The 72,089-nt window shown below is 43.0% G+C and overlaps 1 protein-coding gene across 5 annotated transcripts; it reads left to right on the top strand.

Annotated features, from left to right (window-relative positions):
• The first annotated feature begins 20,765 nt into the window (after positions 1-20,765).
• LOC310648287 (TGF-beta receptor type-1) lies at positions 20,766-54,023 on the top strand. Of its 5 annotated transcripts, none has more exons than XM_083376042.1 (8): positions 20,766-20,796; positions 25,949-26,065; positions 30,367-30,597; positions 31,958-32,125; positions 50,447-50,603; positions 52,754-52,878; positions 52,960-53,090; positions 53,323-54,023. In XM_083376042.1, exons 2-8 carry the CDS (start codon positions 25,987-25,989, stop codon positions 53,446-53,448), a joined length of 1,017 nt encoding a protein of 338 aa, XP_083232168.1. In that variant the 5' UTR covers positions 20,766-20,796; positions 25,949-25,986; the 3' UTR covers positions 53,449-54,023. The 5 variants fall into 5 exon arrangements, with proteins under 5 accessions (XP_083232168.1, XP_083232169.1, XP_083232165.1 ...); XM_083376043.1 differs by lacking the exon at positions 20,766-20,796 and adding an exon at positions 25,400-25,651 and having other exon boundaries at positions 25,823-26,065; XM_083376039.1 differs by lacking the exon at positions 20,766-20,796 and adding an exon at positions 25,401-25,651 and having other exon boundaries at positions 25,823-26,065; positions 53,017-53,090.
• Positions 54,024-72,089: the final 18,066 nt, after the last annotated feature.

Below are 72,089 nucleotides of genomic sequence, written 5' to 3'. Positions count from 1 at the left end.
AATTCAACTTGAACGCATTGAAATAGCCTCACCACTAGATATTATAGAGCTTTTTATTTACTTGTTTACATATCATATATTTATCACAGATTTATTTAACTAGAGCATAAATACAACCATCCTGGGTTTTTTTTTAAAGTATCATTCATCCCTTGCAACCCCCTTTAAGTGGCTGCTTCTGTGTCCTAGCTATTGTTTTTTTTCAACATCCGTCTTCCATCTTGCAACATCCACCTCTCACTTTCTTCTACTTCCCATGTTTCTCCCTTTCCATATTACATTCTTGTTCCTTCAACATTCTAAGGCTTGTGTTAAGGCATACAATTCACATGTAATGCATGCAATTCACAAGTCTGTTCAAACCAACTTAAAAACAACTTTCTTGTTTCTTCCTTCTATTATCCATTCCTTTATCCTTTTCTCCTGCCACTCTGGCCTAACTTCTGTCTTTTCTACTTCCACTATCAACTTTACATAAGCCAACTCTTTCCCTTTACTATTGATCATTCCCCAATCTCTCCATATTTTTCCAAAAGTATGGACTACACCAAAGGCATATCTAGAGTCTGTATATACATTTCCTATTTTACCTTGCAACAATTTCAATGCCTGGTTTAGGGCATATAATTTGCACATTTGTGCTGACCAATTAATAGGTAGGCCACCAGCCTCCAAAAATTCCTTGGTGTGGTCATTCACAATAGCATAGCCATTTTTCCTAATCCCTGCCTCTACTCGGGACGACCCATCTATAAACAGGGATTCCCCTTTTTCCAAGGGACATTCCTCCAGGTCAGGTCGTATTTTTGTTTGCATCTCAATTACTTCAGAGCAAAAATGCTCCAAATTCTCTTCACTTGTTTGCGATTTATTCACTAAAAATTGAGTCGGATTCACATTATGATCCGTTATCAATACCAAATCATTTTTTTTCCATTAAAATTGCCTCATATTTTAAAATTCTCGAATCAGTCAACCAGCGACCTGCTTTTTGCTGGAGAATTGTTCTTACTTGGTGAGGTGTGCTTACAACGAGAGCCCCCCCAAAAGTTAATTTTCTGCTTTCCTGTACTAAGAGGGCCGTTGCTGCTATAGCCTGTACACAGACTGGTCATCCTCTTACTACAGGATCCATAATTTTTGACAGAAATGCTACAGGTTTGCGTTGACCTGCCCAGGTTTGAGTCAAAACCCCATAAGCTATTCCTTCTTCTGCATTTACAAACAAATGAAAAGATTTGTCTAAATTGGGAAGGCTCAGCACAGGAGCTTGGGTCAAAGCTTCTTTAATTTGCTTAAAATCTTCTTTTTCCTGAGTCCCCCACTCCAAATCCCATGGTTCAGATTCAATCAATTTAGCATATAAAGATTTAGTTAGACTACCATAGTTGTCAATCCATAATCTACAATAGCCTACCAAGCCTAAGAATTTTCTCAACTCCTTTTTATCTTTAGGAAGAGGCTGTTTAACCACCCCTTCAATTCTATCCAGTGTTATTTTTCTACTACCTTCACTTATCAAATGTCCCAAATACTTCACCTCTCTTTCAACATATTGTAGTTTCTTCTTAGAAACTTTCAACCCCTTTTCTCCCAAAAATTCTAGAAATTTATCAGTTGCCTCTTTTACTTGATGTTGTTTCTTTCCTGAGATTAATAAATCATCTACATATTGTATCATGTATGTTTGTCCAGGGACCTGGAATTGTTCCAATACCTGTTCCAACACTTGTCCAAACAGGTTTGGAGATTTCGTAAATCCCCGGGGAAGCACAGTCCATTGGTATTGTTGTTTCCTTCCTGTAAAGGGATTTTCCCATTCACAAGCAAATAATGGACGTGATTCCTCTGCTAAGGGGCAAGCCCAGAATGCATCTTTTAAATCTACCACACTGAAGCACTGATGTTCAGGTGGAATGTGTCCTATCAAAGTGTATGGGTTTGGGACTACAGGGTGTCTAGTCCTCACAATTCTGTTCAAAAGCCTAAGATCTTGTACCACCATCCTGTATGTTCCATCTGATTTCTTTACAGGAAGTATAGGTGTATTAAAAGGTGACATGGTAGGTTCTAATAACCCATCTTTCACTAAACCATCAATTACAGATTGAAGACCTTTCTGACCCTCCATTGACAAAGCATATTGTTTCTGTCTTACTACCGTATATACTTGAGTATAAGCCGAGACCCCTAATTTTACCCAAAAAAAACTGGAAAAAGTTATTGACTCGAGTATAAGCCGAGGCTGGGAAATGCAGCAGCTCACGGTAAATTTCAAAAATAAAAATACAGGTAGATAACAATAAAATTGCTTTAATTGAGGCATGTGGAAAAGAGGGTCAACAAAAACAATATATTATCAGTATATTCTCCGCTCTGCTATGATGTCCCCGTTTTGGTCTCCTGGTGACGTGGGGCTGAGCCGGAAAAGGGGGAGGGGGAGACCGAGGGAGGGAGGGAGGGAGGAAGGAAGATAGAGAGAGAGACGGAGCCAGCATCAGCCAGCGGGCTCATGAGGGGCAGCAACCTAGCGAGAGGCCGCGCGCAAGCCATTAGGACGCCCGTGAGCCCTTGGGGAGGCAGGGCGGGAGCGCAGTCCGGCCGCTGGGCTTCCTTTCCCTCTTGTCTGCATCGCTGCAAGGAATTGCATTGTTTGGGGACGGCGACGCTCGCCCATTCACACGCTGTCCAAACGCTGGTCATTTGCTGCGGGGCTCCCGCTTGGAAGGGAAGGGAAGGGAAGATTTGTGAGGGGAAGATGCCCTATCGGGGTGGACATAAGGATCCTCCTCCTGAAAAATGTTACCCCAAGTATTCAAGCCAGTCTGTCCCAATAACCTGGGAAGCCTTTCCAAATCCCAGGCTGGTTGTAGTCAGGGTGACCTTCGCGCATCTGGAAGGCACCGAGAGAGCGTTTTTTGTTGAATTGGAGCCATGGGCTAGTCGTGGTTAAGGCACTTGTAGGCGAAGCAAATCACAAAAGCCCCCAAATCCTTCTAAATGCAGCCCACGGGCGAGCTTCCCAAGTTGTTTTAATTTAGTTTGCACGTGGCAATAGAAATAAGCTTTTTTCCTCCTCAGCGGATCGGTGCGGTGAAGAGGCTGGGCTTCCTTCGGGGGGGCCTTTCATTCCTGTACAAGGGGGAAGGGGAACTCTCTGCTTTTATGTGTGTGTGTGTGTGTGTGTTTGTGTGTGGCCCATCTGCAAAGCTGCCGAGCAAGGAGAAGCGGGATACTGGTTGGGTGGAGGAGGCAGTGGCGGCGGCGGAGGCGGCCACAGCACCGGCAGCCTTCCTAGCAGCGGCAGAGACAGAGGCGGCGGCGGAGGAGGAGGCGGCGGGAGCAGCCAAGCGGGAGGAGTCGTGATCCCTCGCTTCTGCTTTCCCCCCCCATCCCGGGAAGCCTCCTTCTCCCCCACCCCATCCCTCCCCCCCCAGCCCAGACCCCCTCCTCTCCCGGCCTTTTCCCCGGCGCGCACCTCCCCAAACGTCGGCAGATCTCCCGTTCGCCTGCCGCCCCGCTTTCCTTCCTGAATTTTGCGCTTCCTTACCCAACTCCAAACTTTCTCTAGCGCCCCTGTGCTTTAGGAGGGGGAACCAAAGGCGGAGCCGTTTCTCTCTCCCCCCCCCGCTTTTGCCGCTTTTGTGTGTGCGTGTGTGTGTGTGTGTGTGTGTGTGGCCCATCTGCAAAGCTGCCGAGGAAGGAGAAGCGGGATACTGGTTGGGTGGGGGAGCGGCAAAAGCGGGGGGGGAGAGAGAGAAATGGCTCCGCCTTTGGTTCCCCCTCCTAAAGCACAGGGGCGCTAGAGAAAGTTTGGAGTTGGGTAAGGAAGCACAAAATTCAGGAAGGAAAGCGGGGCGGCGGGCGAACGGGAGACCTGCCGACGTTTGGGGAGGTGCGCGCCGGGGAAAAGGCCGGGAGAGGAGGGGGTCCGGGCTGGGGGGGGGAGGGATGGGGTGGGGGAGAAGGAGGCTTCCCGGGCTGGGGGGGGAAAGCAGAAGCGAGGGATCACGACTCCTCCCGCTTGGCTGCTGCCGCCGCCTCCTCCTCCTCCTCCGCCGCCTCTGTCTCTGCCGCTGCTAGGAAGGCTGCCGGTGCTGCAGCCGCCTCCGCCACCACCACTGCCTCCTCCACCCAACCAGTATCCCGCTTCTCCTTCCTCGGAAGCTTTGCAGATGGGCCACACACACACACACACACACACACACATAAAAGCAGAGAGTTCCCCTTCCCCCTTGTACAGGAATGAAAGGCCCCCCCGAAGGAAGCCCAGCCTCTTCACCGCACCGATCCGCTGAGGAGGAAAAAAGCTTATTTCTATTGCCACGTGCAAACTAAATTAAAACAACTTGGGAAGCTCGCCCGTGGGCTGCATTTAGAAGGATTTGGGGGCTTTTGTGATTTGCTTCGCCTACAAGTGCCTTAACCACGACTAGCCCATGGCTCCAATTCAACAAAAAACGCTCTCTCGGTGCCTTCCAGATGCGCGAAGGTCACCCTGACTACAACCAGCCTGGGATTTGGAAAGGCTTCCCAGGTTATTGGGACAGACTGGCTTGAATACTTGGGGTAACACTTTTCAGGAGGAGGATCCTTATGTCCACCCCGATAGGGCATCTTCCCCTCACAAATCTTCCCTTCCCTTCCATTCCAAGTGGGAGCCCCGCAGCAAATGACCAGCGTTTAGACAGCGTGTGAATGGGCGAGCGTCGCCGTCCCCAAACAATGCAATTCCTTGCAGCGATGCGGACAAGAGAGAAAGGAAGCCCAGCAGCCGGACTGCGCTCCCGCCCTGCCTCCCCAAGGGCTCACGGGCGTCCTAATGGCTTGCGCGTGGCCTCTCGCGAGGTTGCTGCCCCTCGTGAGCCCGCTGGCTGATGCTGGCTCCGTCTCTCTCTCTCTCTTCCTTCCTCCCTCCCTCCCTCCCTCGGTCTCCCCCTCCCCCTTTTCCAGCTCAGCCCCACGTCACCAGGAGACCAAAACGGGGACATCATGGCAGAGCGGAGGAGACACAGGAAGCGGATCCAGGTACCGGGCTGGCTTATCTCCTCCCTCTTTTTGCAACCGCTCTGCGGGATGAGTTTCCCTTTTCCTTCTGGCTCACCCCCCCTCCCCGCCCGGTCACCCTTCCCTCCCTCCTCCCCCTCCTCCTCCTCCGAGGCTGCCGCCAGTCAGCATCTCTCCTACCGTTTTTGCGGCTTTTCCGTCACCCCCGCCGCCGCTCCCCCTTCCCCGCGGAGCCGGCCGCATCCAGCGCCTTCTTCCTCTGGAGGGAAGCACTGAAGCCTCGGCCGCGCGCAAGTCCTCGGTAAGTTCTTTTTTTTTTGTTCACTGGAGTATAAGCCGAAGTGGATTTTTCAGCCCAAAAAGTGGGCTGAAAAATTCAGCTTATACTCAAGTATATACGGTACTTCATCTGGACTTGTTAATTCTATTTTTAGGGGTTCAATTTGCAAACCTCCCCTGTTTCCTTCCCCAACCCACACCTTTGGGTTTATCCACGTTTCATCTTCTTCTGTTAATCCAAAAAGAGGATTCATTTCTTCCTTAAATGTAATTGTAAGTCCCATTTTTCCTAACACATCTCTCCCTAGCAAATTCACACCTGCCTCCGGTATATGCAATAATTTTGCCCTTATATTTTTTCCTTTGTCTTGCCCAATTTGAATTTCCTCCAATTCTTTTACATAAAATCCTTCTCCTTTCACTCCAGACACTCTAATTTGATTCTTACTAATCTTCATGGTAGGTATTAAAGTTGACACTGAAGTGCGCGCTGCCCCAGTATCAATTAAAAACACTACCTCTTCCTTCTCGGGTCCCACTTCTAAATTTATCAAGGGATCGTTGTGGGACCTAAAAATAAACTGCCCGACACCCCTAGTAAAAACTATCCTCTTCTTCCCACACTGAGTAAATTTGCTGCTCTCTTTCATGTTTAGGGCAATCCTTTTTAAAGTGGCCCTTCATTCCACATCCAAAGCACATTCTCTCCCTATTCTGGTATCCACCCCGAAATCCTCCAAATCCCCTTCCTCTACTCCCATTAACATACTGGTTCCTTTCACCTCTCCTATATCTTGTCTCAAAGGAACTCTGCTTGTTCCCAAACTCTCTTCTAGGAGGTTTTTCCTGCTTATCACTTGCTGTACCTGTTGCTACCATCATCTTACTTTTCTGCCTTACTTTCTCTTTATCCCTCTGAACATACACTTTCTGAGCCTCTTTCAATAAATCATTGATTGGTTTGGCTGTCCAATCATCCAATTTCTGTAGCTTCTTATTTATATCAGGCCAGGATTTAGTAACAAATTGAACTCTGACCAGTAGTGCATTGGCAGCATCATCTGGATCCAACCCTGTATATTTACGCATACCATCTTTTAGTCTTTGCAAAAAAGCAGCTGGGGATTCGTCCTTCTCTTGTTCCATCTGCAATGCCTTGGTCATATTTTGAGCCTTTGGTATTGCTTCTTTCATTCCTCTAATTATAAGATTTCTCATATCTTCCATATTTTGTCTTCCAGCCAAATCATTGTTATCCCAGTTTGGTCTGGCAAGAGGAAGCTTTACATCTGCCACCAGCCCCCCATTTGGGTGTTCCCTAGTCCAAATTGCTGCTGCTGCATTTCTAATTAATTGTCTTTCTTCATCCGGAAATAAAGAATTTAAAATAGCCATCAGTTCATCCCAGGTATAAATGTTTGGTCCTAATAAATTATCCAACTGTTCAGCAGCCCCCAGCAGGTCCTCAATTAGATTTTTCAATTCTTTTTTAAATGTCCTTACTTCAGATGCCTTTAACGGCTCTTGGACAAAGCTTATCCTTGGGACATTGTTCCCATCTACCCCATTTGGCACCTCCCTTAAGGGGAAGGCTGATATATTTGAATGTTTATCAAAGGGAAAATTTTCAATGTCCTTTTTACACTGTTCAATTTCTCCTAGGTATTATTTTCTATCAGTGTGTCCTGCACACAGACATAAAAACATAAAAATAAAAACAACAAAAAGCAACTCTACAAAAATAAATAAATAAACAAGCTTAATAAGATTTTCTGAGTTACTGAAATAGTCCTATATCAAACTTTAATATTGCTTTTAATATAAAGATAGTCAAATTCCAATTTAATCCTATTCCAATCAAATGGAAACAAATTTCCATCAAGTAGGTTAAAACTTACAAATCTAAGCAAAACAATTCAAAGTAATTTCTTTTGGTTGATGAATATATATGTCTAACTAAAACTCAATTTCCAAAAAAGATTGTCCAAAAATTAATCTTTCCTCTTTCGAGTAAAAAATTGCAAGCTGAAACTGCAAGAGTGGGCATTAAATTTCACATCCACCCCCCTTTCTCAGACTGGAATTCTAAGCAGAGAAAAAAATGGTTAAAACGACCAGCCCCCCCCCCTCTTCTGGCTGTCTCTCCCTTTCTCACTCTTAAAGTGGGGGGAGTGGGGGGAGTAAAAGAAACTTTAAGAAAAAAGAAAAGAAACTTTACAAAAATCTCACCACTAAAAAAAATAGTTTGCTCTCCTTTACATGCATTTTCCATAAATTCTCACACACATCCTCCATGGCTTTTACAACAATAAAATCTGCAGTTTACTGTTCCTTTCACAGCCTGGGACTGGGGTGGGGGTGGTAGGTGGGTTTGAGGGCTAACACACTTACATTTACATATCAGCAAATTAAATCATTCACTTCCATTCCAACTGCCTGCATAAACAATTTCACATACAAAACTTTCATTTCATACTTTCTCTAGACAAACCATACATTTTTAAATAAGGCCTTTTTGTTTATTTTTATTAGACACAACACTGATAGGCACACATACACAACCTCCACACTCCTCTAACAAAAATGAACTTCTTTTATTAACATATATGTTTGATGCTTGACATAGCCAATTTTTAAAACTTCCATAATTCCATATTTTGAGCAATAGGATTTCTTGGCCACTCAAAATAACAATATTGAATCATGGTACTGTGAGATTTAAAAACCCAAAATTTGATACTCACAACTCAAAGACAAGTCTGGTTAACAAAAACAAAGATTTATTGAAAAGAAATTGAAAATAATAAAGAAAATTAATAAAAAAAAGAAAAGACGTTTGCAAACGTGGCCTCTTAGACCCTTCCCAAGTTGGATTGGGTTCGAAGAGCGCGCTGAGCAAGTTTCAAAGCAAGTATTTATACTTTCTTTTCTCGATACATGTCCCCCCCCTTTTAAGAAACTTAAGTCAGTCTTTGAAGTCAAAAAGATCTTCTTTGAACCTTTACTTCCAAAAGACTCATTGTAACAACTTCCTTTCATCCATCACTATACTATCTTGTTTTATTCACCTTCTTGAGGTGAATAACCTCTTTAACATTTCAAAGGAGCTTTGTTGATTACCATGTGTGAATTCTCTGTCTAAGCAGGAAATACTGTAGATAGCCCCACATCTTAGTGTTACATTTGATACAATTCATTGGTGTTACATTTGATGTTACATTTGGTACCATTTATAAAAGAATAACCTTTTTTTCCCTTTAATTCCACCCTTTTTCTCTTCTACCTGAATTATTCTTTTATACTTTTAGGAATTCATCATTTCCTAATTTGTGTGGAAGCAAGTTATTGTATTCTGAATCTTCTTTCCCCAACCCTTGTTTTCCTACCTTCATTATTAACATTGTTTCTTTTTTCCCATTTTCAACTGAAGATGTTATTAAGGTCATACTTTTCATTGTTCGTCTTATTAGTATTTGTATGAGAGGAATCAAACATGGTAAAAACATAATAGCCAAGAATCCTAGTATTGCAAATTTTGCTAGTTCTTTCCAATTTGCAAACCACCCTCCAAACCAATTATTTACCCCATCTAAGGTCAACCCCTTCCAGGTTTGGACTGGGACATGAGCTAATTTTATCATTTTGTCTGTAATTTCCTTTACTACCATACCACTTTCATCTACTTCAATGCAGCAATTGCTCAGATTAAATTTTCCACACACACCTCCTTCTTGAGCTAATAAGTAGTCTAAGGCTAACCGATTCTGCATAATGTAAGTTCGAGACTTTACACTTTCCTTAGCTAAATGCGTTAGAGTACTTACAGTGTCATTTGTAATTATTTCAAGCACTGCTTGTAGCCTAATTACCCTATTTAGAATATAGATGGGCTCTCTGGCACCTAAAGTGCCATCTTCCGCCCATGTAGCTGGTCCATAATAGTTGATGATCTTCTCTGGAGTCCAATCATCATCTTTCCAGGTTCCAATTTTCATATTGCTTGGTTGTATGGCTCTTTTCTTTCGGACTTTATCTGATAAATCATCATATACAGTTAGTCCCAGCGATTGTTTTTGTTCGATGGGAAGGAGGAAAAAACTTGGCTTTATTATTCCTAAGATACAAGATCCATACCACCCCTTGGGTAGATACCCATAGGCATATTTTCCACATATCCAATACATACCTTCCGGGGCTACCCAGTCCAGGGTGTCGTTTTCAGGATCTTTTAAATAAGCCATCTCAGTTATTTCACTTAATGTCTCTTTCTTTGATATTCCACTTCCTCCCCACCAACTGTCATTGTTCCATACAGCCAAGCAAATCATGTCCCCTACTGCGACTTTCCTATTCTTTCTTTGTCTCTCATAACATACTTTCCCTACTAAATTTGTGGTTAATGCCCATGTTCCCTCTTTTCCTTTTATGAACTTGAGAGTTTTATTTTTCCACATTTCCACCACAATGTCATGTTTTAATTCTTGAGCTTCCCATGGCCATTGTTCTCCCATATTTGTTCCTCCACAAACAAAACAATTTCTTACTGTTAGAGTTTTTGCAATTTCTTCAGCCAATTGTACAAACATATTCACTGTTTTCTTAGGAAATTCAGGTAATTCTAATTTTTCGAATTCCTGATAATATGACCAAAAGATACTCTTGCGTATTGGTTTTATTTTAGTTGTTTCTATTTTTAATACTAGCCACCCACACGGGTCTTTTCCGGTTCCATCTATTCCTATTCCAAAGTCCTTATATTGAATTCCTTTTTCTAATGACTGATTTATATGTATACACATTGGGTTACATTTTCCTTGAGTGCAATCAGTCCTGGTACTTCCGATACTAATATTCACTTCCTTTGGACCTATACTTCTCTCATTTGGGACCGTAGTAGTATACCAATAATCATAGCTTGGAGTAAAGGCAACAGGTATTACACTTGATATGTGCACTTTGTGAAATAAATACTTCCTTTCTTTTATATAATTTCTTTCCCACTCTAAGTTTTCACATCTCACCCCAAACGAGTTATCAGATCCTTGTCCATTATTAATAGCTTGGCAAGCATCAAAGCACACCCCCACACTAGTTCCGCCTCTGGTTTCATTATGGGCTATGTAACCTCGTCTGATTTGACTTAATGAGAACATCTGAATTGCACCTAGCCCTCCCTTATAAGCATATACCCACATTTTTGCAGTTACTGGTCCTATTGCTTTTGGGTCATAACATTCTACTCCTATGTTGGTGTGACAACGCTTATATTGTGTGTCATTTTGAATGCAGTCTGTCAAGTTAGTTTGTAAACATTCAGGAATCATAGTATGGTATATCATTGTTTTCTCAATTTTCCCTTCCCTTTTTGTCATTTTTACACATTGCGTACATGGTTCTAGTGGTTGGACAGGTTTTAAGAGTATAATAAGAAGAACTCCCAAGTACCACCCAGTAACGTTCCAATACATCCTCTATGCTCTTAATATCACACTCTATCTTACACCCCGTACATAAAATGCAATCAATATAATAGGAGCAACAACAACATCCACAAAGGCACTTACAAAACCAGCACCTCCCTTAGATATGGAGATATTGGATTTTTCCCAATCTTGGCTTTTCTCTGGGAGTGGAAGCATAAAAAAAAATGCAATGTTTAGTCCTTATGTCTCTTCACCCCTCCTTCTGTCAAGAGTCCGTTAGGTCCTTCGAAGCTTTAACTTCAGTGGATCTCCTTGGTGAGATTCCACCTTCCACCTCTCTGGGGCTGGCACGGGCCCTTTCACTCGGGAGTAATGAGTCCAACCTCTTTCAGCTGTCCGGATGGCTGTTTCAGTAGTTAACAAGATGATGTAAGGTCCCTCCCAAGTTGGAGTTAGTTTTTCATCTTTCCAGGCTTTTATCAACACCCACTGCCCTGCTTTGTATCGGTGTACTGCAAAGTCCAAGGGTGGAGTTTAAGCAAGAATGCCTTTCTGTCGCAAGAAAGAAAAACATCTGGACAGTTCAAGTACATATTCTCTTATTATTTTATCTTTCAGTTCAACTCGTGGCAATCCCTCCTTCCCCATATAAGGTACTCCAAACATGAGTTCAAATGATGACAATCCAATATCTTTACATGGTTGTGTTCGTATCCTTAATAAGGCCAAGGGGAGGCATTTATTCCAGGGTAAATTTGTTTCCTCCATTAATTTAATCAAAGTTTGTTTTAATTTTTGATTAGCATGTTCAGAAATCCCAGAACTACTGGGGTGCCAAGCTGTGTGATAATCCCATTTTATTCCCACGGCCTCATTAATTAATTTTACTACCCTTGCCGTAAAATGCGTCCCCTGGTCACTGTCTATTACTTCAGGAAGACCATACCTGGGTATTATGTTTTCTAACAATATTCTACCCGTGGTGCTAGCATTTGCATTCACACATGGAAAAGCTTCTACCCATCGAGTTAAATGATCCACTATGACAAGCAAAAACCTTATTTTTCCTGCTTTTGGTAATTCAGTATAGTCAATTTGAATTCGCTGAAAAGGTCGTATTGCCAACTCCCTTCCCCCCATTGGTTGTTTTCTTAGTGCTGCTTTATTTGTTTTTAGACAGACCATACATTTTCTAACCATTTGTAAGGCCAGGCTATATATCCCTTTACATACATATTTTCTGTGTATCAAATCTATTAAAGCCTGTGCCCCCCAGTGTGTCCCTTCATGTAACCTCTCAATCAGATTTCTCATGATAGGTTTGTTTAATATCTTTCTCCCATCTGGCAATATCCACCCCCCATCTGCATTTTGAACTATCCCCTCTTTTTCCATTTTTTCCTCCTCTTCCTTGGAAAACTTTGGTACCCTTTGTTCTTCTATTTCAGGTACCATTATGAAAACTTTTTCCTTTTCCATGAGTCCTGCTTCTTTAGCTCTTTCATCTGCTAAATTGTTGCCATAGACTTCAAATCTCTCTCCCTTTTGGTGTGCTTCTACATGTATTATGGCTAATGCCTGAGGTATAGTTATTAAATTTAAAATGTCAATGACTAACTCTTCCTTTGCTAATCTCTTCCCCTTACTATTCACCAATCCCCTTTCTTTCCATATTTTTCCAAAAGTGTGCGCTATTCCAAAAGTATACATAGAATCTGTGTATATGTTACCACCTTCCTTTCCCAGTTCCCTCAGAGCCATTTTTAATGCATATAATTCACAAGTCTGAGCCGACCACTGACTTGGTAATCTCTCGGCTAGCACAGTTTTCCATGTTTCCCCTTCAACTATGGCATAGGCACTTCTTCGCTCCCCCTCTATTACCCTGGAGCTTCCATCTATAAACAAAGTCCTTAATCCTCCTATTTGACTTTCTTTTAGATCATCCCTCACTTTGGTCTGATAATCAATTGCTTCTAGACAATCATGTTCTATTTCTTGTGAATCTCTCTCTCCACTTAGAAACTGAGCTGGGTTTACATTAGCTTCAGTCACGATCACTAAGCTTGGATCTTCTAATAAAATGCTTTCATATTTCATTAACCTAGAATTTGTCATCCACTTTTGAGCTTGCTGATTCAAAATATTCCTTACTTGGTGTGGACTACTCACCACAATTGCCCCTCCAAAACTTATCTTCCTGCTTTCTTGAACTAGCAAGGCAGTAGCTGCAATTGCTTGTACACAGACCGGCCACCCCTTTATTACTGGATCCATCAGTTTTGATAAAAATGCCACAGGTTTCTTCAGTCCTCCCCATTTCTGGGCTAGAACCCCTTTAGCTACTCCATTCTCTACAGCGACAAAAAGATGAAATGTTTTTTCTAAGTCTGGTAACGATAAGACAGGTGCCTTTTCTAATTTCTCCTTTAGTTCCTGAAATTTTCCTTTCTCTTCCTCCGACCATTGGATTTCCCATGGTTCGGAATCTATCAGTTTTGAGTACAATGGTTTAGTTGTTTCTGCATAATTTACAATCCATTGTCTACAATACCCTACTAATCCCAAAAATTTCCTAAGGGCTTTTTTATCCTTTGGCAGTGGTTGTGTTATTATTCCTTCTATTCTAGAGGGAGTAAGTTTTCTGCTGCCTTTACTTATCAAGTGCCCTAAATATTTCACTTCCCTTTCTACATACTGGAGTTTGTTTTTAGATACTCTCAACCCTTGAGATGCTAAATAATTTAGCAAGTCGTTAGTTCCTTTCTCTACATCCTGTTTCTTTTCCCCTGAGAGCAATAAGTCATCCACATATTGTATCAAAGATAATTTTGGATCTTTTTCAAATTTTTCCAGAATTTGTTCTAGGATTTGGCCGAATAAGTTAGGGCTTTCAGTATACCCTTGGGGCAACACTGTCCATCTGAGTTGGCTTTTTCTTCCTGTATCTGGATCTTCCCACTCAAATGCAAACACATCCCGAGATTCAGGATCGAGTGGACAAGCCCAAAAAGCATCCTTTAAATCAATTACACTAAACAATTGATGCTCTGGAGGGATTCTACTCAATAATGTGTAGGGATTAGCGACTACAGGGTGTCGAGATACAATTATCTTATTGATTTTTCTCAAATCCTCCACTAAGCGATAATTCCCATCAGGTTTTTGAACTGCTAAGATAGGAGAATTATATGGAGATATGGCTGGTTCCAACAATCCGTCTTGTATTAATTCTTCTATTACTGGTTTTAACCCTCTTCTTCCTTCCAAACTAATCTCATATTGCTTCTGCCTTATGGGCTCTGTGTTTTTAAGAGTAATCTTTATAGGAGTTATTTGCAATCCTCCCCGGTTTCCCTTTGTGGCCCAAACTATTGGAGTTATTTCTTCCTCATTTTGCTCAGTCAATATTAACATCTGTTCCCTAAGTATTTGTATTCCCCACTTCCAACATTTGAGTACGTCTCTTCCTAACAAATTTACTCCAGCCGCTGGGACATATAATGGTTGAATCTTGGTTTCATAGTTTTTCCATTTAAGAGTTATTTCTTCTATTTGAGGGACTTCAAAAGATTGTCCGGCTACCCCCGAAATTCTTATTGTACTATTAATTAAATGGCAGCCTTGGGGTATATTTGTCAGAGATGTCCTAGAAGCCCCGGTATCTATTAGGAACACTAATTCCTGTTTTTCGGGTCCCACTTGTATGTTTATCAAGGGCTCTTGGTGGAACCTTAATATCAAGGGCCCCTGACCTCCCTATTCTTCATCCTCATCCATTAGCCTATATACTTGCTGCTCTCTTTCCCTTTCTCTCATTTGCTGTGGGCAATTTCTTGCGAAATGCCCTTCCTTTCCACAACTGAAACACTGGTTCTTGCTACCCAATCCCATAGTTTTCCTGCCTCTCCCTCTTCCTCTTCCTCTCTCTTGATTCCCAAATTCTCTTCTTTGTCCCCTCTGATCTCCTATCTTCTTATCCATCATTTGTCCTACTGCTGACAATAACACTTTCTTATCTTCTCTTCGCTCTTGTATATCACGATTCACAAAAACTTTCTGAGCCTTTGCTAACAAATCCATTATACTCTTTTCTCCCCATCCTTCCATCTTCTGTATTTTTCTTTGTATATCTCCATATGCTCCAATCACAAACTGACTCTTTAATAATTGTCTAAAACCTTCACTTTCTTCTCTCATTCCTCCATATTTTCTCATCTGGTCTCTAAGTCTCTCTAAGTATTCCCCTGGTGACTCTTCCTTCTTTTGTTTCACATTAAAAGCTTTACTGATATTTTTGCTTTGGGGCACACAGTTCCGAATGCCCTCTATAATCATTTGTTTTAAATCATCCATTTGCTGCCTATGGGCGGGATTGTTATTATCCCAATCTGGTCTTTGTAATGGAAACTTTTCCTCAGGAGTTGGATCATTTGCCCCCGAATGATGGTCTTTCCAATATGCCATAGCAGCATTTCGGATTAGATCCCTCTCTTCCGGAGTAAATAGAAAACCCAGAGAATACTGGAGTTCATCCCACGTGTATGTATTGGGACCTAAAAAGGCAGAGAACTCCTCAGCTACTGTTTGGGGTTCCTCTTGAACCTTTTTTATTTTTTGCTTAAATTCCCTTAATTCAGTAGCTGTGATATTTACTGCTACATAACCCATCACTGGCTGTCCCTGTGCATTTATGCCCTGAGGGACTTGCCGCAAAGGATATAATTTTTCTTCTTTTTCATTTTCTCTCTCTCTCTCTCTCTCTTTTTCGTGTTCTTTCGGCTATAGGTTGTTCTTCAACTCCCCCTACTGCTCCTTGATCATCCTCTAAGGCTGGAGCATTTGGTATTACTTGTAGAGGGGGAGCAAGAGGAGGAGGTGAGAAAGGGAGGCATTCTAAAGGATCCCATCCTGGTCTTTCCTCCTTCAATTTAAAAATCTTATCTTCTTCTGGTGGTACTGGTCCTTCCCAATTCACAAAATACCATGGCTTTACGTATGGTATTTCACTGCTTAGGGTAGGCCTTTTAAGAATATATTGCTCTAACTTTCCTATCCAATATTTATTTGGCTCTCCCAACCGGTCCCAATGATAATCCGGTGGACTAATTACATAATGAGGCCATTTCTTTAAACACAAAGTTATCATTCTGCTCTTTGTTATCTTACAAGTCCATGCTTCCAAATTTTCATCATCCCACTGACTTAGTAATTGTCCTAATGGACTATCAGAAGGAATTTCTACATCTCGATTAGTTAATTTTATAGTTTTTTTCTTTTCTTCAGGTTTGCAACAACAACTACAACAATTGCCCATCTTCTTTGAGAGTTTCCCTGATTATGGTTCCGTGAGGTTCTCGATTTTATGGCCACTCAAAATTTTCAACACCACTTCGCTTCCCTTCAGGCTGTCCTCTCCCCTCGCGGGTTAAGGAAATGCAACCTTTCAGGTCCGCACTCGCTTTGGACTTACCAGTGTTCCCAGAACACAGCCCATCACACTCACACAGCCATTATCGCAGAAACCTCCCACAATCGCTCTCCTGACCACCCAGGTACAATTGCGTGCTTCCCTCCTTCGGGGCAAAAGTTTCTTACCTGGGCCAGTGCACTGGGTTACCTGGTCCTGGGCCTCAGTTGTTGACTCTCTTCCTTTTTCCTATTCTTTGATTTTGTAGACCAGAATTGTTAATTTAGTTTGGCTCGGAGCCTGCAAAGGGAAGCTAGATCTCAGACAACTCCAGGCAGTTGAAATCAACAGGCGCGCCCCTGGACTTTACTGAGAACAGCTCCTCCCTAGAGGCTCTTTCAAGCCCCACGTTGGGCGCCAAGATTGTGAGATTTAAAAACCCAAAATTTGATACTCACAACTCAAAGACAAGTCTGGTTAACAAAAACAAAGATTTATTGAAAAGAAATTGAAAATAATAAAGAAAATTAATAAAAAAAAGAAAAGACGTTTGCAAACGTGGCCTCTTAGACCCTTCCCAAGTTGGATTGGGTTCGAAGAGCGCGCTGAGCAAGTTTCAAAGCAAGTATTTATACTTTCTTTTCTCGATACATGTCCCCCCCTTTTAAGAAACTTAAGTCAGTCTTTGAAGTCAAAAAGATCTTCTTTGAACCTTTACTTCCAAAAGACTCATTGTAACAACTTCCTTTCATCCATCACTATACTATCTTGTTTTATTCACCTTCTTGAGGTGAATAACCTCTTTAACATTTCAAAGGAGCTTTGTTGATTACCATGTGTGAATTCTCTGTCTAAGCAGGAAATACTGTAGATAGCCCCACATCTTAGTGTTACATTTGATACAATTCATTGGTGTTACATTTGATGTTACATTTGGTACCATTTATAAAAGAATAAACTTTTTTTTTCCTTTAGTACCTTTGCTAACCTTGCCCTAAGGGACTTTCCAGGGGACACCTTATCCCCTTACTAGCCTTATTGCCCATGACTGATCTTTCCCTGCCTGTGAGGCCCCCAACACACACAGTCAACCCATTAATAAGAGTCCCAAAGGATTCTCTTTATCTACATTTAGTTTGGGATTTTTTCCTAATTTTCTTCACACATTTCTTTTCTGGGAACACTCCGAGAATTGCCTATACTGGTTTACCGTACTGTTATCTTATCCTTACCAATCTAATGAGACCAACTTTCGCTTCACCAAGCTCCTGCTTCCCCTCTTACAGAAGGGTCAGCTCCCACTCCGTCTTGCTACCCCCAGTGGTATTCGGGACGTCTAATGCACTCCTCTCACAGATCTCAGATTCAAGCAGTCCTACCCAGCCCTCTCCCAACCGCCTAGGTGGTTTTCATCTGGCCACCCCAGATCTTACTCACCTAGGTCCGTGCACGGTTACCCGGTATTTCCTGAGGCCGGCAATCTCTGTTCCTGTTCCCCTTCACACTTCTGTTCTATTTGTAAATTCCACAGGTTCTTGGGGCTCTAGGGTTCATTCAGCACTCACCACTCCCGGAGTTCGAAGCTGGACTGTCGAACTCGACAGGGCATGCCTTCCACATCGTCCACCAAGTTAGGGAGTCCTGAATGAACTCCTGTTGAGTCCCGGGTTTTGGCACCAAAAATTGTTAGACACAAAAATAGTCACAAATTGAAATTCACTCTGTTTGTGTTACAAATAGAAAAGAAGTTTATTAGACTTCACAACAAAGTCTAAAAAGTAACGGTTTGCAAAGCGTGGTGAATTCAGGAAGGCAAACAATGTAGCCAAACACTGAACCACACCCCAAATTCCAAAATCACATATTGTACATCCTATCGCGACGCCCCATTCCCTCCCCCATGGCCCCATTGGCTTAGGCTTTGGAGGTTACAATCTATCAGAAGCGCCTAAACAGAATACATTATCTCTGCCCGTTTGCTTACATTATACTAAGATCCCTCCCCTACTATCAATTCTAGATGAGAGATATCTCCCATCTTCTACACCTGCCAGGGGTACCAGGCACCAGAAGGTACTTAAAAACAATTCCTAGATAGTGACTCACATTTGGGCCCCATGGTAACTCCTGTTCTCCCCCTCCCTCCATTTGAGGCCTGTAATTTTCCCCATATTCTCAAAGCATCTACTCAAGCAATTGATTATAAAATGATTATTATAAAATATAAAATATGATTACATGATAATACTAAAAGCATATATCTTTTTATTTTTAAACTTCCTCACTACTTCGTTATTTTCCACATGCCTGGCTCTCCTCGTCAATAAACTCCAACCTTCTTTCTAAAGCAGTCTCCATTTTGTTTATTCCCAGTTTAGACTGGACCTTACTTATACCTTTCAGATATTTTTTAGTTTTATTGCTTCATTACTAATCCCATAATTCTTGTATGTGGCCCATTATGCATACTTCGCACTGCAATTAAATACATATCGCTATTTCATTGTAGGTTTTCTTGTGTGACTTAGAACTTGGTGTTCGTTCTGTACTTTTGCTAGAGCAAGAAAAGAAGGAGGCGGGAGGAATATGGGCGGAAACTCGTGGCGGAATTACCCAATCAGAAAAAGACTGCGCGCTAGATAGACTACTTTGTATTAGTCACTGTCTGAGAAGGGGAAAGGGTCTCTCTTACGTCTGTCGTACGGGAGGGAGGTTTGGGAAAAATGGAAGGTTTCTTGATGCGGCGCTAGAGGGTTGTGTTTGTTTCTATGAGCTGCTTGTGAGGGAAGAAGGTTGAGGTGGTGGGTCTTGGACGGGATGATGGCGGCACTAGCGGTCTCCTTTCGGAGGTGTTTACAGGCCTTCCTTGCAAGTTTTCGCTGTTCGGCTACTTCGACAATGACAACTTTAGTCGGGTTGCTTCTTTTCCTAAAGTCTGAAGCAGCAACGGGTGAGTCGCGTATATTTACAACACTAAGCTGTAGCAGCTGGGCCCGTCCAGTCTGTTACCCTTTGAGGAACATGGCGCTTCTGCAGCCTTCCAGGACTAAGAACGCTGGGGAATAGAGTGTTACGAGATGGTTGAAAGAGCCTGCGGCTTTCATGAACAAGGAAGCGCAACAGCAGCGGACTGGACAATGGCTGTTGAAACCAATTTAGCGCGACTTTCTTTAACCATAATTGCAGCGGGTGGAGTAATATAGTCGGAGGACTTATTCGCTCTATCATAGAGGTTAATTTCAATTTCTGCCCGAAGCAGGCAAGCAAACAAAAGGCCACCCATAGACCGTTTCTCTGTTTCCTTTGAAAATGAGTGCCATAAAAATTAAAACTAGAGTACTTCCCTTTTTTAGAGCATGAATGTAATGCGCAATGTATCATATCAGTGTTTTGTGTTTGTGCATTTCACCGTGGAACGTTGCCGTTCGTAGAAACTACATATTCATCTATAATGAATTCTGTGCGTGAAAGGGGAACCCCGAATTCCTCCCTGTATCTTCCCCTTCTCTCAGTCATACAATATAGAGCAGATGGTATTAATATAGACGTACTTCCGATCTGAGGACTGAGGCCAACAGCGCTCTGGATATTTTAAGAACAGTAAAGGAACAAGCCAAGGATGTCCTCTCTCCTTTACTGTTTGTTATTGTGTTAAAAATACTGGCAGAAAAAAAATCTGAGGTGATAAATAACAGGTCTCAAAATTTGTGGAGAAGAATATAAGCTTAAATATGTGCAGGAGTAGTATCATAGAACCACAAAAGGCAATAAACAGTAAATTAAAACAATTTGTAATTATGGAGAATATTCTGGATAGAAAATAAAAGGTTTTTTAACACAATTTTTTTTGCAAAAATAACAGAAAAAACAGAGTTGGTAGGGACCTTGGAGGTATTCTATTTCAACCCTATACCAGGGGTCCCCAACCTGTGGGCCATAGCCCACAAGTGGGCTGTGAGAGGTTTGCAACCAGGCCGCAGAAATGGCCGGTGCACACGCACATCCTCACTTGCACGAGCAATGGGAGAGCACATGTGTGCATGCTCCATTTGTGTGTGGCAGGTTCGCAAATGGAGCTGCTCTCGCATGAGTTTCCTGGCCACTCATGCAAAACCAACCCCTTCTCCCCTCTGCATGTCCGCAAAGCCAGAAAACTTCAGGAAGGCTGCCCTATACCATTTCAGACAAATGACTGTCCAATCTCTCTTTAAAAGCCTCCAGTGACGGAGCACCCACAACTTCTGAAGGCAAGTCATTCCACTGATTTATTCTCTTTTTAATATATTTTATTGTTTTTTAAACAAAGCATAAATCACTCAATAATTGGTAAACTGTGTTGTCTGGGTTACATTTCTAGAACCATATAGTTTTTCCAATATTCCTAAAGAATAATAATCATATTAGTATAATATTTCTTTTCTTATTAGTCATATTGGTTGCCTTATCATAAGTCCTGTTACGATACTTATTTTAGTTTATTTCTCCCACCAGTGAAAAATTTTTCAACGATTAATTACATTTACATTGACAGATTTAATTCTATTTTTCCCATATAAGCCATTTCAAACTTTTATATTTCTTAAGAAATAAAAGAATGAAAAGAGAAGAAAAAATGAAAAAGCAAGAGAAACGAAACATAAGAAATAACGTACCACTTAAAATATATATCCCTCCTAGGTTAGTATATATTTATTTCCTCAATTTCTTATTCTTTTTAACCATAGCTAAGATATCTAATCTTTAAACATTCCATTCAATAGATCTAGTCATCTAGTCCAGTTCTGGTGTTTTCCCTAGTATCTCTGTAGAATGTTTTTTCCAGTCCTTTTTCTTATCCACAAATTTGCTTTGAAGTGTTAAAATGTAAGTGTCAAGTTTCCGACTTATGGGCTTTTCAAGTTATATTTTCTTCCACTTGAATTAAATCATATTCTTTTGTTTTGTAAAATTCCATCTTTAAATCTCTATCCTCGGATTTATGTTCAGTCATCTCTGCTGTATTTTCCTGAGAGTTTTCTTGGAGTAAAATTAAATTGGAGATAAGTTGATTTATACTTTCAAAGTTCTTCTGTATTTCTTTGTAGTTTGAGATCATTGTCCTTTGAATTGGTTGCAGCTTATTATATATTTCCTCTTGTGAAGTATTCATTATTTCTTGATATGTATTTTCTATAAGTCTCTGATTTTCCATAATGACCAAAAGTCCAGATTTTTTTTCCTTTCCCCCCCTTTAGAAATGGCTTTGAAGTCAGAATTAAATAGTTATGTATAGTCCAGAGAATTCATTAAAAAGGTCTTTTTTTTCTTCGTTTCTGTTCCCTCAAATTTGTAAGTCTCACTTTACAGGTGAAACTCGAAAAATTAGAATATCGTGCAAAAGTTCATTTATTTCAGTAATGCAACTTAAAAGGGGAAACTAAGATATGAGATAGACTCATTACATGCAAAGCAAGATAGTTCAAGCCGTGATTTGTCATAATTGTGATTATGGCGTACAGCTCATGAAAACCCCAAATCCACAATCTCAGAAAATTAGAATATTACATGCAGTCAATGAAACAAGGAGTGTACATAGAACAATATCGGACCTCTGAAAAGTATAAGCATGCATATGTACTCAGTACTTGGTTTGGGCCCCTTTTGCAGCAATTACTGCCTCAATGCGGCGTGGCATGGAAGCTATCAGCCTGTGGCACTGCTGAGGTGTTATGGAAGACCAGGATGCTTCAATAGCGGCCTTCAGCTCTTCTGCATTGTTCGGTCTCATGTCTCTCATCTTTCTCTTGGCAATGCCCCATAGATTCTCTATGGGGTTCAGGTCAGGTGAGTTTGCTGGCCAATCAAGCACAGTAATCCCACGGTCAATGAACCAGGTTTTGGTGCTTTTGGCAGTGTGGGCAGGTGCCAGGTCCTGCTGGAAAATGAAGTCAGCATCCCCATAAAGCTCGTCTGCGGAAGGAAGCATGAAGTGTTCCAAAATCTCCTGGTAGACGGCTGCGTTGACCCTGGACTTAATGAAGCACAGTGGACCAACACCAGCAGATGACATGGCTCTCCAAATCAATACAGACTGTGGAAACTTCACACTGGACTTCAAGCATCTTGCAGTGTGTGCCTCTCCATTCTTCCTCTAGACTCTGGGTCCTTGGTTTCCAAATGAGATGCAAAAGTTGCTCTCATCAGAAAAGAGGACTTTGGACCACTGAGCAACAGACCAGGTCTGTTTTGCTTTAGCCCAGGTAAGACGCTTCTGACGTTGTTTGTTGTTCAGGAGCGGCTTGCCAAGAGGAATACGACATTTGAAGCCCATGTCCAGGATCCGTCTTTGTGTGGTGGCTCTTGATACACTGACTGCAGCCTCAGTCCACTCCTTGTGAAAGTCCCCAACACTTTTGAATGGCCTTTTCCTGACAATCCTCTCCAGGCTGCGGTCATCCCTGCTGCTTGTGCACCTTTTTCTTCCACACTTTTCCCTTCCACATAACTTTCTATTAATGTGCTTTGATACAGCACTTTGGGAACATCCAACTTCTTTTGCAATTACCTTTTGAGGCTTTCCCTCCTTATGGAGGGTGTCAATGAGGGTTTTCTGCACAACTGTCAGGTCAGCAGTCTTCCCCATGATTGTGATTCCTACTGAACCAGACTGAGAGACCATTTAAAGGCTCAGGAACCCTTTGCAGGTGTTATGGCTTAATTAGCTGATTAGAGTGGGACACTTTGAGCCTAGAATATTGCACCTTTTCACAATATTCTAATTTACTGAGATTGTGGATTTGGGGTTTTCATGAGCTGTACGCCATAATCATCACAATTACGACAAATCAGGGCTTGAACTATCTTGCTTTGCATGTAATGAGTCTATCATATATTAGTTTCCCCTTTTAAGTTGCATTACTGAAATAAATGAACTTTTGCATGATATTCTAATTTTTCCAGTTTCACCTGTATATATTTCAGACAAATGGCTGTCCAATCTCTTCTTTAAAAATCTCCAGTGATGGAGCACCCACAACTTCTGGAAGAAAGCTGTTCCACTGGTTAATTGTTCTCACTGTCAGGAAATTTCTCCTTAGTTCTAGATTGCTTCTCTCCTTGATGAGTTTGGATCCATTGCTTCTTGTCCTGCCTTCAGGTGCTTTGGAGAATAGGTTGACCCCCTCCTCTTTGTGTCAGCCCCTCAGATATTGGAACACTACTATCATCTCACCCCAGTCCTTTTCATTAAACCAGGGCTTTTCAACCTTTTCACAGATTGTACCACTTTTAGGACATGCCAATATTTGAGTACCACCAGTGCTTAGCAAGGTGTCAAAAACTTGATGACTAAAAAAAGGGGGGATTTGGGGCTTTACTGATTAGATTCATTTGTTGTTATAGAAAAGGGTAGTTTATAATATTATGGAAAAGTAAAAAGTTGAGGTTCAATGTTAATGCTTCCTTCTACTGCAACAGAGGAACTCTGTTCTTTTTCCCTTCTCCCCCTCACTTTTCCCCCTTTTTCCTTCCCACTGTGTCCTACTATTACCTTTTGTATTTTTGTATTTTATTCTATAATCTAATAAAATATTACAAACTGTAGAAAAAAGGAAAAAAGAACCAGTTTTAATTTCTTCGGTAGCTGTTCCTTTGCTGAATCACTTTCCCTTTGCACTGACAAATGTATGATGAATTTATCCATGTTTATTAATATGCACCACTACCAGCTAGATCAGTGGTCTTCAAACTTGGCACTTTTAAGACTTGTGGACTTCAACTCCCAGAATTCCTCAGCCCACATGGCTGGTTGAGGAATTCTGGGAGTTGAAGTCCACAGGTCTTAAAGTTGCTAAGTTTGTAGAGCCCTGAGCTAGCTGGTCGGCCCTTCTTAGCTCTTCTTCCACAGTGTAGTAAGTATGCACTCTACCAATCCCTTCCCTGTACCCTTAAAGACACAGGAATCAAGTGCAAAACAGGAAAGGCTCACAAAATAAACAGAAACTTGGGGAGGGGTTCTTTAAGCTGCCTCAGGTGTGTCACATGTCACAATGTTGCATCCCAAGACTGAAAGGCTCCAGCAATTGTGGAAAGCTTTAGCTTTAAAATTAAGCCAGTTTACCTTCAAAGAAAACTTTCTAAAAGCCATAGACAGACTCAAGATAAGGGGGTAAAACTAATTACATTTGTTTAAAGGGATTAAAACTACAGAAATCAACACTTTGGACTCACTGCTACCCTAAAATAGAGACTAAAATATTCCAATAACCAAAGCACACAAAGGAGCCTCTGAATTACAAAACGCTGTAAAAACTGTACAAAAATCCTTATGGTAACCCAATCAAGCTGCCAGCTGATCCAGAACTAAATAAACCCACCTCCTTTCCGACATGCCGGCTTTTCATTTCATCAGTGCTGATTGCATTCTCCTGGCTGGAGAAAACGAACCAGGGGACCTTTTCTTCCAGCAACAGCTGCTGCTTCTTCTCTGTCCCTGTTTCCTTCCTGCCTGCTAACCTCTCCCTTTCCCTGTTGTCTTTTTTTCCCTTTCCCACCCAAACCACCTCTTTTATAGCCTCTCCTCTCCTTCCCCGACTTTTTCTTCAGTTCACCTCCAGCTCCGTGCTGCTTCCGGAAGTGCCAATTAGCTGGAGTTCTGCCAGCTCCTGGGCTTCTACTGAGCCCAGACAGTCCTGCAGCTGCAGTTGCCTCTCCCTCAGGCTTGGCTTGCTTCGGCTCATTCCCATCCCCTGCTACACTTGGCTAGCAGTCGTGTACCACCTGCCACGTGGCAAAGTACCACAGGTGGTACACGTACCATCGGTTGAAAAGCCCTGAACTAGACATACCCAATTCCTGCAACCGTTCTTCGTATGTTTTAGTCTCCAGCCCAAAATCATCCTTTTACTAGAACATCCCACCTCCACCCCATTTACGCATTGGTCCCTTTTTACCTAGTTCTTGGTTGATTTTGAAGTTTTAATTCTGAATGTTGAATATTATTAATGTTTTTAATGTTCTTATTGTTTTATATTATGCTTTTATATTGTTGTAAGCCACCCAGAGGTGGTGGACAGTGAGATGGATGGCATACAAATTTAATAAATGATGATAATAACAATATAGCAAACCAGAACTGTGATAGAAGGAATTTTCATGTGAAAACATCTTGAGCCATTTTGTCTCCGAGTTAAATGCTGTCAGTAGAATACAGAGCTATTCACAAAATAAATTTGAGTTTAGTAGCTTTCTATTTAAAACTATTTAAAATATCACTAATATTAAACATTTTTCTTTTAAACAGCCTTGCAATGCTTTTGTCTTCACTGTACGAAAGAGAATTTTACATGCACAACAGATGGGCTCTGCATTACTTCAGTAATACAGAATAGAAACCATATCATACGCAATAGCATGTGCCTTGCAGAAATTGATCTATTTCCCAGAGACAGGCCATTTGTTTGTGCTGTTTCAACAAGTAAAGAAGTAATTACAGTGCCTCATTGCTGTGATAAAGACTTCTGCAATAAAATTGATCTTCCGATTCCAACACCAGGTAATAATCTTTTGTTTTGCCAGCAGAAAATGGATAGCTGAGGGGATTCCCTATGGTGAAACATATCTATAAAGCACAATTCCATTGTTTTTCATTTCACACACTACCAAGTCCTCAGCATAATATTTAACTAATGAGTTGTTTGTTTCCTCTTTTGTGTTCCCTTCTTAGGTCCTGTACCAGGGAAGTTTTCTTTCACTCTGGGACCAGTGGAATTGGCTGCTGTCATTGGTGTGCCAGTTTGTTTTGTTTGCATTTCACTTATGTTGATTCTTTATATCTGCCGTAATCGCACAGTCATACACCATAGAGTTCCAAGTGAAGAAGAGCCTTCAATGGACCGTCCATTTATATCTGAAGGAACTACTTTAAAAGATTTAATTTATGATATGACCACTTCAGGATCAGGATCAGGTAATAGAGTAATTTCCCCATATTATAGTAAACAATGTTATATTGATAATAGTGCTGCAGACACTGTCATGTGGAAAAGGAAACCCCTATCTTGTTTAATTTTCATATCAGAATAAAAGATTACCTGAAGCTTAAGATTTATGGTATTTCCAAATTCAAGCCTAACCTAAGGAAAACTTATCCTTTAGCTTTATAATATACAGGTAATTCTTGCTTAACAAAAATAATTGGGACCACAATTCTGTTGCTAAGCGATGTCATAAAGAGCAAAGTTACATGGCCACATTGCTTAGTTATGACAGTACTGGCAGTCCATGTTGCCATCATTAAGCAAGGACCTCCCTGCAACTTTCCGCCCACTTCCATCAACCAATATCATTTGGGAAGGTGGCAGGAAGTTGCAAGTCCCAGGTGGTTCACAAGCAGGCCAGCAGGAAGGTAAATGGTTCCTGCCAGGTGAGGGAGAGTGTGCGTGTGGCTGCAATAGGGTATACAAGCTTGTTCGATCTGGAGGTGGCTGCTACTGGGTGGGGCAGGGCGTATGGGTGGCTGCAGGGTTGTGAGCAATTTTGGGCCTGGGGGTGGTTGCTACTTGGTGGGGGAGACTTACTGAAGTGACTTGCGACATTCCCTGGCAGCTTCCCCATTGACTTGGTTGTGGGAAGCTGGCAGGGAAGGTTGCAAACAGTCCCAGGGTGCTGCAACCATTGTGTGAGCCAGTTGCCAAGGCCTCAGATCACAATCATGTGACTGCAGGGACTGTGCGACAGCCAAAACTTTGTGGACCAATTGTAAGTTCCACTTGTTCAGCACCATTGCAACTTCAAACAGTCACTGAACGAGTGGTCACTAACCAAGGACCACCTCTACTGTTAATATATTTACCTTCCAGTTTTCCTTTAGGAACTTGGCAGCATACCTAGAGCTCCTTTCTCCTATTTTGCCCGACAACCTGACTGGGGCTAGAGGGAATGATTAGCCCACCATCACCTGTTAAGGTTCTATGGCTAAAGGTAGATTAGAACCTAGGTCTTCATGGTGTCAGCCCAACATTTTAACTACTATACTGTGTTGGGTGTCATGTACTTTGGGCACTATAAAGGAGCCAAGTAGGTGTCCTTGCAGAAATGAGGCATTGATGATGGTTGGAAAAATATGCTACAGTATAGGCCCAAGAGACGACAGAAGCCTGAGAAAGAACTAAAGCTGACTTCTCCCTTGTTATTTCTTGTTATTCTTTGAAGACGTTTCACTTCTCATCCAAGAAGCTTCTTCAGCTCTTGGATGAAGCTTCTTGGATGAGAAGCGAAACGTCTTCAAAGAAAATAAAGTCCAGTGGCCTCTTGAAAAAGCACCTTTGGGACAAGCATGACCTGGATGACTGAGAATCTCCATAGAGATTCACTACAGGTAGTTCTTGGTTTACATCCATTCAGCAACCATTCAAAGTTACAGTGGCACTTAAAAATTGGACTTACAACTGGACCTCGAAGTTCCAGCCATTGCTGGGTCCCCACAGTGAATGTAGTGCAGGTGTCTGGCTCACAGTTATAACATTGCAGTGAGCCACAATCACATGATTGCCATTTGCAACCTTTTCTGCCAGCTTCCCACAAGCTAGGTCAATGGGGAAACTGTCAGAGAAAGTCACAAATTGCTCCCACCATTTTGTCTCCCAAGGAGCCTGGTATGGAGTATGAGATCTTGTACTCTGTAGCTCCTCCTGCCCACCCACACTCCATCACACACCCTGCCCACAGCAACACCCCTGCTTGCCCGTGGCCTCCACTGGCCTTTCCACAGCTTCCATCAGCCTGTCTGCGTCCATAGCACTTGCTTGCAGCCTCTGCTGGCCCACCTGCATCCATAGCACCCACCTGTGGCCTCCACTGACCCAACTGTGATCCCTGCCGGCTCACTCACGCTCCATAGTGGGTGCCTGCAGCCTTCCTACACTCCTTCCCTGGGACTACTGCCTCTTCCTACTTAATGACGTGTGTGGTCCTAGGGTTATAACAGCAACCAGGACTGGCAGAATTGTTAGTAAGTGATGTGGTCACATGCCATTGTGGTTTACAAACACATGCCTTAGTTATGGTAATCCTAATCCCAATTGCTGCTGTAACTCAAGGACTACCTGTAGAGTATAAGAAGTAAGGAGTAAAATAATTCATTTCAAGGTTCTGTTACTATACCCAATATCAATAAAAGTGTAGTTCCATTTCCAGTCAGACTTGTGGAGGCTTGTTTCCTGGCCTGGTCTATCTCGCAAAGCAAACAGGCATGTACATACCAGATTTGATTAGACCCCAACTGGAAAACTATTTCAGCTTTAAAGAGTTTTGAGATCCACTGAAATGATTTAAAGTCTCCCTAGATATGGGGAGTAGGAAGTTGCATTGATTAAAAAAAAGTTACAACATTTTTCTGTGTTTATAGCAAGTTCAATAGGATAAGATAGGATGATTAATACAACCAAAGAACTGCCCAGAGGTATTTACTATTGTTAGTGGAAATAAATCAATAACTATTATTTGAGGTTGCCTTTTTTTAACAAAGCAGAATTGGTATCCTTTATTTATGACCAAAGACAAAGCATGGTCAACTACAGGTGAAACTCGAAAAATTACAATATCGTGCAAAAGTTCATTTATTTCAGTAATGCAACTTAAAAAGGGAAACTAATAAATGAGATAGACTCATTACATGCAAAGCAAGATAGTTCAAGCCGTGATTTGTCATAATTGTGATGATTATGGCTTACAGCTCATGAAAACCCCAAATCCACAATCTCAGAAAATTAGAATATTACATGCAATCAATAAAACAAAGAGTGTACATAGAACAATATCGGACCTCTGAAAAGTATAAGCATGCATGTGTACTCAGTACTTGGTTTGGGCCCCTTCTGCAGCAATTACTGCCTCAATGCAGCGTGGCATGGAAGCTATCAGCCTGTGGCACTGCTGAAGTGTTATGGAAGACCAGGATGCTTCAATAGCGGCCTTCAGCTCTTCTGCATTGTTCGGTCTCATGTCTCTCATCTTTCTCTTGGCAATGCCCCATAGATTCTCTATGGGGTTCGGGTCAGGCGAGTTTGCTGGCCAATCAAGCACAGTAATCCCACGGTCATTGAACCAGGTTTTGGTGCTTTTAGCAGTGTGGGCAGATGCCAAGTCCTGCTGGAAAATGAAGTCAGCATCCCCATAAAGCTCGTCTGCGGAAGGAAGCATGAAGTGCTCCAAAATCTCCTGGTAGACGGCTGTGTTGACCCTGGACTTAATGAAGCACAGTGGACCAACACCAGCAGATGACATGGCTCTCCAAATCAACACAGACTGTGGAAACTTCACACTGGACTTCAAGCATCTTGCAGTGTGTGCCTCTCCATTCTTCCTCCAGACTCTGGGTCCTTGGTTTCCAAATGAGATGCAGAAGTTGCTCTCATCAGAAAAGAGAACTTTGGACCACTGAGCAACAGACCAGGTCTGTTTTGCTTTAGCCCAGGTAAGATGCTTCTGACGTTGTTTGTTGTTCAGGAGTGGCTTGACAAGAGGAATACGACATTTGAAGCCCATGTCCAGGATCCGTCTTTGTGTGGTGGCTCTTGATGCACTGACTGCAGCCTCAGTCCACTCCTTGTGAAAGTCCCCAACACTTTTGAATGGCCTTTTCCTGACAATCCTCTCCAGGCTGCGGTCATCCCTGCTGCTTGTTCACCTTTTTCTTCCACACTTTTCCCTTCCACATAACTTTCTATTAATGTGCTTTGATACAGCACTTTGGGAACATCCAACTTCTTTTGCAATTACCTTTTGAGGCTTTCCCTCCTTATGGAGGGTGTCAATGAGGGTTTTCTGCACAACTGTCAGGTCAGCAGTCTTCCCCATGATTGTGATTCCTACTGAACCAGACTGAGAGACCATTTAAAGGCTCAGGAACCCTTTGCAGGTGTTATGGCTTAATTAGCTGATTAGAGTGGGACACTTTGAGCCTAGAATATTGCACCTTTTCACAATATTCTAATTTTCTGAGATTGTGGATTTGGGGTTTTCATGAGCTGTAAGCCATAATTATCACAAGTATGACAAATCAGGGCTTGAACTATCTTGCTTTGCATGTAATGAGTCTATCTCATATATTAGTTTCCCCTTTTAAGTTGCATTACTGAAATGAACTTTTGCACGATATTCTAATTTTTCGAGTTTTACCTGTAGCTAGAGATTTCAACAGTCTTTTTGATAGGAGCCTGGATTAATTAATTGGTTCTTTATCAGTGATCATAAAAACTATTTATATAGGTTTGCCATTACTTGTTCAAAGAACAATTGCAAGAACAATTGTACTACAAGAAAGTATTGGAAAAGGTCGATTTGGAGAAGTCTGGCGAGGAAATTGGAGAGGAGAAGAAGTTGCGGTAAAAATATTCTCTTCAAGAGAAGAACGCTCATGGTTTCGTGAAGCTGAAATCTATCAAACAGTAATGTTACGTCATGAAAATATTCTTGGATTTATAGCTGCAGACAACAAAGGTTGTGACATTTAGAAAAACATTTATGAACTCCTTTGTTTATCATGTAACTTATTACATACCAGTAATGACAAACATTAATGACATAATGGCTAAGCATGCTCTACGTTAAGAAAAAAGCTGTTTGAAAGAAACTGTATTTTTTAAAAAATATATATTTTTGTTCACTGGGAAACAAAATTGTAATGGTTTTATGTTCATGTTTGAACCTCTGTTAAAAGCTTATATTAAGTATCTCTTACTCTGCCAAATTGGGTGCTCTCCTTGTGTGTTGAATTCAACATCCAGAATTCCTAAGGAAGCATGGCCATTGCAGATAATTTTAAGAGTTGAAACCGATACTGATCTGGCACTTGCCAAGGCTGGGAAACACTGAATTTTTGCCTGGAATAAATTTCACTAGAGTTACTTGCAAGGCTAATTAAATAACAGCAGTTTACAACTTGAGTACTAAGGATCACCAGGAGATACTAAGAGTGTAAACTAGACTGGGAAGAAAAAAAAACCTGGAAGGCAGTAGCAAGCTATTTCCAGATTGTTGTCAATGGATGTGTCCATTAAGTTACCAGGAGTCAACCTCAGTTTGAAGAAACTACCTTTCAAGTGAGCATAATTTTATAGATTGATATTAAAAACTAATATGAATTGCTTGCAGTGAGAAATTTTGGTTGTACAAATGGCTTATATTACAATGACTTAACAGATATTTTTATCTGGATTTTAGACATGTTTTTCATCATACATTTTTTTAAAAGCATGGTACTTAAATCTCCATGACTTCATTAGGATTTAAATAGCTGGTATGTTCAAGTTTGAGGGATGCGGTGGCTCAGTGGGTTAGGACCCTGAGCTTGTCGATCTGAAGGTCGGCAGCTTGGCGGGTCAAATCCCGAGTGCCGCATAACAGAGTGAGCGCCTGTTACTTGTCCCAGCTTCTGCCAACCTAGCAGTTTGAAAGCACGTAAAAATGCAAGTAGAAAAATAGGAACCACTACGGTGGGAAGGTAACAGTGTTCCGTGCGCCTTTGGCGTCTAGTCATGCCGGCCACATGACCACGGAGACGTCCTCGGACAAGCGCTGGCTCTTCGGCTTTGAAACGGAGATGAGCACCAGCCCCTAGAGTCGGAAACGATTAGCACGCATGTGCGGGGGAACCTTTACCTTTACCTTTATGTTCAAGTTTATAATCACTATTTTTGTTGCAAATAGAAATCCTTTCCTTTTTAAAAAGATTTTACTGCAGTAAGGTAACAGTAGTTAATATTCTTCATGGGATCAGAATAACTTGTGCATTTTTCAATCTGTTTTGTTTGTTTTGTTCCCTTAATTTTAATTGTCCCTTTATTGTTTGGATTTGCAGATAATGGTACATGGACACAACTCTGGCTAGTGTCAGATTATCATGAGCATGGCTCTCTTTTTGATTATCTGAACAGGCATACTGTTGCTGTAGAGGGAATGATAAAACTAGCATTGTCAACTGCCAGTGGACTTGCACATCTTCACATGGAGATTGTTGGCACACAAGGTAACTTATTTTGAGTTTATAGTCTTAATCATATGTACCAATGCTTGTTTCATTTGTTGATGTATATCTTCTCTCAGTAATATATAGTTTAATATTATGTTAATCATCTCCATTGCAGTTTAATTAGATATAACATTTAATTTATTTGATTTATGTTTAGATTTTAAAAAAATGATTGTATGGATAATACTTCTGGAATATCCACTAATTAAAGCTTTCAGTGGGAAACCCCTCCACTATCTTTATATGGTGCTAAAGTACCTCTCCCTTTTACTAGTGCCTCTGCCTGAACTTACCTGAGCAACATTTTAAGGAGTATTCCTTCTGGGAGTTCTCATTCTTTTTTCTATCTTCTATTTTAATCATCTGTTCTAAAATAAGTTTTTCTACATATTTTTAGCAGGTGAGCTAGTAAGTTGTACTGGAGAGACACAGTAAAGGAGGCAATCTAGATTCTAGATAAAAAAAATCTAATAAGTCTAGTAAAAAACTAATAAATCTACTGAAGCCTAGTAGTATACTTTAACTAAAAAATAATTAGCCTATTATATTCCTGCAGTTTGCAAGATTTTCCAAGTTAAGGTAGTCCCTCAGTTTCTTTATGGCTCCCAAATTTGCTCTTTCGCAAAGCTTAACATTCTTGGAACCATTCAGAATAAGTTTATTCGAGACATATGGATAATTCCAGAAAGTATCCAAAAGGCCATCTTACTTGTAGAAACAGACAAGGTCTTGTTGGAGCATGGTTTCTTCTAATTACCTTTTGGCTAAAAATCCTACTTCCTATAGGTTTGGCCCATTAGTACTTAGAGATCATTTTAGATCATTATTAAAAAGCCCTAGATAAAAATCATATACTGGGATTCTCTATGGAAAGTTTGTGCTCATTAGGTTTTGATAATACCATAACGGCCCTCAAATAGCAAATTTGGCATATCGATCTCCAAACAAATTTAAGCAAGGTGTCACAACCCAGTATTGATCATATTCTTCTAAATGGGTTTGTGCCAGCCTCCTATTTATTTTGGTTTTTTTAGGTTTTTTTTATTTTTTTCATACAATTCAGTAGTACTTGTTCAACAAACGTGTTGTCTGAGTTTATCATTCACTAATACAAATTTAATTCCTAATCCTTTATTCTTTTCTCCAGCCATTGATAAAATAAGTCCCACATTTTATAGTATTCGTTTTCTTCTTTTTCTTTCAACCTCAAAGTAAGTCTGTCCATTTCCGCACAGTCTAGTATTTTTTTTAATTATTTCTTCCTCTGGTGGTATTTCTTCATTTTTCCTTTGTCGTGTGAATATGATTCTTGCCTCTGTTATCACATGTAGAATCAAGTATATACTTTGTTTATCAATCTTTTCTGGCATTATACCTAATTAAAAAAATTCAGGTCCCAACATCTTTTTGAGCCAAGTATGTATTTTTGTCCAATATCTCTTTGCTTTAACACATGTCCACCATACAAGATAATAAGTACCTGACTTGTGTTTACATTTCCAACATCTATCTGACATACTTTTAAACATTTTTTGCTAATCTTACTGGTGGCAAGTGCCATCTATGAAACATTTTATATAGTTTTTCTTTGTAAGAAGTTGACATTGTCAATTTATAGTTTCTTTCCAACAAGTTTTGCCATTTTTCTAAATCTATATTATATCCAAAATTCTTTGCCCATGTTATCATTGTTTCTTTAACTTGTTCATTTTCCATTTTCAAATTCAATAAAAAGTTATACATTTTCTTAATTAAATTCTCATCAGAGGTTAATAATGTCTGATCAAACAAGGTCTGCTGTTTATAAAATCCGTTCAATTTAACATCTTTATCATATCTCACTTGCATTTGTAAATATGACCACCATGTTAAATCAATGCCCTGATTTTCCATCTCTTGCCTGGATTTTAAGTTCCCTTCAGAATTTAAAATATCTTTATATGTCCATATTTTCTCAAAACTGACTAAATTTGGATGTACAAATGCTTCCATTTGTTGAAAGCCATCCTGAAATTTCCAAGTATATTTTACATTTTATTTTTTCCCATGTTAGTAATAATGTGTTTCTTATATAGTAGTTTTGAAAATACTTATGAATTTTATTTTTCCCATACCATAAGAAAGCGTGCCAATCAAGTTGTAAATCACGTCCCTCCAAATACAACCGTTTATTTCTAAGAGTTATCCATTTTTTACCCATGTTAGTACAGATGCTTGATAATATAAAACCCACTCTGGCAAGCCAAAACCTCCATTTTCCTTAGCTTCTTGTAACATTTTCAATTTAATTCTAGCTTTCTTGCCAAATAAATTTCAAAATTAATGAATTTAAATCTTTAAAAAAAATTCTCCAGTTTTATAGGTATTGTTTGGAATAAAAACAATATTTTTGGTAATATATTCATTTTCACCGTAGCAATTCTTCCTAACATCAACAGTTGCAAGTTTTTCCATTTTTCCAGGTCCAGTTTTATTTGATTCAGTAATTTTATATAGTTATCTACTTTTATCGTTGAACATCTTGCTGTTAGATATATTCCCAAGTATTTAAACTTTTTAACTATTTGTAGTTCTATTTTTTTCTGACATTTTTTTTTATCTGTAAGATTTTTAACTATCACTTTAGTTTTTTCTCTGTTTACCTTCAGTCCTGCTATCTCTCCAAACTGTTCTATCTTTTCCAATAATTTAGGGATCATCTCTAAAAGTTCTTCTAGGTTGAATACCAAGTCACCTGCAAATGCTTGTAGTTTATAAGTTTTACCTTTTATTTCTAGTCCTTTAATTTCCGTGTCTTGTCTAATATTTCTATTTAAAACTTCCAAAGTTAGGATAAATAACAATGGAGATAGTGGGCATCCTTGTCTTGTGCCTTTTCTTATATCAAAGTTCTCTGTATAATCTCCATTTATTTTTTATTTTTTTTATTTTAATTCCATTTATATCCCGCCCTTCTTCGAAGACTCAGAGCGGCGATTTAATTTATGTTTTATTATTTCCATTTGTCTTTTCAGTATTTTCTTTTGTGGATTTATTTGTAGTTCTAATTCTAGGTTTTTGAATTCTTCCCTTAACAATATATGTTGCCTTTTTTCTTTATTTTTTTACCATATATGTTATAGCTACACCTCTAAAACAGGGCTTTTCAACCAGTGGTATGGGTACCACCTGTGGTACATTGGCACCTGGCAGGTGGTATGTGACCATCCTAGAAAAGTGGTAGCAGGGGAGGGGAATGAGCTGAACCGGTGGCAGCACCGCACAAGCCTGAGCGAGAGATGGCTGGAGCTGCAGGGCTGTCAGGGCTCAGTGGAAGTGCCAGGATCAGTGCCACTTTCCAGCTGATCAGTGCTTCTTCGGGGCTGTCAGAGCTCAGCAGAAGCGCCAGGCTCCAGATGGAGCTTGGTGCTGATCCTGGAGCTTCTGAGCCCAGAAGAAGCACCGATCAGCTGGAAAGTTGCAGCATCTCCAGGGTCTTGTGATTTACATTCAGATGCTTGGCAACCGATTCATGTTTATGACAGTCACAGTGTCCCAGGGTCATGTGAAGTGACCAAAACCTGCTGCAACCACCCAGCAGATGGGGGAACCACCTCCCACCCCACCCCTGCTGCCAATCCTCAACAGAAATGCTCACAACAATGAAAACCTCAGACAGGAGGGAGAGCGCTGCCAGGCAGGCAGGTGTCTTGCTTGGCTGTGGCTTGGGGGGCACTTTTTCAGTGCCATTGTAACTTCGAACAGTCACTAAGCAAACTGTTGTAAGTCGAGGACTACCTGTACTTCATCAGTTTTTTCCTTTTTTGGGGGGGTCATCAAGTTTTTGAGACCTTGCTAGGTGAGTGGTGGTACTCGGATGTTGCCATATCCTAAAAGTGGTACAATGGGTGAAAAGGTTGAAAAGCCCTGCTCTAAAATATGCTTTGGCTGTTTCCCATACATTTTGTAATGTATCTTTTTAAAATTTTCTTTAATTTTCTTTAAATAAAAGCTCCATTTCTTTTGTTGCTAATTCTATAAATTTGTTTTCTGTTAATATGGATTGGTTCAAGGTCCATCTTAGAGTTTTTTTTGTATTCCTTTCTACATCATTTTTAAAGGGTTATGGTCTGCCCATGTGCCTAATTCTATCTTGATCTCCTGCATATTGTTTCTTAATTCAGGCGTCATCCAAATCATGTAAGTTCTGGACCAAGTTTTATGGCTATTTGAATAGAATGTGTATTGTAGTTTTTCTGGATTAGTTTCTCTCCAATATCTTGTACCCCAATTTCCTCTATCATGGTAGAAAAAGTCTTAGGCAATCTTTTTCTTCCTCTTTTTCCTGTTTTGCTACTTTTATAGTCTAATGTCCCATCTACTATTGCGTTAAAATCTCCTACTAGGCAGATATTTTGGTATTCCCTCTTGATCTGGCTTCTCTTTCTCTCCTTCTGTTTGTATAGTTGTTTCCTCTGTTTGTTCTGTCTGTTTCTAGCCTTTCCTTTCCTCTTGTTGATGTTGTACTACTCCTTCATTCAGGAATGCTCTGTTTCTTTCGTCAAAGTCTTCTGCCTTCCAAACTGAATCCAATCGGCATCTTGTATGGTTCCAATTGATTAATTTAATTTAATTTAATTTAATAATTTGATTTCTATACCGCCCTTCTCCCGAAGGACGGTATTAAGATCCCTTCTGGCATTAACCATCTAAAGTTTATACCTTTTGCGATTAACTTTGTAGTCAAAAAGTGATATTTTCTTTGGGTGTCTCTTATTCTCTTAGAGATCTGCTTCAACACCACAATTTCTTTGTTTTTATATTGTAATGGTTCATCTCTAACTCTTCTCAGTATCTCATCTCTTATTGTTTTCTTTATAAATCTTCATATTTATTATCCATTGCAATTCTGAAATTTTGTAAGGCCTTCACTTTAGCCAGGCTGGATGCATTGCCCGCAGCAATTCTTTTTGGACATTGTACTTTATCATCAGTTATGTCCATGTGGTGAAGCCACATAGAAACTTTAAGCCACATGCTACTATGCTGTTCCCTATATAAGAACTCTAGACAAATCTAATCTGATGTTGAAGAAATATCTAGGTAGGGAGTGTGATTTCTTCTTAATGTTACTACTTTCAGACATGTAATATGCCACACCACTAACTAAATTTGGAACTTTTTATAATACTATAGTTAACAGGTAAACCAACAGCAAAGTTAAACTTCAAAACCCTTTGTTAACAATCTGTTATTGTAATTGAGTCATAGAAAGTCTACAAGGGTGATCTACCCCAAAACACCACAACCATTATCTCTGATCCATCCAGGATCAAATATCCTCATTTGGTTTCCTTAAATGAGATTTGCATCTCATTTCCTATTGGGGACACCACGGACAACACACGCCCTGCGCAGGACTCCGTCCAGCCCCGCCTGGAAATGGTGTACCAATAAGCGTTCTGGCCACGACCGCAGCTTGCGAGCCACCCGCCGGAACTCGCTGACGTATTCCACCGTGGGCCTTACCCTGCTGTCTCAGCCCCACCACCTCCGCTTCAGCCCTATGTGTGCGGGCCACATCCTCGAACTGCATCCGCAGTGCTTCCAAAAAGAGTCCAACATCGGCCAGCTCCCTGGCATGTTCACTATATAGGTTGGCAGCCCATGCCGCAGCCTCTCCCTGAAGACTCGCGGTGACAGCCACCACCATGGCCCACTGGGATGAGTAGGCCGTCCCATACTGATCCAAGTGGTGTATGGTATGGCTCAGGAACATGGCTAGCCGGTCGGGATGTCCATCATATGACACTGTCAGGGGTGGAGGACCCCAGATAAGTCCCGGACCCCAGGGCCCCCCCTGAGGCCTGGGTCCTCCCACAACCGGCACCTGTTGTTGCCCAGCCGTTGGCCTGGTGGAACCGCCGTCTGCTGCCACCCACATGTTTGGTCCGCTCTGACCCGTTGCTACTGCGGGAGCTTGTGCAGACGATACGGGCCCCGAAGCCGTATGCTGACTTGGCGGGCCACGAAACCTCGGGCTGGCCAAACGGAACCTGGACTGGCCCGAGTGTACCGGCAACATCCCCTCCTGTGACCATCGTCTTGACTCGTGGTCTGGTGCAGTGGGCGACCAGGAGTAGGCCCTTGCAGTCGTCGGAGTAGGCCCTTGCAGTTCCTCTGCCATGCCACCCACTGAGGAAAGGGAGGTAATGACAAAAAGGAAACCAGGAACAACGCTGGCTTACTATCACGATGCGTCCTTGACGAAAATCCACAGACAGCCAAAGGTACGAGTGACGTTTATTCTTCATGCAACCAAACAGAAAGACTCATGAGGGAGGCCACACCCTTGACTTGGTTTTCTTATCTGGACGGTGGTTTGATGATCTTGGTGGGGGCTCTGCAACTGTTATGCCCCTGTCATGGACCGATCATCACCTCCTGCGGCTGGCCTTCCGTTTTGCCACCCCCCCGCCGTGGGTGTACGGAGCCAACTAGATGGTACCACCCCAGGCGCTTAATGGATCCTGATAGGTTCCAGGCAGCGCTGGGGTCCCCACCTGCCTCCGTTGCTCACAACTTTGCGGATGCCTTAGTGGAAGCCTGGGAAAGGGCGGCCACGGAGGCACTTGACCGAGTTGTACCCTTGCGGCCCCTGACCCGGTGCAGATCCCAGCGAGCTCCATGGTTCTCCGCGGAGCTCCGGGAGATGAAGCGTCGGAGACGGGGCCTAGAGAGCCGTTGGAGGTCCAGCCGATCCGAATCCGACCGGTTGCAACTAAGAACCCACATTAGGTCTTATCTCGCAGCGATGAGAGCGGCGAGGTCTAATTACTTCTCCGCCCTCATCGCGTCCGCAGATAATCTCCCGGCCGCCCTGTTTAGGGTGACCCGCTCCCTCCTCAATCAGGAGGTGAGGGAGGAACCCTTGCAGGGTCGTGCTGAGGAATTTGGTCAATATCTGCTGGATAAAATCGCTCGGATTCAGACCGGTCTGGACTCCAACTGGGCAGAGTCTGACGATTAGGACACGGGCGGTCTTGTCGATGTTATCTGGGAGGAGTTTGATTCTGTGACCCCTGAGGAAGTGGACAGGATTATGGGGAAGTTGAGCTCCACCACATGTTGTACATTCCGGCATCCCGGGACATTCAAAACGTTCCATCTCTTTCTATGGGGGGTGAGCTCTTACCCCCCGTGGATAGGGCTCGCAACCTGGGAGTCCTCCTAGATTCACGGCTCACCCTGGAAGATCATATAGTGGCCGTGACTAGGGGGGCTTTCGCCCAGGTTCGCCTGGTGCGCCAGTTGCGACCCTATCTGAACCGGGATGCCCTGTGTACGGTCACTCATGCGCTCGTGACCTCTCGCCTTGACTACTGTAATGCTCTCTACATGGGGCTTCCCTTGAAGACCACTCGGAGGCTCCAACTGGTACAGAATGCGGCCGCGAGAGTTGTCTTGGGAGTTTCCCGGTACTCCCATGTTACACCTTTGCTCCGCGAGCTGCATTGGTTACCAGTTGTCTTTCGGGTGAGGTTCAAGGTTTTGGTTACGATCTTTAAGTCCTTACATGGCATGGGTCCGGGATACCTCAGGGACCACCTGCTGCCGGCATCAACTCCCCTCCGCCCTGTGCGTTCCCACAGAGAAGGCCTCCTCAGGGTGCCGCCAGTCAAGGAATGCCGACTGGTGGCCCCCAGGGGGAGGGCCTTCTCTGTGGGCGCTCCGGCATTATGGAACCAACTGCTGGTGGAGCTCCGGACGGCATCAGACCTCCGAACTTTCCGTCGGGGCTTGAAGACCCACCTATTTGAAATGGCTGGTCTGGCCTGACAGGGGATTATGGGTTTTAATTCGTCGTTTTAGATTTGTATTACTGTTTTTAACTGGGCATGGGTTTAATCTTTTTTAATTTTTGTATTGTCTTTTTTATATATGCCCTGTGAACCGCCCTGAGTCCTTACCAAGGAGAAGGGCGGTATACAAATTAAATAAAACTTAAACTTAAACTTATTTTTTATTGAAAAGTTTTAAAATACATTTTATCTTTAACAATCCCCTCTCCCCCTCCCCTACCTATCCCTCCCTACCCCTCCCCCCTTTCCCCCCTCCCCCCCCCGACTTCCCAGAGCTAAGTACAGGGTATAAAAACAAGGAACAATCATAAACATCCATATGCTACCAACAATAAATTCTTAAATCTATCACTCTCTAGCTCATATAAGATAACTACAAACAATACTAATATTTCATATAAAAAAAAGAAAATAAAAAGGAAGACTTATTCAAATGCTAAATGAAACTTTTTAGTCCCATATTTCTTCTGGATATATTCAATCCATTTTTTCCACTGCATAATATAGCGTTCTTGCGAATGATCTTTCAAATAAGCCGAGATCTTTGCCATTTCTGCCAGGTCAGAAACCTTTAAAGTCCATTCCTCTATAGTCGGCAGTTCCTCCTTCTTCCAATACTGACCTATTAAAAGTCTTGCTGCTGTAATTAAATTCAACATCAACTTAGTGTCCACAACCGTAGCATCTGTAATTATACCCAGCAAAAAAAGTTGCGGACAAAACTTTATCCTTTGCTTGAAAATCTTCTGCATATTCCACCAAATTTTTATCCAAAAGGCCTTAACCTTTTTACAAGTCCACCATATGTGAAAATATGTTGCATCTTCATCGCCACACCTCCAGCATTTGGGCTGATAATTCGGATACATACTTGCAAGCTTTTTAGGATCTAAATGCCATCTATAAAACATTTTATAAAAGTTCTCTCTTAAGTTTTGAGCTTGTGTAAATTTTACGTTCCTCACCCAGATCTTCTCCCACGTGTCCATTGTAATAACTTCTTGGATGTTTTGGGCCCATTTTATCATACAATCTTTAACAAGTTCTGTTTCTGAGTCAATTTCTATCAATGCAAGATATATCCGTTTGATATGTGCTGGACCCTGATTTCTAATTTGCTTTATCAGATTTTCATCAGTCATTGTAAAACCAGTTTTCTGATCTTCTTTCCACCTGGCCCGTAGCTGAATATATTGAAACCAAGTTTGAACAATCTTCTCATCTCGCAAGAGGCTGTACGGTTTCAGACACCAGACATTTCTTTCCAAACTTAAAATCTCCTTATACGTAGTCACATCATGTTTAAAACCAACATTTATATTTTCTATTGCGTGTTTTGGGATTGCCCACAATGGTATCTTACAATCTAACTTATGTCTATACTTCTTCCAAACTCTCAACAATGCCTGTCTTAAAATATGCACTTTAAACACATTGTCTACCTTCTTATCATACAACAAATATGCATGCCAGCCAAATAACAAGTCGTGGCCCTCAAGATTTAATAATCTCTCTTGTGTCAAATTAATCCAATCACTTATTCCTGCTAACGCAGCAGCTTCATAATATAATTTAAGATTGGGCATTTTAAGACCACCTCTTTCACGAGTATCCTGCATCCACCACATGTTTATTGGACCCGTGCCCTTCCTGGCTGGTTTATGCAGCTCGGGAGGGGACACGAGGCTGGTTCCAGGCGGTTATATCTGCTTCTTTGAGTGAGGGTAATTTCCCCGCCGTCTTGAAGGAGGCGGTGGTGAGACCTCTCCTCAAGAAGCCTGCCTTGGACCCAGCTGTGTTAAATAACTTTCGTCCGGTCTCCAACCTTCACTTTCTTGCGAAGGTTGTTGAGAGTGTGGTGGCGCATCAGCTCCCTCTGGTCCTGGATGAAGCGGATTATCTAGACCCGTGCCAATCGGGTTTCAGGCCCGGGTACAGCACGGAGACGGCATTGGTCACTCTGGTGAATGATCTCTGGAGGGACCGGGACCGGGGATATTCCTCTGTCCTACTCCTATTAGACCTCTCGGCGGCTTTCGATACCATCGACCATGGTATCCTGCTGCGGCGTCTCAGGGGATTGGGAGTGGGAGGCACAGATCTTTGGTGGTTCTCCTCCTATCTCCTGGGACGTTCGCACCCGGTGTTCGCAGGAGGGCAGAGGTCGACCCCAAGGTCTCTCGTTTGTGGAGTTCCTCAGGGGTCGGTCCTCTCGCCTCTCCTGTTCAACATCTACATGAAACCGCTGGGTGAGATCATTCGTGGTTTTGGAGTTGGGTATCATCAGTACGCCGATGATACCCAGCTTTTCATTTCGACCCCAAACCACCCCAGTGATGCCCTCGACGTGATGTCCCGTTGCCTGGAGGCGGTTCGGGTCTGGATGGGGAGGAACAGACTTCAGCTCAACCCCGACAAGACTTAGTGGCTGTGCATTCCGGCATCCCGGGATATTCAGAATATTCCACCTCTCTCTATGGGGGGTGAGCTTTTACCCCCCGTAGATAGGGCTCGCAACTTGGGAGTCCTCCTAGATTCGCGGCTCACTCTGGAAGATCATATAGTAGCTGTGACTAGGGGGGCTTTCGCCCAGGTTCGCCTGGTGCGCCAGTTGCGGCCCTATCTAGACCGGGATGCCCTGTGTACGGTCACTCATGCGCTCGTGACCTCTCGTCTGGACTACTGCAATGCTCTCTACATGGGGCTTCCCTTGAAGACCACTCGGAGGCTTCAGCTGGTACAGAATGAAGCCGCGAGAGTTGTCTTGGGAGTCTCCCGGTACTCCCATGTTACACCTTTGCTCCGCGAGCTGCATTGGTTGCCAGTTGTCTTCCGGGTGAGATTCAAGGTTTTGGTAATGGTTTTTAAGGCCCTACATGGCATGGGTCCAGAGTACCTCGGGGACCACCTGCTGCCGGCGTCAACTTCACTCCGCCCTGTGCGTTCCCACAGAGAGGGCCTCCTCAGGGTGCCTCCGGTCAGAGAATGTCGGCTGGTGGCCCCCAGGGGGAGGGCCTTCTCTGTGGGTGCTCCGGCTTTATGGAATCAGCTGCCGGTCGAGCTCCGGATGGCACCTGACCTTCGCTCCTTCCGACGCGGTCTGAAGACCCATCTTTTTGAACAAGCCGGCCTGGCCTGATGGGGATATGTTGGGGTTTTAATGGGGATTTTTATATTGTTATCAACTGTTTTAGCTGGGCTACTATTTAATTCTTTTTAATTTTTGTATCCTGTATTTTTATGTATGCCCTGTTCACCGCCCTGAGTCCTTCGGGAGAAGGGCGGTATACAAATACAATAAAACTGAACTAAACTAAACTAACACTGGACTTCAAGCATCTTGCAGTGTGTGCCTCTCTATTCTTCCTCCAGACTCTGGGTCCTTGGTTTCCAAATGAGATGCAAAAGTTGCTCTCATCAGAAAAGAGGACTTTGGACCACTGAACAACAGACCAGGTCTGTTTTGCTTTAGCCCAGGTAAGACGCTTCTGACGTTGTTTGTTGTTCAGGAGTGGCTTGACAAGAGGAATATGACATTTGAAGCCCATGTCCAGGATCCGTCTGTGTGTGGTGGCTCTTGATGCACTGACTCCAGCCTCAGTCCACTCCTTGTGAAAGTCCCCAACACTTTTGAATGGCCTTTTCCTGACAATCCTCTCCAGGCTGCGGTCATCCCTGCTGCTTGTGCACCTTTTTCTTCCACACTTTTCCCTTCCACATAACTTTCTATTAATGTGCTTTGATACAGCACTTGGGGAACATCCAACTTCTTTTGCAATTACCTTTTGAGGCTTTCTCTCCTTATGGAGGGTGTCAATGATGGTTTTCTGCACAACTGTCAGGTCAGCAGTCTTCCCCATGATTGTGATTCCTACTGAACCAGACTGAGAGACCATTTAAAGGCTCAGGAACCCTTTGCAGGTGTTATGGCTTAATTAGCTGATTAGAGTGGGACACTTTGAGCCTAGAATATTGCACCTTTTCACAATATTCTAATTTACTGAGATTGTGGATTTGGGGGTTTTCATGAGCTGTAAGCCATAATCATCACAATTATGACAAATCACGGCTTGAACTATCTTGCTTTGCATGTAATGAGTCTATCTCATATATTAGTTTCCCCTTTTAAGTTGCATTACTGAAATAAATGAACTTTTGCATGATATTCTAATTTTTTGAGTTTCACCTGTAGCTTGATTACAGCAAAACTTGCTGGGGCAGTCCAATTGAGACAGCACATAGTTTCCTTACAACAATATCTATTTCTGGGGTAGCCATGTACAACAAAAACAACAGCAAAAACAATATTTTTAAAAACTTATTTAATTATGTATTATTTAACAAATGTATCATACAAATATATTGATAACAATAAGTATTTTTATATACCTTAAAATGAAATTCAAATATCTTTATTATGGTCTTTGACAAGTCTTTACAATTTAAAATATAATGACAATGAATCATGCCCTTCATCCATGTAGCAACGTTGACAGACGCTACTTACCAAGGAAAATGTGTGAGTGTGGAATGTTGTAAGTACATAAAGACGGTTGAAGAAGAAAAATGAGCATTGGAAGAATATCTGAAGGATAGTGAAGAAGATGCAGTAAAGCTAGTATATCAGGAAGGCTTACTGACTACTGGAGAAACCAAACTGGCCTACAAGAAAGACCAAATGAACAGAAAGGAACCATGGAAAGACAAAGTATTACATGGCCAGTACATTTAAAAAAAAACAGGGAAAGCAGATAACAAGACCTGGCAATGGCTAAGAGCAGGAAAGTTGAAAAAAGACACAGAGGGGCTAATTCTGGTTGCACAAGACCAAGCTTTAAGAACAAATGCATACAAAGCAAGAATTGAGAAGACAGCAACAGATACCAAGTACTACGTCTACAAAGAATTTGAAGAAGCAGTGCATCACCTGGTTAGCTGCTGCAAGAAGATCACACAGACTGACTACAAACAACAGCATGACAAAGTAGCAACTATGGTGCATTGAAAGATCTGCAGGAAATACCATTTGCCGGCAAGCAAGAACTGGTGGGACCATAAAATAGAGAAAATCATAGTAAATGAAGAAACTAACGTGCTCCGGGACTTTAGACTTCAAACAGACAGGCACCTGCCACATAACTCCCCAGACTTAACAATTGTTGATAAGAAACACAAAAAAGTCTGGATAGTGGATGTAGCAGTACCTGGAGACAGCAGAAGAGAAGAGAAAGAACTGGAGAAGATAACAAAATACAAAGATCTGCAAATAGAAGTAGAATGACTGTGGCAAAGGCAAGCAAGTGTAGTACCAATAGTCATAGACGCCTTGGGTGCAATCCCAAAACAACTGGAGCACCACTTGAACACCACTGGCATTGACAAATTCACCATCAGTCAATTGCAAAAGGCAACTTTACTTGGAACAGTTTACATCCTGCAACGATATATATATAACACCATCAAACATCCACATCTGCCTATCCCAGGTCCTTGAGAAGGAACTGATAGGTGGACAAAAATGCCAAATCCAGTCTGAACATCTGACTGACTGCAATGAACCAAAAATTACAGTAAAAAAAGGAACAGTTTAATACAACAATTAGTTGTTATGGGAGGGAAATAAGTAATGGGAAAATAAAAGAGCATATCTAAGTTAAAAAGTTTGCGCAGTTGTGTGATTTGGTAAAAATATTTGGTCACCTGATGTGTAAGTGTGGGGTTAGTGTCCCTTAAAATATAATGAACATCAAATTTATCTGCATGGCCCTTGTAGTTGGAGATGATTGGTGCAATCAAAGCACATCTTGGGGCATCGTAGGTACCATATGAGAACATGGGTGAGAGTTTCTATCTCCCTAGAACCACAAGGGCAAAGTTTCTAAATAAGGGGTCGAACAGGATCCTAACCAAGCTAGCTAACAACCTTGTCATCCAAAAGGTAGAGGAGGGAACTAGAGGAAAAGCTATACTGTGTCCTCATTTTACCAACCTTTTGGAAGGATGGAAGGCTGAGTCAACCTTGAGCTGGTGAGGATCAAACTCCTGGCACTGAGCTGAATTAGCTGAATAAGCCTGCAATACTGCATTCTAACCACTGCGCCACCACTCTGCATCAAGTGGGAGATGGAACAGGTTCCTGACCAACCTAGCTGGCAACTTTGTTATCGAAAAGGTAGAGGAGGGAAGTAGAGGGACTGCTATACTGGAACTAATTCTTACTAACAGAGAAGAAGTGATAGAGGGGGTTGAAGTTGCCAGAACTCTGGGTGAGAATGACACATCATATTGGAATTCAATATAATGCAAACACAAGAAACAGACCATAATCCAACCAGTTTCTAAAACTTTAAAAGAGCTGATTTTAACAAACTCAGAGCATGGGTAAGATTCCATGGTTGAAAAACATTAAGGAGAAAACAAGAAGCGTGGGAAACTGAAAAATATGATCATAAAAGCCCAGTCCATCATAATACCACTGCAAAAGGAAAACAATAAATCCAAGAAGAAACCAGCATGGTTGCACAAAGATCTCTCTGATAAACTGAAAGACAAAAAGGATAAGTACAAAAAAATGGAAAGAGGGACAGATTGTATCTCCTACTTTGTAACTGGGTTTTCCATCCTTCCCATCACTCTCTACCTCATTATGTTTTTCTTTTTTTCTTTCTTCTTTCTCTTTGCTCTCTACCTCCTTATATTATCTAGTGGTTTTTGCTTGGAATTAGGTTCTAAAAGTCATGAAGATTGCCCCCCCCCTCAATTTTAGTTCAAAGCCCTGTTGATAAGATGGGCCAGTCGTTTTCAGAACATATTCTTTCCAGTACTTGTGAGGTGCAGTCCATCCCTTGCGTGATGGATTACATCCCAGAGTTCTGAAGGAGCTGGCAGATGATACCTCAGAACCCTTCAACCATATAATTCAAAGATCCTGGAGCACTGGGGGAACTACCTGAGGATTGGAAAAGAGCTGATGTGGTTCCCATCTTCAAAACGGAAAAGAACAGATCCAGGAAACTACAGACCAGTCAGCCTGACATCAATACCTGGGAGGTTCCTGGAAAAGTTGATCAAAAACCAGATCTGCGAACATCTAGAAACAAAGTTATAACTAGAAGCCAGCACGGGTTTGTTAAAAACAAATCATACCAAACCAATCTTATTTCATTCTTTGACAAAGTGTCTAAATTAGTGGACCAGCAAAATGCTGTCAACATAGTATACTTAGACTTCAGTAAGACATTTGACAAAGTAGACTAGAAAAATGTCAGACAGCATCACCACCAGGTGGATTTGTAACTGTCTTACAAACCGTACTCAATGAGTTGTCCTTAATGTTACTACATCTACATGGAGGGAAGTAAGCAGTGGGGTACCACAAGGTTCCGTCTTAGGCCCAGTACTGTTCAATATCTTCATAAATGACTTAGAGGAGGGAATAGAAGGGAAACTCATGAAATTTGCAGATGACACTAAGCTGGCAGGAATAGCCAACACCCAGAAGATAGGCTCAGGATCCAAATGGATCTTGACAAACTTGAACACTGGGCCCTATCCAACAAAATGAAATTTAATGTAGAGAAAAGTAAGGTTTCACACTTACGTAGGCAGAAAAAACCAAAGTTACAAGTACAGATTAGGTGAAACCTTGCTCAAAAGCAGTAACTGTGAGAGGGATCTTGGAGTCCTAGTGGACAATCACTTAAAATATGAGCCAGCAGTGTGCCACAGCAGCAAAAAAAGCTAATGGAATCCTTGGTTGCATAAACAGAAGGATAGAGTGAAGATCATGTGAAGTTCTAATACCGGTTTATAAAACCTTTGTAAGACCACATCTGGAATGCTGCATCCAGTTTTGTTCACCACATTATTAAAAAGATGTTGAGACTTTTGAAAGAGTGCAGAGAAGAGTGACAAAGGTGATAAGGGGCCTGGAGGCTAAAACATAAGAACCATTGCAGGAACTGGGTATGGCTAGTCTAGAGAAAATAAGGACTAGGGGTCACATGATAGCAGTGTTCTAGTATTTGAGAGGCTCCCACAAAGAAAAGGGGTCAGCTTATTTTTCAAAGCACCAGAAGGCAAGACAGACAATGGATGGAAACTAATCAAGGAGAGAAGCAACCTGAAATTAAGGAGAAACTTCCTAACAGAACAATTAACCAGTGGAACAGCTTGCCTTCAGAAGTTGTAGGTGCTTCATCACTGGAGGTTTTTAAGACAAGATTGGGCAGCCACTTGTCTGAAATGGTATAGGGTTTCCTGCTTGAGCAGGGCATTTGACTAGAAGACCTCCAAGGTCCCTTCCAACTCTATTATTGTATTCAACATGTTCAAGTGCCAGTTTGGTCTAGTGGTTAAGGCACCAGGCTAGAAAGCAAGGAACTATGAGCTCAGGTCTGACCTTAGCCATGAAAGCCAGATGTGTAACCTTGTGCCAGTCACTCACTCTCATCCCAATTCATCTCACAGGTTTATTGTGGGGAAAATAGGAGGAGGAAGGTGTGTTGGATATGTTCGCCGCCTTGATTTATTTGTAAAAATAAGGTGGGGTATACTGTAAATAAATACATGGTGGGGCAGTGGGTAATGGTCTCTCACCGACAGCATTAAGGGCTTTGTAGTCCTGGATGGTTCTCAAGATTGGGTTTGTGGAACCTGGGTACAGAAAAGGTAGGTGCTGAAGCTGGTGATTTTGAAGTTCTGATAAAGCCCTTTTGCAGGTTGGAGTCCAAATACTGCTTCAAAATTGGCAGTTCCTTAGCTAACTCTTTTAGTACCACAAAGTGTAAAAGTACAGTAACTAAATTAGTAGATCAGGGAAATACTGTGGACATAGTTTACTTAGACGTCAGTAAGGCATTTAACAAACTAGACCACAACCTACTCTTTGGTAAGATAGAGAAATGTGGGATAAACAGCATTACCAACTGGCTGACCAACCGCACTCAATGTTTAATCCTCAATGAAAGAGCATCTAAATGGAGGAAACCTGCAGTGGGGTAGCTGAAGGTTCTGTCTGAGGCCCAGTACTGTTCAACAGCTTCATAAATGATTTAGACGAGGGGATAGAAGGGGAACTCATAAAATTTGCAGACGTCACCAAGCTGGGCGGATAGCTAACACTTGAGAAGATAGACTCAAGATTCAGAAGGATCTTGATAGACTTGAACACTAGGCCCTATCCAACAAAATGCAATTCAGTGGTGAGAAAACTAAGCTCTTACACTTAAGCAGGAAAAACCAAATGCACAGATATAGAATAGGTTAGAATAGAATAGGTACCTGGATCAATGGTAGTGACTGTGAGAGGGATCTAGGTGTCCTAATGGACCATCACTTAACTATGAGCCAGCAGTGTGCTGCAGCTGCCAAGCAGCCCAATGCAGTCCTAGGCTGCATCAACAGAGGGATAGTGTCAAGATCATGTGAAGTGATAGTACTCCTTTATACTGCATTGGTAAGACCACACTTAGAATACTGCGTCCTGTTCTAGTTACCACAATACAAAACAGATGCTGAGACTCAAGAAAGTACACAGAGAAGAGCAACGAAGAACATAAGGGGTCTGGAAGCTAAACCATACAATATATTGACACAGGATTGAAAGCATATTTTGGAGTTTGCACAAAATTAAGTCCCATTGATATATTATTGAAAAATAAAATTCTTGTTATCACTCTCCAATGAACAAAATATAATGGTCAAAATACCTAGGTACTAATTAAATACATTATTTATTTGATGTAATTTAGGGATATGCAATCTTAAGTAGAGTATAGAATCCCAAGTATAAATTTCCTTTTAAAATCATCGCAGAATTGTTCAAAAATTAAACAGATTAAGTATTTATGAAAAACAATACCAAGCAAATTGTCATATGAATGTGAATTTAAATATGTAATAATATAGGACTGTATATTAATTATTTGCCATTAAGTCATTGTCAATTTTTACTGAGCATACTGTAGGAGAAGGACTGGAAGAGCCAGGGGGAAGGAGGAAGAGAGGAATCGGCCTAGAATCACTACGTAGTCGCAAACGAACTAAGTCCATCCCCCCTTGACTGCCATTCACCCTTATCTAACTCTGACCAAATGCTGATGGTTAGTTGAGAAGATTCCTGTGCATAGGCTTTTAGCAATAAATCAGTTAAATTGAACCTTCACGTGTGGACCTTGTCTTTCGCACCTGACAATAAAGATAGGTTTTCTCCATTATGATCTGTCCCTAATATGGTCTTTCAAGTCTTCCAATGGTGCACTCATCACCATCATAACAGAATTTTTCTATCTTACTGCTGGTTGTCCTTCTCTTTCTCTTCCACCTTTCCCAGCATTAGTCTTCTCCAAAGCATTGGGTCTTTGTGTAGTTTTTCTGAAGTGAAATAATTTGAGCTTTGTCTTTTGTGCCTTGAGTTAAAACTCAGGATTGATTTGTTTGATGATATTAATAGTACTTCTGTGTGTTTTAATTTCAGGTAAACCAGCTATAGCTCATAGAGACTTGAAATCAAAAAATATATTAGTAAAGAAAAATGGAACATGTTGCATTGCAGATTTAGGGCTGGGAGTGAGACACGATTCAGCTACAGATACAATAGATATTGCACCAAATCACAGAGTGGGAACAAAGAGGTAAACTGATGCTCTTTTACATAATCCAAACCTGAAGACATGCTAATAAGTAGATGTTAAAGAGAGCAGTTATTCCTACAGCAGTTGGAGAAAGTCTGTTGAACCTATTAGAATCCTGCAGTAATGTGACCTATCATGTGATCAGAGCTTCTTCTAAGTTTTATTAACATAAAAAGAATCTCGTTGCAGGTTTCACAAACTTTCACTACTACATGAAAACCAGTATGATAATATGTACCTCATATTGAACTTGGATTTGGAATCTCAACTTCAGCATGGACTCATTTGAATGTTACTGCCTGTCATCCTAACTTATTGAATAAAAGTAATTAATAAAAGTTAAACATTGCTGCATGCTCACAAATGAGAGGAAATAATAAACTGCCTCATTCTTTCTTCCTTTACTCGCCTTCAGTAAGTGTTCTAGAACTGCTGAGCAGTGCCTTCTCTTTAAGTGTGAAGGTGTAAGTGATTTAAAGGTGACCCTCTTCTCCACAGAGTAATAAAATGGAGAAGAAAGATGTACCCTAATCTTTGGACTAGCATTTTTCAGTTACTCTTGGTAACCTGATGATGTAATTTTTTAATCTTGGAAATTCTTGTAAATATAAATCAGGCATAAAGTTTCCATTTAAATTGGTATTGGCCTTGTTTTAACCAATGACAGATAAACTTCTATCCGAAATGTACTGTGCTACTTTAGGTTCCACATGAAATATTACATAGTAGCAAGCTTATAAAATTTAATTCCAGTCTAGTTTTCTCTGACAAATCAGTTTTCTTTATGGAAGAGTATTCTGTCAGAAAAAGACCTTCACCTGCAGTTTGATATAGTGAAATCCAATTATTTGTTCATTTAGTCTGTTGTCCATCTCTCAATGCCTTGTTTTGCCAGAAATCTTACGGCATACTCTAGTCAGTAACAGAATTAGAAGAACATAATGTTTATATATGAAGTAGCCATGCAAGGTGGCAGCAGATAGCCAAACCTGACTGATCTTAAAAAACTAAGCAGGGTCAGATATGCTTAATATCTGGGACTACCAGAGTTGTAGGCTAGAGTTGAAAATAACCCTAGAAAAACAAATTCACAAATCACTTTAGTGAGAAGAAAACATTATGAATTCACCCGGAGTAAAGCTTGACTCAGAAGACAACTGAGTTCACTTGACACTCCCTGAGGATCAACAATGTATGCAGCAAACCAGTGACGCCAAAATGATGATGCACATGGAATAATTACATCATACAAACAAGTACACAAACATGTATCTTGTGCCCCTCCTCCTCTACTATAGAGACAATACTCATTCCCTCCGATAGTTCAGAAATTCAGATTCATTCTTCATTTTTCACTATTTGCCAGTTTGTCTAGCCAGGTTGGTCTAGTGGTTAAGGCACCAGGCTAGAAAGCAGGAGACTGAGTTCAAGTCCCACCTTAGCCATGAAAGCCAGCTGGGTGACCTTGGACCAGTCACTCACACTCAGCCCAACCCACCACCTCACAGAGTTGTTGCTGTGGGGAAAATGGGAGGAGGAAGGAATATTAAGTATGTTTACTACCTTGAGTTATTTGTAAAAATGGGATATAAATTAAATAAGGTGGGATATAAATTAAATGAGTTGTCTTTTTCAATCACTTTGCTTGGATACAGCTGAGTCTAGATTATATCTAAGAAAACAGTCATTTATTTTTCTTGTTTCATTCAGACTTTTTATTTGATACAGGGCCAAGAGAACTTCAGAGTTCAGTTCCCTCCATCCCCTCATATTACTCAAGGGCCCAAAGAAATTTACTGAAGGAGGAATAGCACCACACCACACTAGGGCAGCCTCAAGAGTCTTCCTCTCTCCAATATTGGAGAAGGATTCACATTTTGATACAGATATGGGGTACTGAGTGTAGATTAATGAGAAGAAAAAATGAATTTCAACAACTGTAGAACCAGGCTGCAGCATAACAAAATTGACAAAAGTGAAGTGGGTCTGAATACTTTCTGAATGCACTGTATACTTCAATCAGTTGTTACTTTTTAGAATTGAATTGGCCAAGGGCTACAGCTGCTTATGATGGCTTTAAAAATAAAATGTAAATAATGTTCAAGCAACATTGCTTTATAAATAATATATATTTGTCTTTATATTCATAGGTACATGGCTCCTGAGGTACTTGATGATTCCATAAACATGAAACATTTTGAATCTTTCAAAAGAGCAGATATTTATGCAATGGGACTAGTTTTTTTTGAAATAGCTCGTCGATGTTCAATTGGTGGTAGGTACACATAGAAAAACAAATTAACTTCAACCAGTGGTAGAAATGAACCTTAATTGTGTATATGTTTGTACACCTCAGGAATCCATGAAGATTATCAGTTACCATATTATGACCTTGTCCCTTCTGATCCTTCAGTAGAGGAAATGAGGAGAATCGTTTGTGAACAGAAGTTACGACCCAGTATTCCAAATAGATGGAAAAGCTGTGAGGTAAGTTCTTTTCTTTAGTTAAGTTTTACAATACTTTTAAAAATAAAGCAATATTTTTAAAAAAATCAATATTTTGATTTTAAAATTTGAATTAAAAGAACTATGTCAGGATTGTTCTGTTTAAGATTATGGACTCATACTTTGTATTTATGTATAAATGTGTTTAAAATGTTTTGGTTTGTGATACCAAATAATGACTCATGAACTATTTCCTGTTTTTTTTTATTTGCAGGCATTACGTGTAATGGCCAAGATTATGAGAGAATGCTGGTATGCCAATGGTGCAGCTAGACTAACAGCTTTACGCATAAAGAAAACTATGTCACAACTCAGTGAGCAAGAAGGAATAAAAATGTGATTTTGAAAATATTCAAGAAAACATTTGAAAATCAATATGTGCACTTGGCTTGTATATTAAGAACTTTTCTACCTCACCGAGGGAACAGAAAAATATTGCTGTGTTTTATACAGGATAGGATAATCAGTTATTAGTCCAAGATTTATATAGATGCAGTTAACAGTTGTATAGGTTATCAATTATTTTTTGAAGGTCATATTGGTCTCTGTTATGTTGAAAACACAAAGAACAAGCTTGAGAGTGAAACTTGTGCATGCTGTGCATGGCACTGAAGGACAGTATGAAAGATGTTCATGATGGTACACTGCATATTGTCAAATTGATTGGTTTTGTTATTAAGACACTTATTGAATACCTTTCATTGAAACTTACATAGGTGACCTCATTTCATCTGGAATATACATACACAATTTATGCAATACTTTGTATTATATGTCTGTCTTTTACATCAAATAATGACTTGCCTTTAAAATCATTGTACTGTATCAGTGCCAGTTTTGAATTTTCTTAATGTAAATCATTAGGGTATAGAGTATTTGGTCCTTGTAAAATAACACTAAATCTGCATTCCTCAACCTGCTGTCTTCTACATACTTTGATATTACCGTACTAAATTCCTGAATTTCCCAGACAGCATTGTCAGGGTCCTACTAGTTGGGAATCCTAACATACAGGATGGCACCAGGCTACATTAAATAATATGATCATTGGCTACAAGATGATTTCACACTCATACATAAATTTCTTTTTATCAAATGCTCTTACTTTCTAGAAAATAGGAACTAAAGTATGGAGATTAATTCTGTGCTATTCCTACATTTTATATATCACAATGAACATGGGTGTCAATTATAGAACTCTTAAAAAGAGCTTTACTTGTAAAAAGACTTGGATATTTTTAAATTCAGTATGAACACTTAACCTGTTAATATAAGTTGTACTTCTTCAATATTCTATGTCAGAAAAAGTATTTTACATTGTTCTTTCTCTGCAATGAAAAGTACTTTGCTTAACAGGCGACAAGCAAGGCCTTGGCCAAGCTCCTCGGCAGGTGGGCTTCTGCAGCAGGGCCGATCTAGAGAGGCTGGCAGTAGCAGGGGCAGCCCCAGGCAATACCCAGTCCTGGATCTCCCCTGACCCTGGGGAGATTGTTGAAGTTCTGCCATTAAACTGTTAAGCTCTGGTGAGACGCCAAAGGATCTTCCAACCCCACCCCCACCCCCACACTTGAATGAAAACAGAGGAGCCCTGACATGCCCAAGGGATTTAAAGAAATAAGAAATCCTACTGCCTCCAGTTCAGGAGCAATGTACATCTCGATGCATACCTCGTCACAAAAAAGGTGTAACAAAGCAAGAAGTTACTTGGTTGAGTGCATCTGTGACATGTGGCTTCCAGATTTTATTTTACTTTTTTTTAAAAAAGACGTGAATGAATAAGGAAGCTTTGATTTACTTTTCTATTCCTTTTTACATTAACCAAACTTAAGCAAGAACCAAAGAAGCTTGGATTTACTTTTTCTATTCCTTTTTTGCACTAACTGGAAAGTTAAGGCTGCAGATTTTTGAGGATTGTAAACTGTTCTGTGGGAGTGAGGAACTTTCTGACAAAGACATTGTAAACTGTTTTCTATGGGAGTGAGAAGCTTTCCAACAAGCACGTGATACGATAGGTTAAAAAGAACACGTAATTTGTCCTGGCTTCATTGTATTCAAGTATTATTTCAACATTGGCCACATTAGCTCCCAAGACGTAATCCTTAACAGGAGGTTCTTGAATTACCTATTTCCCACAAGAGAAAGACTACAGTATTGAAAAAATAGTTAATACTCTGCCTACGATTAAAGACTCTGTTTGCCTTGAATTTACTGGGCGTATTTGCATGGACATGTTGTGATTCAGCATCAGCCTGTGGTTCCGGCAGCTGAGTTGGATGATTCTGAAGAGGAGGAGGAGGAGGGGTTTGGAGAGCCTTTGGTGTCAGAGGAAGGTTCTGATGCACTGCAGGACTCTCAGCCTGGCCCCTCCCATCTTGTTCTTCATCAGACTCAGCCATGTGAGCACGAGGGATTGGAAGAAGACGATCCACAGCTGGCTTTGTTCAGGGACGCTAGGAGCAGGAGGCAATCTAGCAGAGCAGAAGAGAGGAAGGCAATGAGGCAACTCGGGAGAAGGCAATGAGAAGCCACACCTTGGGACTGCTGATAAAAGGGGAAGGTGTGGGAGGTGCCGGTTGCTGAAGGCAACCGTTTGAAGATCTTCTGCTAGAGTCCTGGTCTGTTATTCCTGTTTAACTCTTGTTTGAACTTTTGGTTTAACTCTTGAACTTTTCGTTTAACTTTTGTTTGAACTCTTTGTAAATAAATTTGGTTGGGTTTTTTCCAGCCTGTTGACTATAAAAAGGGGTTGTCCCTGACATTCAAACAGGGCCAGTCATAGGCTGGAACAGAACAGTTTGCCTTCAGCCTCCCACCCCTTATTATGGAGCAGCTATGTGCTGAGAATGCCCAGCTCACCCAGCAACTTGCTTTGTTGGCAGCTCAGGAGGCTCAATTACAAGCACAGGTCCATGCTGCACCACCACCATCACCATCACCACCACCCAGGAGAAAATGCCAAGTTGCAATGCCAGATAAATTTAATAGCAATCCAGAGATGTTTCCTGCTTTCCTGGGACAGTGCCAGCTATTTATCAGCGTGAGAGCAGCTGATTTCTCCACTGACCGGGATAAGGTGGGGTTTGTGTTAAGCCTTCTCTCTGGTGATGCAGCTCGTTGGGGCACATCCTGCTGGCCCAACTTAGTCCATTGTTGGACAACTTTGTGGAGTTTTGTAATCATATCTGTCTGATGTATGAGGACCCCATAAAGACGCAGACTGCTACCCGACGCCTGAAAGCTCTGAGGCAAGGTCAACGCCCCCTACAGGGCTATATCAGCGATTTTCAGCTGCTTATTTTTTAATTTTAATTCCATTTATATCCCGCCCTTCTCCGAAGACTCAGGGCGGCTTGCAAGCTTAGCAGTAGCCTTCATTCTATGTATATGCCTGCTTATTAGGGCTTTCGCCCCCCCCAGCGACATTATTACAAAGTCAGCTTATTGCCCCCAACAATCTGGGTCCTCATCCTGCTTAGCCAGGATTCAGCCTGGAATGAGGCTGCGCTCATGGACGCTTTCCAGGATGGATTGTCAGAGGAGATGTTAGATGAGCTGGCCTGTGTTGATACTCCCTCAGACCTCAATGGGCTGATCCATCTCTCTCTGTGGATCGACGCTCGGCTGCAGCAGCGAAGGACTTGCCGTGCCACCCCACAGACCCCTGCAGCCCCTGTTTTGCATGAGACCCCAGTTCAAAGGGAGGAGCCAATGGAGCTAGGTGCTGCCAGGCCTCGTCTATCGGTGGCAGAAATAAACAGGTGACATTTGGGGGGTTGTGTTTTTACTGTGGGGACCCTGAGCATTTGGCTGCCTTCTGCCCAAAGAAACGACGGCGGGCGTCAGTGACTGAATCTGCCCCAAGAAAACCCCCTACTCCTCTGTTGGGAAATGCCCCGAGCCCGATCTAAAAGGTGTGTTAGGTCAGGCGTCCCACAACACCGAGCGACGTCTTTCCGATGCTGCCTGTGGACCTCCACGGCATCTGATATTGGAGGCACGTCTGATCCTCCCTGGCAAGCCGAAGGGGATTCCAGTCCATGCCTTAATTGACTCTGGGGCCACCACAAATTTTATGGACTCAGCATTTGTGGCCAAATGGGCTGTTCCCCAGTGCCCAGTGGACCCGCCCATGTTAGTGGAGACTATCGATGGTCGAGTGCTCCTGTCTGGCCCAATTAAGGCCACCACACAACTGTTATGTATGGCCATCAGTTCACATGAGGAGGCCATACAGTTCTATATCACCTCAGATCTGCATTTCCCCGTGGTCTTGGGACTGGTGTGGCTCCGGGTGCATGACCCACAGATCTATTGGTCACAGAACTTGGTCACCTTCGCAAGCTTACAGTGCGTGGACCACACTGTCCATATCTGTGCCGGCCAGGTGGAGGGTTCCCCAGGGATTTCCTTGCCTTCCAAACTGACTGAATTTGCTGATGTGTTCAGTAAGACAGAGGCGGATCAATTACCCCTGCACAGGCCCTATGTCTGCCCCATTGATTTAGTCCCTGACGCGTCTCTCCCAGTGGGACGTTTGTACTCCATGTCGGACTCTGAGTTGGCTGCATTGCGGAACTTTCTCGACAAGAATTTGGCTCGGGGTTTCATCCGGCCCTCGTCCTCGCCAGTGCCTGCACCCGTGCTTTTCGTCAAAAGAAGTCTGGTGAAGTGCGGCTTTGCTGCGATTATAGAAAATTAAATGCCATCATGGTGCGCAATCTTTACCCGCTGCCCCTCATCCCCAAACTCTTGGACCGACTCCGGGAGGCTAAGATCTTCACGAAACTGGACTTGCATGGAGCTTACAATCTTGTCAGAGTTTGGTCGGATGATGAGTGGAAGACGGCGTTTGGTACTCGATACGGACACTTTGAATACACAGTGATGCCATTTGGCCTGACCAACGCCCCCGCTGTGTTCCAGCATTTCATGAACGATATTTTCTGGGATTTGTTAGTTCAGTTTGTCGTGATCTACTTGGACGACATCCTGATCTACTCCCTGTCACGAGAGGTGCACCATCAACATCTCCGTCATGTCCTGCAGCGACTCCGAGAACATCGGCTGTATGCCAAATTGGAGAAGTGCCAGATCTACCGGGTGATTTTCTGGGTTACCGCATTTCTCCTGAGGGCATCGCCATGGAGCCAAGTAAGGTCGAGTCTTTGCAGAGTTGGCAACCCCCACGTCGTGTGAAGGATGTTCAGCGATTTTTTGGGTTCGCCAATTACTATCAGGCTTTCATCCCTGGGTTTGCTACCCTGACAGCCCCCCTCACTCGGCTCCTGCAGAAGAAGACTCGGTTTTAGTGGGACGCTCCAGAACAACGGGCTTTCCAGGCTTTGAAGGAAGCCTTCATGAAGGAGCTAATCTTGAAGCATCCTGACCTGCAATGGCCGTTTGTCGTGGAGGCAGACACCTCCGACATTGCCATTGGGGCAGTGTTACTCCAGGCAATGATGCCTGGCGGTACCCTGTTGTGCGTACCATTCATGGAAACTGAATCCATCGGAGCACAACTATACCATCTGGGAGAAGGAGCTGCTGGCCATCAAAATGGCGTTCAAGGCCTGGAGGCATCATCTGGAGGGGGTGCGGCAACAAATCGCGGTCTGGACGGACCATAAGAATTTGGAAAGCCTGCAGACCGCTCGGAAATTGAACCAACGCCAAATTCGGTGGTCTCTTTTCTTTGCGAGGTTCAATTTCCAAGTCAAGTACATACCCAGCGGTCACAATCAATGAGCGGATGCTCTGTCCAGGAAGCCCAAATATTCCCGAGTGGAAGACAAGCTTCTGCCCAGAACAGTGATCCCCATCAAGTCTTTTTCTACAGTGAGGGAGCCGATAGATATATGGGCTCGGATCCGGGAGGCACAGCAGCAGGATGTGTGGGTGGCTCAGCGGAAGGAGGTGGGGCCAGATTCTCCATAGACAGTCACGGATGAACTGTTATTTTATCCTGACCGACTCTATGTTCCGGTAGGGCCACTCAGGGGACTCATCCTCAGCCAGTGTCACGATAACCTGGCGGCAGGGCATTTTGGCCTGTTCAAGACCCTGAACCTGGTCTCCCATACCTTCTGGTGGCCCCGAGTCTGACACGACATCCAGGCCTACGTCACTTCCTGTATTCCATGTCGGCAGGCCAAGTCAGTGACAGGGGCCCCGCCCAGATTACTGCAGCCCTTGCCGACACCTAAAAGACCCTGGGGGGCTGTGTCCATGGACTTTCTTATGGATTTACCCCCGTCTTCTGGTTTTACGACGGTGTTTGTGGTGGACATGCTGACCAAGACGGCGCATTTCATCCCATGTCGTGGTTTACCGTCAGCCTGCGCCACTAGTCGTATGTTCATTCAGCAGGTGTTTCGTCTGCACGGCCTCCCTGATAGAGTCATATCTGATAGAGGGGCCCAGTTTACAGCCCGTTTCTGGCAGGAGTTGATGCATGTGTTGGATGTCAAGATTTGCCTCTCGTCCACGCATCATCCTCAAACTGACGGGGACAGAGAAGGTAATCGGTATTCTAGAGCAATATCTGCGCTGCTATGTCAATCAGCAGCAAAACAATTGGGTGGACTATCTGGCCATAGCTGAGTTTGCATTCAACAACTCGCAGCACACCTCCAAACAGATGACACTGTTCTTAGCCAATGTGGGATATCACCCCCGGTTTTTCCCCCTTTCCCCATTAGACTCACCGGAGCCAGCAGCAAACGACTACATGGCAGAGTTACAGGCGATCCACCGATTGGTGCAGCGACAGTTAAAGAAGGCCAAGGCCGAACAAAAGATTTGCTGATTGGTCGAGGTGGGATACGCCTCCACTATTGGGAGATCGGGTTTGCCTGTGCACCAGGAACCTACCGTCAACCCGGCCAGCTAAGAAGTTAGACCACCGATATTTAGGACCGTTCCCAATCGAGGCTGTCATCAATCTGGTCGCCTATCGCTTAACTCTGCCACGTTCCCTGCATATGCATCTGGTCTTCCATCTGTCTCTGTTGGTCCCCGAGCAACCGGCGTGTCCACTCCGCCAAGCAGAACCTCCCCCACCAGAACATCGTGACGAAGACAGCACCCCCGAGTACGAGGTCACCAACATCAGAGACTCCCATTGGCTGAAAGGTCATTTCCAGTACCTGATCGAATGGAAAGGCTACGGACCAGAGGAGTTCACCTGGGAAGATGCAACCACCGTTCATGCTCCTGATTTGGTGTCTGCCTTCCATGAAAAATTCCCATCCCGACCGCATCTGGATCGGCAGACCCGGGGGGAGGGCTCTGCAGTGCAGGATAGTGTTGTGATTCAGCGTTAACCTGTGGTTCCAGCAGCTGAGTTGGATGATTCTGAAGAGTAGGAGGAGGAGGGGTTTGAGAGCCTTTGGTGTCCTGCACTGCAGGACTCTCAGCCTGGCCCCTCCCGTCTTGTTCTTCATCAGATTCAGCCGTGTGAGCACGAGGGATTGGAAGATGACGATCCACAGCTGGCTTTGTTCAGGGATGCAGGAGGCAATCTAGCAGAGCAGAACAGAGGAAGGCAATGAGGTAACTCGGGAGAAGGCAATGAGAAGCCATGCCTTGGGACTGCTGATAAAAGGGGAAGGTGTGGGAGGTGCTGGTTGCTGAAGGCAACCGTTTGAAGATCTTCTGCTAGAGTCCTGGTCTGTTATTCCTGTTTAACTCTTGTTTGAACTTTTGGTTTAACTCTTGAACTTTTCGTTTAACTTTTGTTTGAACTCTTTGTAAATAAATTTGGTTGGGTTTTTTCCAGCCTGTTGACTATAAAAAGGGGTTGTCCCTGACATTCAAACAGGGCTGGTCGTAGGCTGAAACAGAACAGGACAATAACAAAGTCATGGAGAAAGAGGCTAGCCCTATAGTGTCCTGCAAAGTATGTGCCGTGTTTGTATTCCTGCCCATGCAAAATTCAAATTATATCTGCACCAAATGTAAATTGATTTGATTGCTGGAAGAGAAATTGGAGAGTCTAGAGGTATGTCTAGCCATTCTGGCACTTGTCTGTGAACATGAGGAACTCCTAGTAAAGGGCAGAGGTCTGTGTCCAAACAACACAGCAAGGTAGAAGCAACTACCAGGAAAAATGAACCTCAAGAGCAAGACTGTTGGCAGCACGTTACTCATACGATCAAACAAGCTGAGAAGACTGTCCCCACAACCACTGGAGCTGAACAATCAATTCCATAACCTCCCCCTGGAGGAAAAAATGCAAACATCAGGAGAAGGGTCTCCAATGTTCAAGTAGCTCAGATCCCCCCCCCTCAAAAACAAGGCATGTGTTAGTGATTGGTGACTCACTTTTCAGAGGAACAGAATTGGCAATCTAGACCAGACAAGCTAGTGTGGGAGGTGTTTTGTCTCCCTGGTGCTAAGATCACAGACATGTCAAGAGAGGCTTACCAATATAAGCCCACTGATTATTATCCATTTCTCCTCTTCCACATTGGGACAAATGATACAACCAAGAGTCTGGAAAAACTAGGGACTATGAGCAACTAGAGAGGAAAGAAAAACAATTCGGGCCACAGGTAGCCTTCTCTTCCATACTGCCAACCATAGGTCAACACCCAACAAGGGAACAGATTATTTTAGAAGTAAACCGCAGGCTCAAGGAATGGTGCCATTGAGAAAACTTTGGATTTCTGTACCATGGTTTACGTAGAGGAAATGCTTCTGGCAAGAGAGAGGCTGCACCTCACAAGGACTGGGAAGAATGTGTCTGGAAAATGACTGATTCAGCTCATCCAAAGGACTTTAAACTAAAAATGGAAGGGCCGGGTGGTCAATCTTTAAGACCAAACCCCAAGCATAAACCCCAAGACAACAATTCAGAAAACGAGGAAGGGAGTGTTGAGAAGGAAGGGGAACTCAGGTATAAAACAGGAGACACAGGGAGCAAACACATGGTCAGCCATAAAGGGCTCAGATCTTTATTCACTAATGCTCAAAGCATGAGGAATAAACAGAGAACTTGAAGTCCTAGTACATGAGGGCAGGTAAAATATTGTTGCCATTCCTGAAACTTGGTGGGATGGAACCCATGATTGCAATGTACTGCTAGAAGGATATACACTGTTCAAAAGCAACAGACCCAACAAAAGAGGAAAAGTTGCATTGTATGTAAGTAATCACTACACCTCCACAGAAATACATGATACCAAAGGTGAAAGCCCTCTTGAATGCATTTGGGTAAATATTAGAAGAAAAAGAAATGACATTGCTATAGATGTATACTACAGGCCACCCAACCAAGCAGAGGAGATAGATGAACATTTTGCTAATCAGCTGAATAAGGTGTGCAGGAAACACACCACTGTAGTAATGGGGGACTTTAGCTACCCTGACATCAACTGGGAAACAAAGTATGCAGCAAGTGGGAGAGCGAAGAGGTTTGTGATGTGTCTAGCTGACAACTTTGTCATCCAAAAGGTAGAGGAGGGAACTAGAGGGTCAGCTATACTGGACTTAATTCTTATTAATAGGGAGGAAATGATTGAAGAGGTGGAAGTTGTAGGAACTTTGGGGGAGAATGACGTCATACTAGAATTCAACACAATGCAGGCACAGGTAATTGAACAAAGACTAGCGTTTTATATTTTCAAGAGAGCATATTTCAACAAACTAAGATTAGGAAGGATTCCATAGATCGAAACCCTAAAGAGAAAAAAAAGATGCTTGGGAGACACTGAAAACCAAGATTATCAAACCCCAATCAAAACCACAGAGAAAGAAAAACTAGAGGCCCAAGACAAAACTTGTATGATTACACAAACTGAGGGACAAAAGGAAGTATAAAAAAAGGGAAAGAGGAGCACATAACGAACAGAATGCCAGCAAATAGCCCAAATCTGCAAGGATGGAGTCAGGAAAGCTAAGGCTCAGAATGAACTAAGATTTGCAACAAATGCCAAAAATAACAAAGTTTCTTTCAATATGCAAGGAATAAGAAGGTCAAGGAAATCGGTTCACTAATGGGAGAAGAAGGCAAGATGGTGATGGGCAGCAGGGAGAAAGTGGAACTGCCTAATTCCTTCTTTGTGTCCATCTTCATGCAAAAGGAAAAAATAGCTGAACCTATCAAAAGCAGCAAAAGGGATGCGGTGGCTCAGTGGGTTAGGACGCTGAGCTTGTCAATCAGATGGTTGGCAGTTTGGCGGGTCGAATCCCGAGTGCCACGTAACAGAGTAAGCACCTGTTACTCGTCCCAGCTTCTGCCAACCTAGCAGTTCGAAAGCATGTAAAAATGCAAGTAGAAAAATAGGGACCACTACGGTGGGAAGGTAACAGAGTTCTGTGCGCCTTTGGCGTCTAGTCATGCTGGCCACATGACCACGGACACGTCCTCGGACAAGCGCTGGCTCTTTGGCTTTGAAATGGAGATGAGCACCGGCCCCTAGAGTCAGAAACGACTAGCACGCATGTGCGGGGGAACCTTTACCTTTGCCTTTATCAAAAGCAGCACAATGGGAGAGAGAGCAGGAATGCAGGTCACAATAGGCAAGAAAATGGTAAGAGAACACCTATTCAATCCATCAATCTTTATTTATTGATTAGCCCATGGGCCATATCAAGTTACCAGATTCCAAAAACAAAATATCACCAAAACTTGACAAAAACAATTCAAATGGAACTGGATAAAATACAATTTAAAATAAAACTGAAACAAAATACAATCTAAATGAAATCAGGATAAAATACAATGATTTAAGAAACAGGTTAAATATAATTAAAATTATATTACAATGTCACCCCTGCATCTGCCCCAAACAGTCTTAAAACTACTTTTAAAATTACAGTACATGGTTAAATCAAGTGATCTTTCCTACAATCTACCACACTCTGCTGCACCAACCTTGTTCTTATTTCCATCAACTTTACAGCAAATTTGGCAATCCATTTCACCAACTGTAAATTAGAACCTAACAAACAATGATGCAAGAAGCGCTCTTTAGACTTAGGGGTACTGGTATAAAAGATCCTGCCCAACTGGTGTTTCCTCAAATCTGAATACAGGGGACAATCAAAAATTACATGGGATATTGTTTCAACTTCCCCCATCCCGCATAAACAGACTCTTTCACTTACAGGACTCCCCCTATACCTGCCCCAAAGCATGTTCGTTTGAAGTTGGTCCAATCTCAATTTGGTAAAAATTCTCCTTAAGATGGGAGATAAAGGCAAAGTTAAATATTTTTCTATTTTAAAATTTTGTTTATTATCCGATAACCAGGGACAAACTTTTACTGCTGTCACCTGTGCAATGTCCGATTGTGCACTTATGTCCTTAAATCTCTGTGTAATCCAAGATTGAATCTGCCTAAGATCGTACTGCTGCCAGTTTAACGGAATACCAAAGCTAGATACCTGCTTCAAAACTCTTGATAACCAATTATTTTTATTACTTGAGATTAGAGAACACCTATTCACTCTGGATAAGTCCAAACTGCCAGGACAAGATGGTTTACATCCTAGGGTACTGAAGGAGCTGGCAGATGTGATCTCGGAACTGCTGAACAAAATCTTTCAGACCTCCTGGAGCATGGGGAAAATGTTACAGGACTGTAAAAGAGCTGATGTGGTTCCAATTTTCAAAAAGGGGAAACAGGTGGAACCAGGAAACTACAGACCAATCAGCCTAACATCAATACCTGTGAATATCATGGAAAAGCTAAGCTGATGATTTGTGAGCAACTAGAAACAAAGCAATCAATAGAAGCCAGCATGTGTTTGTTGAAAACAGATCATGCCAGACAAACATGTATTTCCTTCTTTGATAAAGTGACTAAATTAGTGGATCAGGGAAATGCTATGAACATAGTATACTTGGTCTTCAGTAAGGCATTTGACAAAGTAGAGCACAGCCTACTTCCTGGTAAGATAGAACAATGTGGGATAGACTGTACCACCACGAGATGGATTTGCAACTGGTTGACCAACCACATTCTGCATGTAGTCCTCAGTGGAACTACATCTACGTGGAGGGAAGCATGCAGTGGGGTATCTCAAGGTTCTGTCTTGGGCCCAGTGCTCTTCAACATCTTCATGAATGATCTAGATGAGGAGATAGAAGGCGAACTCATCAAATTTGCAGACACAAAGCTAGGGGTAATTGCCAGCATTTCATAAGATAGACTCAAGATTCAGAAGGATGTTAACAGACTTAAGCATTGGCCCCTATCCAACAAGATGCAGTTCAGTGGTGAGAAAAATAAGGTGCTGCACTTAGGCAGGAAAGACCAAATGCACAGGTATAGAATAGGCAGTACCTGGCTCAACAGTAGTAACTGTCGCAAATGAGGGTGAGTATATGTGTCACAGGGTAATGTTGCAGGATCCAATCTGGGTCAGTCACTGGGACCAGAAGTTTTGTCTTCTGAGCTTTCGGACTCATGCTGGAGCTAGAGAGAATTTCCCTGAAGATGGGCTCCAGCATGAGTCCGAAAGCTTGGAAGACAACACCTCTTGTCCCGGTGACCAACTCAGATTGGATCCAGTAGAACTGTAACTGTGATTGGGATCTTAGTGTCCTAGTGGACTATCACCTAAGTATAAGCCAGTAATGTGCAGCAGCAGCCAGAAAAGTCAATACAGTCCTAGGGTGCATCAACAGAGGATAGTGTCAAGATCATGGGAAGTGATAGTGCCGATCTATACTGTGAGGCCACACTTGGAATACTGTGTCCAGTTCTCATCACAATACAAAAAAGATGCTGAGGCCCTAGAAAGTGCAGAGAAGACCAACAAACATGATAAGGGATCTGTAAGCTAAACCGTATGCTGAACAGTTAAGGGAAATAGGTTTGTCTACCCTAATGGAGAGAGGACCTCCAAGGTTCCTTCCAGCCCTATCATTCTATATTACTATGCTCTTTGCTAAATGCTTTTCTAAGGATGATCCATGCAGAAAAACAACGTGTTTAGATTGGAATTGGATATGCCTAGTCTAATGAAAAGAAGAACTAGGGGTGACATGATAGCTGTCAATACACAAGTTTAACATATGAAATGGCTACTTCATCTCTTGTCAAGCAATAACATTCGATGTTAGCAGCGTTGACAATAGCAGTCTTCCAATACTTGAGGGGCTGTCACCAAGAAGAGGGAGTCAACCTAATCTCCAAGCAACCTGAGGGCAGGACAAGAAGTAATGAATGGAAACTTATCAAGGAGAGATCCAACCTACTGTAGAACTAAGGAGAATTTTCCTGACAGTGAGAACAATTAACCAGTGGAAGGGCTTACTTCCAGAATTTGTGGGTGCTCCATCACTGGAGGTTTTTAAGAAGAGATTGGACAGCCATTTGTCCAGAATGTTATAAGGTCTCCTGCTTGAGGGGGATTGGACTAGGAGACCTCCAAGGTCTCTTCCAACTCTGTTATTCTGTTATTAGATACAGTAGTCTTACTGGATTTAGTCTGTGCAAAATAGGAATGTCTTAGTATCAAGAGTTGCTGTGTTGAATTGGTTAACACATAGTTTTTAATGTTGGTTTTCATTGTACTAATACAATGGAGAAATGAAGGGGTATAGACTGTCAAAACCCACCCCACTCCACATCTTAGGAAAGAAGAACTCTTGGAGACAAGATTGTCCAAACAGGAACTTTTATTAAAACATGGTTGACAGTGGATAATATAGACAGGATCTGAAGCTGTTTCAAAGATTGATACTTTAAAATAAGCAGGCATATACATAGAATGAAGGCTACTGCTAAGCTTGTAAGCCACCCTGAGTCTTCGGAGAAGGGCGGGATATAAATGGAATTAAAAAAAAAAGTGTCCCCGAGTAATAAACCACCCCTCAGTCCATTTGGTCAGTCCTGGATCAGTCGGGTCTCAGGTGTCAAACCCCTTGTGGGGAAAAAGGAGAATCACCAGTACATTTGCATTATTACTTCCTCCCTTTCACATTCCATTCGGAGATGCAAACCAGAATTCCCTCCCCACCCCCTTTCTTTGCTGTTCGGTCTTTTGTGATGGCCACTAGGCAGGCTGAATAAACAAACATTACATCTAAGGGATAGAGAGGGGCAATTAGCACCCCTGTCTTCTCTTTCCTCCTTGGAATGGCAGAATCCAGTAAGGGGGTTGAGATTTAAGTTTGCACAGATAGGGAGTTAGAAATGAAATATAAATGGATTCTGACGTACAGGTGAAACTCGAAAAATTAGAATATCGTGCAAAAGTTCATTTATTTCAGTAATGCAACTTAAAAGGGGAAACTAAGATATGAGATAGACTCATTACATGCAAAGCAAGATAGTTCAAGCCGTGATTTGTCATAATTGTGATGATTATGGCGTACAGCTCATGAAAACCCCAAATCCACAATCTCAGAAAATTAGAATATTACATGCAATCAATAAAACAAGGAGTGTACATAGAACAATATTGGACCTCTGAAAAGTATAAGCATGCATATGTACTCAATACTTGGTTTGGGCCCCTTTTGCAGCAATTACTGCCTCAATGCAGCGTGGCATGGAAGCTATCAGCCTGTGGCACTGCTGAGGTGTTATGGAAGACCAGGATGCTTCAACAGCGGCCTTCAGCTCTTCTGCATTGTTCGGTCTCATGTCTCTCATCTTTCTCTTGGCAATGCCCCATAGATTCTCTATGGGGTTCAGGTCAGGCGAGTTCGCTGGCCAGTCAAGCACAGTAATCCCATGGTCATTGAACCAGGTTTTGGTGCTTTTGGCAGTGTGGGCAGGTACCAAGTCCTGCTGGAAAATGAAGTCAGCATCCCCATAAAGCTCGTCTGTGGAAGGAAGCATGAAGTGCTCCAAAATCTCCTGGTAGATGGCTGCGTTGACCCTGGACTTAATGAAGCACAGTGGACCAACACAGATGACATGGCTCCCCAAATCAACACAGACTGCGAAAACGTCACACTGGGCTTCAAGCATCTTGCAGTGTGTGCCTCTCCATTCTTCCTCCAGACTCTGGGTCCTTGGTTTCCAAATGAGATGCAAAAGTTGCTCTCTGTTCTGTACCAGCCTGCTACCGGCCTTGCAGAAAAGGCAACCCCTTTACAAACGGCAAGAGGCTGGAATGACGTCTGCCAAATTTATTACAAAAACAAACAAGACACGAACCAAGATACAGGAGCTTTGAAACACTATCTGAGCGGTTGCTTTCAGCAAACCAGCCCTCCCCACACAAGTCCTTTATAAAGAGTTCAGGGCGTGGCTTCTCTCTCCCTCCTTCCGAGAAGCCCCATTGCCTTCCTCTGTTTACTCCTACTTGACTGCCTCCTGCGTCGGGCGTCCTTGAACAGGGCCAGCTGTGGGTCATCTTCATCCACACTGTCAGGCTCACACAGCTGGGTCTCCGTGGTGACCAAGTGGGAGGGGCCTGCCTGAGGGCTATCATCAGCAAGGTCTTCAACACCCCCCTCCTCCTCTGAGTCGTCCGACCCAACTGCCGAACCCACAGGCTGACCCTGAATCACAACACTATCCCGCACCGCAGGGCCCTTGCCCCGGGTCTGCTGATCCGGATGCGGTCGAGATGGAAATTGCTCATGAAAAGCGGTCACCAACGCAGGGGCATGAATGGCGGTCGCGTCTTCCCAGGTGAAGTCCTCTGGTCCGTAACCTTTCAATTCAATCAGGTACTGGAAACGACCTGATGCTGGCGACCGCGTACTCGGGGGTGCTGCCTCCATCACGAGGTCCTGATGGGGGAGGTTCCGCTCGGCAGAGTGGACAGGCCGGTTGCTCGGGGACCAACAGAGACCGATGAAAGACTGGCAGGGAACGTGGCAGAGTTAAGCGATAGGCGACCGGATTGATGACAGCCTCGACTGGGAATGGTCCTAAATATTGGTGATCTAACATTCTCACCGGCCGTGTTGACGGTAGGTTCCTGGTGGACAACCAGACCCGATCTCCCAACGATAGTGGAGGCGTATCCCGTCTTGACCGATCAGCAAACCTTTTGTAATCGGCCTTGGCCTTCTCTAACTGACGTCGCACCAATCGATGGATCGCCTGTAACTCTGCCATGAAGTCGTTCGCTGCCGGCTCCGGTGAGTCCACGGGAGAAAGGGGGAAAAACCGGGGGTGATATCCCATATTGGCCAAGAACGGTGTCATCTGTGTGGAGGTGTGCTGCGAATTGTTAAATGCAAACTCAGCTATGGCCAGATAGTCCACCCAATTGTTTTGCTGCAGATTGACGTAGCAGCGCAGATATTGTTCCAGGATACCAATGACCTTCTCGGTTCCCCCGTCAGTTTGAGGATGATGCGCGGACGAGAGGCAAATCTTGATATCCAACGCATGCATCAACTCCTGCCAGAAGCGGGCTGTAAACTGGGCCCTCCTATCAGAGACGACTCTATCAGGGAGGCCGTGCAGCCGAAACACCTGCTGAATGAACATACGACTAGTGGCGCGGGCTGACGGTAAGCCGCGACAGGGGATGAAGTGCGCCATCTTGGTCAGCATGTCCACCACCACATACACTGTCGTAAAACCAGAGGATGGGGATAAATCCGTCAGAAAGTCCATGGACACAGCCCCCCAGGGTCTTTTGGGTGTCGGCAAAGGCTGCAGTAATCCAGGCGGGGCCCCTGTCGCTGACTTGGCCTGCCTGCATGGGATGCAGGAGGTAACATAGGACTGGACGTCGTGTCGGACTCGGGGCCACCAGAAGGTACGGGAGACCAGGTTCAGGGTCTTGAACAGGCCAAAATGCCCCGCCGCCGGGTTATCGTGACACTGGCTGAGGATGAGTTCTCTGAGTGGCCCTCCTGGAACGTAGAGCCGGTCACGATAATACAAGAGTCCATCCGTGACCGTCCAAGGAGAGTCTGGCCCCACCTCCTCCTTCCGCTGAGCCACCCACACCTCCTGCTGCTGTGCCTCCCGGATCCGAGCCCGTATATCAACCGGCTCCCGCACCGCAGCAAAAGACTCGACGGGGATCACTGTCCTGGGCAGAAGCTTGTCTTCCACTCGGGAATATTCGGGCTTCCTGGACAGAGCATCCGCTCTTTGATTGTGCCCGCTAGGTATGTACTGAACCCGGAAGTCAAACCTCGCAAAGAAAAGAGACCACCAGATCTGGCATTGGTTCAAATTCCAAGCGGTCTGCAGGCTTTCCAAATTCTTATGGTCCGTCCGGACCTCGATTTGATGCCGCGCTCCCTCCAGATGATGCCTCCAGGCCTCGAACGCCGCTTTGATGGCCAGCAGCTCCTTCTCCCAGATTGTATAATTGCGCTCCGAAGGGTTCAGTTTTCGCGAATGGTGCGCGCAAGGGAAGAGGGTACCGCTGGGCGTCGTTGCCTGGAGTAACACCGCCCCAATGGCAATGTCGGAGGCATCCGCCTCCACAACAAACGGCCGTTGCGGGTCAGGATGCTTCAAGATGGGCTCCTTCATGAAGGCTTCCTTCAAAGTCTGGAAAGCCTGTTGTTCTGGAGCATTCCACTGGAACCGAGTCTTCTTCTGCAGGAGCCGGGTGAGGGGGGCTGTCAAGGCAGCAAACCCAGGGATGAAAGTTCGGTAATAGTTGGCAAATCCAAGAAGTCGCTGAACATCCTTCACGCGACGCGGGGGTTGCCAACTCTGCAAAGACTCAACCTTACTCGGCTCCATGGCGATGCCCTCAGGAGAAATGCGGTGACCCAGGAAATCGATGGTCACCCGGTAGAACTGGCACTTCTCCAACTTGGCAAACAGCCGATGTTCTCGGAGTCGCTGCAGGACCTGATGGAGATGCTGATGGTGCACCTCACGCGACGGGGAGTAGATCAGGATGTCATCCAAGTAGATCACGACAAACTGATCCAACAAATCCTAGAAAATGTCATTCATGAAATGCTGAAACACAGCGGGGGCGTTGGTCAGGCCAAACGGCATCACCGTGTACTCAAAATGTCCATAGCGAGTACCAAACGCCGTCTTCCACTCATCACCCGGCCGAACCCTGACGAGGTTGTAAGCTCCACGCAGATCCAGTTTCGTGAAGATCTTAGCCTCCCGGAGTCGGTCCAAGAGTTCGGGGATGAGGGGCAGCGGGTAACGATTGTGCACCGTGATGGCGTTGAGTTTCCTATAATCGCAGCAAAGCCACAATTCGGCCGACTTCTTTTTGACGAAGAGCACGGGTGCAGACACTGGCGAGGACGAGGGCCGGATGAAACTGCGAGCCAAATTCTTCTCCAGAAAGTCCCGCAATGCAGCCAACTCGGGGTCCGACATGGAGTACAAACACCCCACTGGGAGAGGCGCATCAGGGACTAAATCAATGGGGCAGTCATAGGGCCTGTGCGGGGGTAATTGATCCGCCTCTGTCTCGCTGAACACATCAGCAAAGTCGGACAGTTCGGGAGGCAAGGAAACCCCTGGGGAACCCTCCACCTGGCCGGCACAGATATGGCGGGAGTGGTCCACGCACTGCAAGCTTGGGAAGGTGACCAAGTTCTGTGACCAATAGATCTGTGGGTCATGCGCCCGGAGCCACGCCAGTCCCAAGACCACGGGGAAATGCAGATCTGAGGTGATATAGAACTGGATGGCCTCCACATGGGAACTGATGGCCATACATAATGGTTGCGTGGCCGCCGTAATTGGCCCAGACAGGAGCACTCGACCATCGATAGTCTCCACTAACATGGGCGGATCCACCGGGCACTGGGGAACAGCCCATTTGGCCACAAATGCTGAGTCCATAAAATTTGTGGTGGCCCCAGAGTCAATTAAGGCATGGACTGGAATCCCCTCTGGCTTGCCAGGAAGGATCAGACGTGCCTCCAATATCAGATGCCGTGGAGGTCCACAGGCAGCATCGGAAAGACGTTGCTCAGTGTTGTTGTGGGACGCCCGATCTATCACACCGTCTAGATCGGGCTCGCGGCGTTTCCCGACAGAAAAGTAGGGGACTTTCTCGGGGCAGGCTCGGTCACTGATGCCCGCTGTCGCTTCTTTGGGCAAAAAGCAGCCAAAT

This window comes from Vipera ursinii (assembly GCF_947247035.1).
Source record: "Vipera ursinii genome assembly, chromosome: W".
In the NCBI taxonomy this organism is placed as follows: Eukaryota; Metazoa; Chordata; class Lepidosauria; order Squamata; family Viperidae; genus Vipera; species Vipera ursinii.
This window is presented reverse-complemented; position numbering and strand designations above follow the sequence as displayed.

Bases quoted from the DNA above. Each gene is read 5' to 3' on its own strand.
- LOC310648287 (XM_083376043.1), top strand. From the start codon at position 25,510: ATGTGCCTTGCAGAAATTGATCTATTTCCCAGAGACAGGCCATTTGTT. The intron at 30,598-31,957 runs GTTGTGACATTT...TTGGATTTGCAG, and splicing joins TATAGCTGCAGACAACAAAG to ATAATGGTACATGGACACAA. The intron at 53,091-53,322 runs GTAAGTTCTTTT...TTTTATTTGCAG, and splicing joins ATAGATGGAAAAGCTGTGAG to GCATTACGTGTAATGGCCAA.